This window comes from Diplotaxodon limnothrissa, linkage group LG11, assembly GCF_057381915.1.
Source record: "Diplotaxodon limnothrissa isolate DT_005_m linkage group LG11, D_limnothrissa_male_GT1.1, whole genome shotgun sequence".
NCBI lineage: Eukaryota > Metazoa > Chordata > Actinopteri > Cichliformes > Cichlidae > Diplotaxodon > Diplotaxodon limnothrissa.
In genome coordinates this window covers 36,587,415-36,659,503 of record NC_140606.1, presented here as the reverse complement: position 1 = coordinate 36,659,503, position 72,089 = coordinate 36,587,415, and the positions used below count along the sequence as shown (strand labels likewise).

General features: G+C 40.7%; 3 protein-coding genes across 4 annotated transcripts in view; all 3 read right to left on the bottom strand.

Moving 5' to 3' along the window:
* Nucleotides 1-15,160, bottom strand: part of mtmr11 (myotubularin related protein 11) — a 37,131-nt gene extending 21,971 nt beyond the window's left edge. The window contains exons 1-2 of the mRNA XM_085365933.1: nt 14,681-15,160; nt 4,171-4,240 (exon numbers count right to left, since the gene is read on the bottom strand). Coding sequence (XP_085222059.1) covers nt 4,171-4,240; nt 14,681-14,737 — 127 coding nt within the window. The 5' untranslated portion in view covers nt 14,738-15,160. The remainder of the gene's footprint in view (nt 1-4,170; nt 4,241-14,680) is intronic.
* An 8,140-nt stretch (nt 15,161-23,300) lies between these two features.
* otud7b (OTU deubiquitinase 7B) lies at nt 23,301-67,252 on the bottom strand. The gene is made up of 12 exons (XM_085366690.1): nt 67,067-67,252; nt 39,975-40,234; nt 38,474-38,644; nt 37,449-37,676; nt 35,856-35,957; nt 35,301-35,428; nt 32,224-32,330; nt 31,767-31,894; nt 29,845-29,994; nt 28,687-28,801; nt 26,400-26,478; nt 23,301-25,656 (listed from the first exon to the last, which is right to left on the bottom strand). Exons 2-12 carry the CDS (start codon nt 40,057-40,059, stop codon nt 24,187-24,189), a joined length of 2,763 nt encoding a protein of 920 aa, XP_085222816.1. The 5' UTR covers nt 40,060-40,234; nt 67,067-67,252; the 3' UTR covers nt 23,301-24,186.
* A 3,773-nt stretch (nt 67,253-71,025) lies between these two features.
* Nucleotides 71,026-72,089, bottom strand: part of rbm8a (RNA binding motif protein 8A) — a 5,062-nt gene continuing 3,998 nt past the window's right edge. For both annotated transcript variants that reach the window (XM_085365931.1, XM_085365932.1), the window contains exon 6: nt 71,026-71,313. In XM_085365931.1, the coding sequence (XP_085222057.1) occupies nt 71,265-71,313 (49 nt within the window). In that variant the 3' untranslated portion in view covers nt 71,026-71,264. The remainder of the gene's footprint in view (nt 71,314-72,089) is intronic.

The following is a 72,089-nucleotide window of genomic DNA, read 5'->3' as shown; positions in this document are numbered from 1 at the left end:
AAATCCCACAGTAACATTAGACTCTGGAAAGAGGGGATTGTGAAGATGCTCTGAAGGGGGTCCTGGCCTCTTGGCTTTGTGTGTGAATGGACAGTATCTCCCCCCTTCCCCAGTCACAGCATTGAAGCGGTACATGATCTACCTATGGCTGCTGAGCTGTCCTGACCCGTTTAGGCCTCCTGCAGGCCGGCTCGGTTTCTGAGGTCCTGTGTCCTGGTGTCACATGAGAACACCATCGATGTCTCATGCTGCCCTTTAACTACTGACAGAACAAGACAATGTCTGCAAATATATTTTGGATTCCACAAACTGCTTTTTCAGCTCATCAATGCGTCTGGCTTGAGAGGACACATATTTAAGACCCTTTTTAATCACAGCTTGAGACGGGCTACAAAGTAACAAAAACATCACTGTGCTGGTGGCACGAGACCCAATGAGACGGTTTTAACATGAGGAGGGTTGACAAATGAGCCATTCTTCTGAAGAGTGTCTGCATGTATGCATTCAAGCAGGGAGAGAGAAAGAGCGAGTCGACGGGTGCAACGTGAGCCCCTTCACTCAGATCGGTAACACTAACTCATGATTTCTTTGTGTCTGAAAGTCAACTTGTTCTCACAAATTGCCTCAACACTTTCTCTACAGAGGATAAATTCCCCTGCCTGAAATCCAAGTCTGTAGTTTTAGGACAGAAAATTTAGATCTCAACAGAAAAAGAAAAAAAATCATGACAAGGCTCCAAATACACATCTGACTTCTGTCTATTAATATAAGGCAGGTTCTTGTGGACAGCTGTGTTCCTAATCTGGCTGGAATGAAGGTGGAGAAGGAGAAGAAAGACTTCAGAGAACAGTAAGATGCTGTTGGAGAAGGAGATGAAGTTTAAAGCCAGCAGGGGAAAAAATGTGCAGTAGAGACTTTCGACATTTCACAGTGAAATGCTAACGGCTAAGAATAGACTTTGCACTTGTGTGCGCGTGCGTGCGTGCACATGTGTGCCGTCAACCATTTGCAGTGTCCGGTGAGTGTTTGCTGAAAACACACTCACTGCTGGAAAACAAATTATGCTGGCTAGATAAATTAAGGAAGTGTGTGTCTTTAAAAAAAAAGATAAAACAATGCGTTGTGTTTGTGTGTAAGGTCAGTCAGTGGAAGCGCACAAAGTCACCGGACACCATCAGGAACACCTGGCTAGTGCAGGGTTGGACCCCCTTTTACCTTCACAGCTACTTTAGTTCTCGTGGCACTGATTCAACAACGTTCTGGAAATATTTATCAGAGGTTTTGCTCCATGTTGGCGTGACAGCATCACACAGTTGCTGCAGATTTGCTGGCTGCACATCCGTGATGTGAATCTCATGTTCCATCCCAAAGGTGCTCTGTTGGACTGAGATCCAGTGACTGGGGAGGCCATTTGAGCACAGTGAACTTACTGGCATGTTCAATGAACCATTTTGAGATGGTCCGAGCTTCGTGACATGGCACTTTACCTCCTAGATGCAGCTATTAGGCTGTCTTGTTTAAATTATGCTTAAATGGTAATAACGGGCCCAAAGTGTGCCATGAAAATATCCCAGACACCACCAGCAGCAGCCTGAACCACTGATACCCGGATGGATCCATGCTTTCATCATCTGAACGTCGCAGCACAAATTGAGACTCATCAGATCAGTCCACGTTTTATCATCTTAGTGGTAGCCTCAGTTTCCTGTTCTTAGCTGGCAGGACTGGTCTTCTGCTACTGTAGCCTGTCCGCCGTATTCAGAGATGCTCTTCTCCATACTTTTATAAGAAGTGATTGTTTGAGTTACTGTTACCTTCCTATCAGCTGAAAGCAGTCTTGATATCCACTTTTGACCTCTGGCATCAATAAGTGATTAGAGAACTGCCGCTCACCGACCATTTTCTCTTCTTCTGACTATCCTCTGTAAACAAGATGGTTGTCTGGGAAAATCCCAGTAGTTCAGCAGTTTCTGAAATACTCAGACCTGCCCCTCTGGCACCAGCAACCACACCACGTTTAAAGTCTCTTAAATCACCTATATTCCTCATTCTGACGTTCAGTTTGAACCTCAGCAGGTCCTCATTTTCCACAGTGATGCATGCACACACACAAGACTAAAAGAAGACTTATATAAAACCTTTCACTGCTATCAGACCAGCACAAATGAGTTGTCAAACCACACCTATATTCAACTGCAACCTTTACACTGACCTCATTTACACACCAGTTTCATGGTCACTTCCACCTCATCAGCTGTCCCCAAGGCCCCACTTGGTCACAGTGACACACATATACAGGAAACAATAAAAGAGAAAATAGGGTTGGTGCAGTATTTAATATGTGTTTATACTCAGGATAAATATACTTTTATACTAGCAGTTACACATAGGTTAAAAAGTACTTGATAGGGGTTTAAGTTTATTAGACCTGTGGTTCAGGTCAATGCGCTCTGTAGGGCAATTGCTGCTGTTAGCTTTAGCAGCTTTGTTATCGCGCCTTTGAAAAATAAAAGGAGCAAAATGACAAAAACCGAGAAGAATTGGACAAAACATTCCACACACACTGAACCTGAAAAGGGTCAAATAGGATTCCTGACCTCATAAACTCCCAAACAGCTCACACATGCAAACACATTTATACTCAGTCTGCTCTGGGATGCTGAGCTGGGAGAAGCTGCTGATACGCAGCGTTAAAGATTAGCCTGCGTCAGATCAAGGAACTGTGGTCTGCTGCCATTCTTGTGGAAACCTCCAGTGCTGACACAAGAATATGAGCAGGCCTTGGCTCAGCGAATAACCCACACTGTATACCGGCAGTCCTGCACTGGTCAGCAGATTATCCCTCGGGAAGAGGCTTGACCCCTGGTAAACCTAGAAGGCTAAATTCTCTCCACAGCAGGAGTTTTACCAGCCGAGGAAGGCACAAGAAAGTGATTTCAGGCTGACACATGTAAGGTTATATCTCCAAAAAACATCTGATATATATATAAAAAAAAGAAGAAGAAGTGTAATATGCAACACTTGTTTTGTGAAAGGATTAAATTCCTGTGCAAGTGCACCATAGATCAGTCCCCGCTGCTGAAACCCATATGACACAAAACTCTCTACACTGCTCAGCATGAGCTGAAACTCACAGGCACCATCACTGCTCCCAAATCACTGACATCACAGCAGCTTTAAGGACGAGGGGCTTTATCTTCATCAGGAACTGATTTACATGTGCGAAACTAACGCACTTCCTGCTTCCGTCTGACCACGTTTCATTCGACAATAAAGCCACCTGACTTTCTGATTTTATCTAATGTATTGTATTATTCTTCATAGAGGTTTATAGATTTCTCTCATGTGTGTTTCAAGCTTTTCCACTGCAGATGTTTTCCTACATCAAAGGCAAAGCACCTGCTGTGGCATTCCTCCATCCGGCGGGGCTACAAGTGTAATATGGAAATTTTAACCCGAAGAGAACAATGAAAGCAGCAGCAGCAGCTTTATGTGGAGATATTTTTACTGACCTTGAAGCTACGGGGAAAATCATTGTGGAGTTTGTGCTGACTAAATTGACAGAGATTTTAATCAGTCCAAAGCAAGACAAGAGCAAATGACGTAATACGAGTATTCAGCAGATTTGAGGTGAAAAACATAAATGAATAAACAGAGGAGAACACGGGGAGGGAAACGTGGTTCGGATTTAGGCTTAATGTTGCAGCTGTTTCTTTTTTTTTTTTTTTTCCAAATCATAGAAACAAAACAAGTCCAGGAAAAAGCCTGTATGTAAAAGATGGAAGGCATCACAGTGATGTTTGCATTATGTAGCATCAAACTGACACATCCAATTTTGTGACTCTAAAAATTAGCAAAACTTCAAAAGTGAACTTTATATTTTATCCAAAATAATCTGAAACTAGTGACTGGATCCAAAATTTAAACACAGGGGTCCCCCCCCCCCCCCGTGTTTTATCCAACTTCCAAACACATTTGCAAAGGAAAACAGAGCATCTGCTTTATAAAACAAAACCAAACAGGGAAAATTAATGCAATGTTTGTTTTTGTAAAAAAGCAAAAATCCTAATTGGAAGTCAAATCAGATTACTTTGCCATCCACAGTAGTGACTATTTCAATGATGTCTTTAGACATAACTACAAAATCAGTTTGTAAAAGCATAATCTTACCTGGTAGGCATCGGAGCCCAAACAGATCTCGACTCCTCGCGTTTACCCCGGTCTGACTCAGCATCCTCTCCTGAAGGCAAAGACAGCAGACATAAACATCATTTAATAGCCAAACAAGCTCTGTACAAACGTAAAAATATACCTGCACGTACGAGGCTCATTTTATATTTAACCCCTTCATTAGTTGAAATGAACCTTTGTCCCATATTTGCTCAGATAACCAACCAGCTCCTCAGCCCACAGAGTTCATCAAATCAGATAAGCAAATAACCCTCCTCACCAACACTTTACAGAGACCCTAAACACCACACTGGCAATGAAAGTTTTCTACTTTTGAAATGAATAATCTATTTCTGACCTCGACCACAAACTGTTTACACGAGAAATCCAAATGCAGACAAAACAACAGCGAGTCGACTCCTGGTGGGAGCATCGCGTCACCTCCGGCCTTGATTACATTTAAACCATGGCTCTGGCCGACGCCCTCATTAAAGTCTGACTCTCAGTCTCAGTGGACTTGTTTTCAAAGACAAAGAAACAAAGCCAACCGCACAAAGTCCTATGATTCTTAATTTCCATGTTGCTTTTCTGTTTGTTCCTGCTTTCTCTGGTCTCACGTACTTGAGCAGGACTGGGAGCAGAATCCAAGCCCACAGAGCCACTGAGGTTTCTATAATCAGGCCGTGAGCTTACTAGCACACATGCTTCCACTTAACTTTGCTACTAACCCCCCTTTGTGAAGGCCATTTACATTTATCGCCTTAAGAGCCCATAATAAGCCGAGGTCTGCAATGTGAGAGGATGGTATGATTATACAGGTGGCAAAGAAAGCTTTAAAATAGTACAGAACAGAGGAAAGGCCCAAATTTACATTGCAGAGCCTCAGATTTCTCTCCAAACACTTCTGGCTGCGTTTGGCGCACAGTGAAACTATTAATCACCGTTTAATGCACCGGCTTTATCGTGAAAAGACTCCGAGTCAGCAAGGAGGCGCGAACAATAACAATGAATCCACTCAGTCGCCTGTGTTATGCTAACAATTTTGCAGCGTGGTGAATTCTGTTTTAGCGGCCTGCTCGTGAAAACCTGACGCTGTAAGCTTTGTGGGCCTTGATGAAAAGAAGAAACTGGGAGCGCTTGACAAAGAGGACCTTTGCTCCCTGTGAAGGTTGTAAAATCACACATCATGGCTCTGACTTTTCTGTCTTTCTGTGAGAGCGTCTGGCTGTCTCTGTAGTAAAAAACCCACAAATTGTGCTGCTTGGTACCGATGCTTTTAAATCCATGCGTATGTAACATGTGTGCACGGCTCCATGTTAGCCTTTGGGGGTGTGGCTACGAGCGCTTACGCGACATATTGTGTTTTTAATCGAGGCAGTAAATCTGTGAACTTACACAGATTTACTGCGTTAACAGAAACATATTGTGGAAAAACTGGTTAGAAGTATTTTTATTACAATGCTGGTGATTTGACTTTGTGGGGATAAACTTTGCTTACTTCACAGAAATCTTTGCCTTTCCCTGTTATTTTTGGCCATTTCACCAACAACAGTTTATTATAAGGCTTCAATTAAATTAAAACCCAGTCCTGGGGCAGACCAGAGCCTCTTTTGGTGAACACTAAGATGTATTGTGTATATACCAGAGTCATCACTGCCTGATTCAAAATCGGCCTTTGGGAGGCCCATTTATCCGTTTTACCCTTTTCCTGTTATTTCTGGTCATTTAATAAAAAATATTAAATTTATACCTCAGCTAATGAAGCCTCACATGGTTTTTCGTTTTCGTGTTATCAGTTCACTACTTTTTAAGGTGAGTAAATGAAACCTGTTGCTTGTCTTATTGCTTTTCCTGGCTCAAACTGAGTGCTCGGGGAGTTGCTGTGCGTGTAAGCGCAACTGTTTTCCATATAATCAAGTCAAAGAGTATTTATTATCGGTATTATTTTGATTAACATGCATGTTCCTATTATTTACAAAAAGGTAAATATTTTGATCACAGCTGTGGTGTTTTTCCTCAGGAAACCCGAAACCTTTTGACATTTCTTCAGCAGGAAAAACTCCTGCGTGTGCACGTGTACTGTAGCTGTTAACTCAAAGTTTTGGTGACGTTTTGAAAACAGAACAATAAAATACTACGAGCACTTAATAATGTCAAGTTGGAAAATTTCTTGCTTTGAAATCAAAATCCAGACTCTTAAATCTCTAATAAAACAACAGGAATCAGCTAATTGCAGTTCTCCCTGCAAATATTTTCCAAAAGATCATAAATATGATTATTTTCAGCCATTTTACGAGCTAAACTAAAATGAATAAAACTGTCTGCTACGAGACCTCGCTAGAGAAAAACAAAAGTTAGGACACTAAAGTTTTTTTTACAAGCCTTCGTTTGTGCCAGAGCATTGTTCATTTTTTTTTCCCATCTGGCTTTAAAATGTCTGCACATTCTTTCTGTCTCTCCATCAACACCCACAGAAAACCCACAGCTGGATTCCTTATTCCCCTTTAAATACATCAAAGATATTCATTTATTTCTCAAGTCTACATGTCCTCACCGCGAAAGGCGAGTAAACTCACTTTAATAACACAGCAAAACACAAGGTGAAGCGCCGGCTGTGATACGAGAGGAGAGGAATGAATGATTCCCACTTTTAGAACATGTGAAATGCAGAGAATTTAACCTTCACAAGCAAGTTTTGCACAACCAAGGCAAATCAGGAAGAGATAAGGAAAACTGAGATAATGTCTACTTTAACTTAAACATACTTTGACCACAGTAAGGCCGCCCTTAAATCTCGGACTCACGTGTCACTTAAAAACCACATTTCCAGGGCCGTGTTTCTGCTGACATGTCACTTTTGCTTTCATTGTGTGGCTTTTGAATACCCTACTATATCACTTTCATTGCCCACCCCCACCCGTCTCCCTCTCTGCCCCACTTTTGCCCTCCTCAAACTCCCTCCCTCTTATCCTCGGGGACTGTGGCCAGGGCTTATTGCAGTTTCCATTGCTCATGGCTTCCCTTTGCTACTGCAGCCAGACTTCTGCAGTAAGCGTGCCTTGTTCCTGGGTCGGGAACAAACTTCTTTCCCCAAACACGTGGCCAAAATCACGAGGGAACAAACTTATTTTTTGGTAGACATACATCTCATCATGTTCCATTTTCATTCCCTATATTTAAACTGCTTACCGCATCTTAAAAATTATTTTAATTTGCATCACTCTGAGGAGTCTCTGCTTCACCAAAAGTCTTGAATGGCGATCTAACCAGTCCAAAAACAATGATGTTGAAGTTAAATATCCTCAGTTGGTGGAGAAGGAATTTTATTTGCAGTCTTTTACCAAAACATACAGTTAAAATTTGGACTCTATTGTTAATATGAACAATCCTGGGTCTATTTTGAAAGCTACCCCCACTGTGTAATGCCTGGCTTATAGCACACGCACATTAGCTTTTAGCCACCATTCTCCCACAGCCTGTTTATTTATATTGTGCTTTTCATTTCCTTACATGAATGAGGGAAGTCACATGGCATTGTGACTCGGAAGGAAAAATCAGGACGTGATGCAGTTTTGCTAAACAGGGACCACTTTGAAGTGTTTTTCTCGGCAGACATAAAACAGAACGTTGGATTTGCTTTAGAGCTAGACCTGTGATATTTTACTGTAGATGATACCACAGAAGCAAAAGATCTGATAGAATCGCACTCAAAAGGAAAAACCTGAAGGGCAACCAACCTCTGTGGAAATGCACCAAGCCTTTACTAAATGCTGACAAACAGCAGAATTTCAGCCAAAGCTCCATTTGATCTTAATAAAAGGAAACACAGAAATTAGAGAAACTGTTTATTAAATATATTAAATTATACATCAATATTTATCAATCTTTAATGAGCTGGGCATTCTAGTGGTTAATATTTAATGTGGAAATTGATGCGTCGGCCTATAGTGAACATCCAGTTTAACCCATTTCTGTAGAAAACCTTGAAGCAATCATTCTAAATCTTTTATCATGACTGTCTGCTAACAAGACTTTGTTATATATATAAAAACACTGTCAGTGTAGACATAAAAACACTGATAATAACGATGTGTTTATGGTGTCCCTGCACCAGGAATGCATTTCCTACATCAAACAGCGGCCCCCACAAAGCAAGTACCATAACAAACCATATGCATACAATTGGACGCACTGTCAAAGTCCTCCCACAAGCAAATCTCACAATTCAGTCGTTGTTTTGCTTCACCAAGTCCGAGGCCCACTTACTGAGCTGGGCCAACCAATTTTAATTTTTATTCAAATTGTGACTTTTGTTCGAAATCATTATTAAATCAGGATAAATTTGTTCCTTTTCTGCACTCATGAATATGAAGCTCTTGTCTTTTGAATCAAACCAACTCCTTCCTTCACAGCAACGCCTCCATCTTTCCATAACAGCTCAGACTCACTCACAGTTTAGTAGAGCTCGGGCTGGAAAGACGATCTTTCCACAGAACAAGTAAATTCCAAGAAACGTTTCATTGATTAACCTGTGATCAGGATCATTAAGGCAGCAGCTGCCTCTGACTGTCTCCAATATCAGCTACATTTAAACTGAGATTATGGTTTTTGATGTAACTGAGCAGCCCAAGAAAGACCAACAACTTCAATTTCAACGGTCACAGGACTTTTTTCTTTTACCATTAATGGGACGGTGACTAAAAAATGTTTGACGCTGGACTTGTGGCTGATGTCCAGCCCTGATGTCCGGTGCACTTCAAAATGTAACGCTAATTTACACAACGGATACAGTTAGCCAAGAAAACGATGATTACACATCTTTACTAAGATCATGTGCAGATATGCCCTGACACTGCGGTGAACTCTGGAGCTTCGATCAAAGGTTAATGTTAAATGTTTCCAGCTATCGGTTGTAATTGGTTTAAACAAACCATTGTGTCTCCACTACGATTTGTAATGTGTCTTGAACTTTGACCCTCAGCTTGAATAAAAAAGAAAAAGAACACAGATGGTCTTTCATTATATCTGCCTCTACATTATTCCCGTCTGGCTGTGGTAGACTGTCAGACAATGACACACTGTCAGATCGGTACGGTGAGGCTCAAAGGTCACACGAAATGAAAACAGTGCTTTGGTTATGATGGGAGAGCAGAGCAGTCAACAGATTTGTGAGATTAAATGCCAACTTTAGACAAACACTGATAGTCCTTGACATTTTACCAGATCAATAAGATTCACCTCTTAAGTCACCATCACCCGTATGCCACTAACTTGGCAATGATCAGATACCAGGTAACTTCTGACGACTCAACCTCTGAGCACAGCAATCATAGGATCCTTCTGTGGAGTCAGCAGATACACTTCCTGTTCCATGCTTCAGTCATAGGTTTGAATGAAGTACGAGAACATAATCCATCCATCTATTTTCTCCCGCTTATCCACTTCAGAGTTGTTGGAGCCTATCCCAGCTACCACAGGACAGGGACAAGTTACCTATGTTAGCAACAGCTGGGCTAATGAAGAGAGACAGACAACCATTCGCACTCACATTCACACCTTTAATTAAAAATGATCAATTAATCAATCCACACTAATGGATTAATAACTGAGAAGAGGAAAAATGACTCAGACAATAGCTCTTAGTTACATGACTGAATCTCTGCAAACACGTTTGTCATGGGCTCATCACACTGAAGGATTATCTGCACGCAAGCAAAACCCACCCAAATGGACTGATCAATCAATACATGGACTAAAAGCAAAGCCAGAAAGCCTCCAGTACCAAAAACATCTCTCTGTGCAGATATCTGTTTATAGAAACCAGACAAACATGAACAAACGACAGAAGCAGCCCTGTCACAAGCCCTGAATGAAATCTGACAGCAAATGTCATCAGTCGCTACACTTCCTGTCAGAGGATCCCTGACAACACTCTTCATTTAAGGGAGGGGAGGGCTGCATGGCCACTAGACAGATGACTCGGTGACTTAAAGGTTATAAGTCTGATGCGCAGCGGCCAGCGTGCCCATCAGCAGCACCACGTCCTCCGCCTGGTCTCTGCAGCACTCTCTCGTCTCTCTCTAGCAGATTAATGTCTCAAATGGCTTAAATGAAATACCAGCGCTGGACTTGAACATTATCCAAGTGTGACAGTTCACCACCCGTGTGTGACATTATCACAGTCACTCCATACAGTCAAAGAGACAAACGACCGAGCCTCTACAAGCCAAGCCTCTCCGTTAGCGAATGGTGCCGCTAGTTAATTATCACCCAATGCCAGATCAATACCCCTTCTAACCGGACCATAAATCTGCTGTGGGGTTAAGAGGAACCCATTGTTATGCTCTGTTTAAGCCGTGGGAGCATCTGCAGCACAGAGGCTAGTGATGAATGTGTTGCCGGGGCCCCGTGGGAGCGGGTGTGGGTGACTGTACTGCTTTGGCCCACTTCTATCGGGGCTGAGATCTTAAGCCACTCTGAATAGCGCTCAGATGATCCGTCCTCTGGCATTTTTGATTCTGTGGAGCTTTGTGGTGTGTGCCTTTCATGCTGACTGCTTCAAAGCTGGCTGGGAGATGCAGATAGAGTGAACTCAGGGGGAATGCGCAGCCAAAACAAGCTTGAATATGCCTGTTATTCTGTCAAGATGCAGGCCTGCGCATCCTTGTAGCATTTAAGTGCTGCTGTTGTTTTCTGTTTCACTGAGCTGAAACTGAGACTTTAAACTAGAGGTGAGGGAGCTTTTTCAAATCTGTGGAATGATTAAATTCACTTTAGAAATTCACAAACTACTCCTACATTTAAGTCTTTGCTCAAGATTAATTTTTACTCTTCAGCCTTTAAGTCAAATTAAACCTTAGACAGGAAGCTGCACTTAAAAACTGCACTAATAATTACAGGAGATCTTTGTTAACGCTGGTTTTACATGTGCTGGAAATATAAAGTTGACCTTGACTTTCATCTTTCAATCTTCTTGGTTCAACTTTTAAATTTAATATTTGCACTAATTAGCACAGTTTCTGAGTGCAGCTTCATACCAGAGATCGCCAGCACTAGTTGATAAATTAGGACGTCACAAACTCCCTTTGGTTAACACATTTTCCTCCCAAGCAAAAGATCCCACTTAGACTGCAGTAGGAGACACAAAGCCAGCCCTGTGCACTCCCAGTGCATGTTGATAAATCAGTACCAAATTGAATATGCAAATCTATCCACGATGGTGACCCCTCAGAAATAAGGGAGCAGCTGATAATTGAAAAGATAAAAAATAATTGGGGAAAAAACAAACAAACAATTATTTATCATCTGTCTTTTTTTGTTCATTTTTGTCACAGAGATGCTCTTTTATCCTCTAAAACCGAACCTCACTCCTCACAAGTCAAGAAAACCGACATTAATATTTAATTCAGTGCTCTGGAAGCACTTTGGTTTTAATTCATTTTTCTTAAACGTTAAATTCATTATGTTTCAAAAGTCACACTGTTGTGTTAAGTATTTATAATCTCAATTCTGATGAAAATCCATGTGTGATTACGGTTTGTTTGCCTTTTGCAACACACCAGGATTCAAGAAGATTAAACGTCCAAACAGCAAAGCCATCTGGTCCGAGATGAGCCCAGGCTGGATTCAGTTTTTTAAAACCAATCTTAACACATGCTCATGGAACTGAAACATAAGAGTGTGTGGGTGGCCTCTGCACAGCCTCTACATTACAGTAACTCAGAGTAGTAGTGAGCTGAGGGTATGAAATGAATAAAAGCATTGAAGCTGAAGTTAAGATACGTTAATTTCCTAAATCTCAGGCACATGGGGTTCAGGCGGGGGGGGATGTGATGATTCCTGAAAGTCTCGTTCTGAGGTAATCAAATTCAAATGTCTTGAACCGCAAAACCACTGTCTCCATGGTGACAGCCAGATGTTGTGCAGCGCACATCACCTCCCCACCCGACTCCACATGCAAGCCTCGCTTGAGGGCAGAGTACAGGCATCTGTTACCATTTCCCCCTGCGGCTGCTGAAAATAACCGAGGAGAGACAGGCAACACAAAGACACAGCCAAGAGTCTGTTCCCGAAGGAAAAAGGCGGATCCTGACGCATTCATACTGCCTGTGTGTACGCACAGCTTTGTGCTGCACATCAAACCAACGGCCTCTTCAAATCCCCACCCCCTCAGGAGCTCCTAAATGGGGACAGCATCAAAAAAATTCACCTTTACTGTGTCAAAGCCGTTCATTACAACATCACGTGACCAGGAAATTATCAACAGAGACCAAAGAAGGAGGAAGGGGGCCACAGGAAGCCAAAATATTTCGCCAGAACTAAATACAGTGGAGAGAATTGACCTAGTTGACTAAAACCAACGGTTCCCAAATGAGGCGGCTTTTGATTTTGTGACAGTCATAAATTATGATGGAATTGCTCTGTTTTCTTTATTATTTATGCATGTAACAAAAAAAAAAAAAAAAGAGAGAAAGAAATCCCATTTTTGAGTTCCTAAACACAAATTTTGCACACGCATCAGAAGTGCTGGAAATTTACATAGTTCATGCACCCCAACAAAATTTCAACAAAGTAGCCCCAGAGCTGTATTTTGCATACATGTGTGCAAAAGTAAAATTCCAAGACATAGCCATCATCTGAACACAACAGGAAGTCTGCCATTTAACGTGCAATTCTGCTGCCATTTCTGCCATTTCCAGGCATTATATGTTAACAAGCTCATTCTAGAGATTTAATCAGATCAACCTTTAATCAGCTCCATCAGCCCAACGATGCTAAACTGCAAAGCCTTTGAGTTTTCATTGAAGAGCATATTTCCAGCACCATGACGTAAAGAAACTGACTCATTCATTCTCTAATCTGCCCCAAGCTTCAAACGCTTGATAAGAGTGCGGACCTGGAGGTGTTTACATGCTAATTTTGAGTCACAGTCATACTGCAACAGGAAATAAGCATTCTGTGATAAACAACATGTTTATGGGCTACATGACATTTTGCATGTTGATTGTACACGAGATATAGCAACACCCTGCACAATTAATGGCTGTTCTCACCACAAAGTGGACACACAACGTGTTTTGTAAAGCAGATAAACACATATTTGGACTCTGTACTTGAGTTATTCAAGTAAAAGTCTGGTATTTTTAAGAAAGTGATTCAAGGCTGCAGGATCAACATGCATTACCTAAAGTAAAAGTACTCATTATTCAGAATGATCTAAATTACATCATTGGATCATAATTACTGATCTGTACAGTACTTTAATGTCGTTTTAGCTACCTATAATTAATGATATACTAGTAAATTGATATTTTTAAAAATCTGCAAAATAATAACTTCCTTAAACTTTCAAATAAAAGGTACTGAGTACAAAATGCACTATTTATGTCCAAAGCACACTGGAGTAGAAGTAAAAAGCTGCATAATACAGAATTTGAAATAACCTATTCTAGCATATCCCAAACACATCTCAAGCCAGAAGCTGCAATCAGCTTTGGGCAAAGGGACTTTTATATGTCCTTTATTAATCCAGGTAAAAAGTGTTTTTTGAAAACGGATTAAAACAGAAACTGCAACAAATAGACCCTTTACAGCCCCGACAGGACTGGATTCATAATAAGGTAAGTATAATAATGTAGTCATATAGATAGAAAAAAGGTAATTTCTTTTTTTCTATATATAAAACCCTCTGTAAAGCCCGTATCTACAGCACTTTTGGCACATTCATATTTCAGGGTGGACCTGTGGCCACCTCATGTCCCAATCTGTGGACACACCCCTGTAGGTGACCTTTAATAGTAAACAAAAGCAGGCTGAAACGCTCACCGCACAGCTCTCTGACGTTAATGATGAAGACCATCTGCACCGTTTGTCTTTATGTGCTACAATTTAATCCCCACACCAGAATCCCAGAGGTGATTAAGATTCCCCATCCTTTCACTGGCCTTTAATTAGGTGTGCAGCCAACGATGGTGACACGATGTACCCTTACTGTAATTATAAATCTCCTTGTTATCCCCACAGAGGGAAGCAGAGGCAGCCTTTGCTCGTTTCCCCCCTGCAAAGCTCCAGCTCTGAGTGGTGAACACTCCTGAAGAACCTCTGAGCAGGGACTGCAGATTTTTGGTTGCAACCTGACTACATGACTGTACATTTATAGCTCAGTTTGGTGAATGACGGTCAGTGTTTCCTGCATGATGACACTGCCTGCTCTGTGGCCTGTGAGGTGTTTAATCACGCAAGGAGTGCTGATGAGTTATAGCACTGCGAGATCAATTTAAAGAGGTCAAACCTGCTCTAAAAAAAATCATAAATCAAGGCGATAATTGCGTGCACCATTCATACTGAAGCTACATGCTGCAGGAGCGAGCCCAAAACAAGTGTAGAAAAGCTCCGTGGTGAGTGTGAGAAAGACAGAAGAAGGAAAACGAGCGGTCACAAATGAAAGGATCAAAAAACCAAAGCCTGTATCAGTGAATAACAAAGCCGTGCCGGAGCGTTGTGACCTTACCTTGATGTCTGGGAGCATTTGTCTCACTTTGAACGTGGTTTTAGATCCTGTCAACATTTTTCACGACGGCTCAACTCGCACTGAACTGAAGAGCAGGAGCGGACTAAAGCTCGCAGAGTGGATCAAAAAAATCTGTGTTGTTATGAGCTGACGGTCGCGACGTTAGCGCTCTCCTCTTCCCATGTTCAGTCGTTAAAACGCGAAAGAAACGTCCGGGGGCGAGCAGCTACGCTCGGCTAGCCTGTATCACCGGCTGCTGCTACAACTGAGGTGTTCACTGTGGACACGCAAACTATTTTCATCGCTGTTGTCACTGACAGCATCTGAGACTATGACCACACCAAATATTAAAAAAAAAAAAAGCGAAAGCACAACCTACTGAACTAAGACCGTGAGGACTCTCTTATGAAGTGGCGTGACGGAGAGATGTGTTCACCGTTAACTGGGGCTTTGCTGCCCATTGCGTAGCGCTCTATTTGTTTATGCCTTCGCCATAGTGAAACACACCGGTGGAAAAAACAGAAAAGCCAAGCGCAGCAGCGGTGTGGAGCTTCTTAAAGGCACAGGACATCTTTACTGCCAAATGGAAAGTTAATAAGGGAGGGAAGAAAGACTGTGACAGGAAGTTTTGTCATATTCCTTTGAACAACCGTTTTACCTACTTTCACTTAACCCCTTGAACTCAACACAGAGATATAGCGGTAGAAATGTGAAAACTGGAGTAAAGTGATGACAAGTAACACGCTTAACTTCGTTTTTCATGACTCACAGACTACTTTAATCATATTTTAATATACTTTCGTCTTTTCTCTCTTCTCTTTCACTTCTTACCTTAACCAGTCGAGGCCCATGGTATTTTTCAGGTTAAAAAGGGGTTCTTCCTCCCCACTGCCATCAAGTGTTTTCTCATAGAGAAACATTTGATCATTGGGACTCTTTCTCTAATATTGTAAAGTTGTAAACTCATTAATATCTGTTCTTGTGAACTGGCATTATGTAAGTTAAAATGAATTAAATGCAATGCGCAAATGTAAAGCGGGAAAAATAATCTGTACTGACCTAAAAATATCTGTTAAAAATGAAACATTGGGATAAATTACATTACTGCTACAGTATCTATAATACTTTATGATAATCAGGACTCTAAGCATGGTATCAGGCCTCTGTTCTAACATCACAAAATGTGATTCTATCTTTAGCTCTGCTGTACCCAGACTACTTTAAATCCAGTGTACAGTACCACCGTGTGCTAACTCCCAGTTTTGTGTTTACCCATAAAAGTAAACTTAAGAAAGAACCAATTTTTAAATGTATCTTTAGTTATTTTGTCACTAGCACCTTGTGGCAAAGCACAAAATTTGTTTTATATTTCTTTATTTTAATCTGCAGAAAAAATACCAAAGACCGACATAAAATATTTTGCCACAACAAGGCGATTCCCAGAGAGCTAATAACTGAAGGCTTAATCTCACCATGGTAAAGTCAATTTTGAGGAAGCTGAGCAAGTGGAAGACAAAAGAAGTGACAGGTCTTGGTGCGCCATGAAATACCACCCAGAAAAGATCTGATTGGCAACGGATTTGTTTTACAACTTGACAATGATCCCAAACACACTGCAAGTACAGTGAATAAAAAACACACACACATACACAATGGGAAATTATCAGCCACAGATTGACCTTTCCAGAGTCCACACTTCAACATTATGGAAGCAGTGTGGGGTCATCATGACAAGGGCTACAACAAAAAGGCAGCCAACATCCAAAGAAGAACAAAAGAAATATTCCTCAAGAATACCTAAAGAAGTTTTCTCTGTGGTGGGGTTGGGTGGACTGTCCCGGGCTCTGTGGGGCTGGGCGGCGCTGCTGCACTGGGCCCCGGTCTGGATGGGCCTGGGCCCCCTTTCCCTGGCGGGTCGCGGAGTGTGGGGGTGCCTACTGGGGTCAGCGGGGGAGCTGGCCCCAGGGAGGGGTCACTTGCCCCTCCCTTCCTTCCCTCCCCATCTCCAGCTGCCTCCCTCTTCCCGCTCCACCACAACCACCCACACATGCAGGGCCTTGGAGTAGGGGTATGTCACCAGGGTGCAGAGGAGGCTACCCCCCTCCCCCCTCTGTCCCCTTCTGGCTGCCTCTGCCTCAATTTTATCCCACAACTTAGACATTCACATTACTCACACTCTCATTACACATACATATAGGATCTTGGGGGTGGGCACGATACACGGAGTCCAAAGTACCATCAGGGTGTACACCCCACCCCTGGCATCGTTGCCCACCTCTCAATTTTAAATACACATAGACATTGAGGGCTAGCAGGAGGGACCATGCGCTTACCTGCTGCTCTCTGGCAGGTAGCTCCAAGCCCTCCTGGGTTTTAAATGCACCCTAAAACACACATGCATCAACACTACAATGAGCGGGTGGAGGGAGGTTTGGAGTCTTCTCTCACCCCCATTCTCTGCGACCTGCTGGAGCAGGGGGGCTAGGAGGAGGAGTTGGCCGTCCGACTGCGGTCTGGAGTGTGGAGCCTTCCTGCTGCTGCGGAGTCGGGGCGGTCTGCCTCCCCCCACCGCAGGGAAAAGGGAAACACCACCTGGGTCTGGGTGCAGTTCCCCCCTCCAGGGGCAAGGGTACCTAGACCCGGTTTGTAGAGTACGCTTGGGGAGTGTGATCGTGTGTACAACGTCTCTTTATGTCCGTCTCCATGTTGGTTGAGTGTGGAGTGAGTGCATATGAGAGCATGAGGGTGGGAATGGATGTTTGTATCTGTGTGTGCCTGTATATCTGTGTCTATATGTCAGGTTGGGTGTCAGGCGCCACCTCTCTGGGGACATCTCAGGCCCTCCAAGGTTTGGAGGCCTATCTCCCCCTACCACCACTTCCCCTGCCAGTGGCGGACTCCCTCAGACGTCGGTGCGTTGGTGGTTCTTTGTGTCCGGGGATGGGCGTCCAGGTACACACCGGCTCACTCCTTGGCGGCCGCTTATCGGGGCCTGGAGCCTGGGGCTCGCTCGGGCCACTTCGGAGGTGGGGTGCCCCCGGCCTCTCGGCCTGGGGCTCGGTCACTCAGGCGCAGCTGGCTGCCGGCGGAGCTCACGGGCGCGTCACTGCAACTCCCCCTGGCTTCTGCTCCGCGGCTGCTGAGTGAGCCCTCATCTGGGACTCTCCTCAGCTCTTTCCGGGACAGTGGCACAGCTGCCCCTCTGTTGGTCTTCCTTGGTCTCTTGTGTTCTGGGGGCCTCTGGATGTCTGGAGTTTTGATCTCCTCCACACCTGCTTCACGCCCTGGAGGACGGGGCTGTGGCCCCCCCACACCCTCTAGCAGATTATTACATGAAGGAACCTTTTAAAAAACAAAAAACAAGCGCGTCCATGCTCACAGGTGTACACACGGGTGATCACACCCACAAACTACACCCTTTTTGGCTCCTACCTCAAAGCACACTGTGTTCTGTTGATCTTATGTGCTGCACAATAATGTTTAACATTTAGTATTTACTGTCATATTCCCATATATCATTGTGATGTTGTTTATTCTATTACTCTTGTTCTCTTCTGCTTGCTTTCTTTTTTCTTTCTCAGCAGGTGACCCAGGTGATTGATATATGCATTTTTTTTCTCTGCCCGTTCTGTTGGTTTTTGTCTTTTGCCCTTCTCCCCCGTCCCTCTTCTCAGCTGTTTCTCTTTCCCTCTTTTTCTCCCCTTCTTTCCCCCAGTCAAGTCTGTCCCGTATTCAGTAAGTGAAAAAAAAAAAAAAAAAAAAAAAAAAAAAAGAATACCTAAAGAAATTACAAAAAAATCTGCCTAGTTTTGGCCTATATACTGTGTATGTTTACACATGTCAGTGGAGTATGTCCATGAGACACATGTTATAAATGTACCAGCTGTTCTTTAAATATGTGTAATTTTGCAAGAAATAGTTATTTTAAGAAAAGAAGAAAATACATCAGTATTGCAAACTTCTTATTAGGGTTTGTGTTTGTGCACAGTAGTGCCAAAGCTGACCTCTGTGTGTGTTTATTTTCATACAGATGAAAACTGTTTTAAGTTCATATGAAGAAAATTCGACTAGTTTGGCCTTAAATGTTTCCAAGAAAACAATGAATGAATCACATTTGTCAAGTTCTTTGGTCTGGAAACTGTAGCAGAGCCACTGAGCCAACATCTATTTAAAAAAAAAAATAGAAATTAATCTCTCTGCTGTTAGAAACCAGAAAAAAGAAGAGAACAATCCTGCTAGTTTACCTTCTTTTTGTTTCCTTTTCTGATCCTGTTGCAGAGTCCTCTTCTCTCTCATCCAAACCTGAGCAAATAAAGCGTCAGTCTCTCTTTCAGACAAACAGAAAACCTATTTAGAGGAAATTCCTTTCCAGCGAGAACAGGGAAAGTCTGAATAGTGTAGAGCGACACTGAGCCCTGCTCAACAGGTGGGGAGAACGTGTCCCTGTGAACTATAATAGAGAGAGGTCTGGATTTTTTACCACATGGGAAACTGTTCAATATTACATAAGGGTCTCCGATTTCTCTGATATATAAAACAGTTCCAGACACAGGACCGTGCATCATCTGAGCTGGAGTTATTCAGCGATGTATAATGCAGCAAGGTTAAGATGAAACACACAAGTATTAACACAATGAAAACTGCTGAGTTTATTCTGTTTCAGTGAAATCTCTTTGTTTCTTCTAAACTACTTTAATAAACTCCTGATAAAGTGAGTGGTCTGAAACTGCGTGGGTCTTTTGTACTTGCACTCAGGGGTGGGAGGGATTTGGTGCCCTGCTTTTGGAGGATGTTTTCTGGGAGCTGCCCAGTTATAGGAAAACCGTAAACCCCGACTGTATGAACTTAGGTTAATGACAGAATACAAAAGAAGAAATTTCTGTGATTGCAATCATGATCAATTAAGAGTACAATATGCCAGATTTTAGCTCAATCAGTAAAGTGACGCAATAATGTTAAAAATGCACTTTTTTTTCTGACTAAGACTCAGAAGAAATATTGATTTTAATAATGATTTCTGATCATGCTGATGAAAGCCACGAGCTAAAACAGGGCAGTCTAAGAATAAGTTGTTTTATGTAAGTGTTGCAGAGTTTTGGCTTATTTTTCCTTCTTTATGTACCTTAAGTAGGTTTGTGCCAGAAACTTCTATTGCTTTAAAGGTGTTTGGGACCATCCTTAACGACCCTCTGCCCCTTTGAGTCAGTTGTACAGTTAATGTGGTTCATGAATCTGAGTGGGATGGACGCCTCTTTGGTGAGGTGAGAATGACTTGTTGATGACTGTTCTGTGCTTGGTCCCCCAATTTAGGTTTAAGGTGTATGGACTCAATTCTGCAGTAGCTCTTCAACATTATGGATTCATTTCATAGCACAAACTTTGTGGCTTTACCTTTTACAACTAAAGAATTTGGAGATTTTTTACAAAAGAAACTTTGCTTATGAAAAGCACATGAAAGAGAAAACAAAGCTTTCTTTAATACAATGAGAATTTATTCAAACGGTGCAAAAAAATTAATAATTATAATAATAATAATAACAACCTAACATAAAATCTGATGTTCTTTCTGTCCAGATTGCACTGTCACACAGCCTTAGAGCTCTCCTCTCAAAACTAAAAGGAAAAAAGAAAAATATTTATTCGATAAAAATAAAATAAATAAAATAAAACCAACTAAAATACCAGGACAGCTGAAATTAAGCTCAGATAATGCACAAATTTGGTAGAATGTTTTGCCATTTACATGCAACATTTTCAGTCCCATGCAACTCAAAAGTATTCCATGTTAATGTTTCTGAGGAGGAATCTTCTGCTCTCACAGAAACGACAGTGTCAACGATATAGAAAAATATAATCGGATCGGTTTTGTCACCAAACTAATTCTGAGCCATTTCTCTTCTGGTTTGGAGGAAATGAGCTGGGTCAATATCACCTGGCACAGGAAATGGTTGCTGCAGCAAATAAAACCTCATTTACAAATTAAAGAAGAAGAAAAAAAAGGGCAATAAAATAAAAGCCAGACTGCTAGACAATTAGCCATGTGAGAAAGAACATCCTAAAATCATTTCAACTAAACATTCCACAAGGAACCCTATTTTAAAAAAAAAAAAATCTCACTATAAATATATATTCTCGAATTATTAGGTCAGCATTGAGGAAATTAGTTTGCAATGAGAGAGCCTCGAGTATGAAAAGGCTCGTCTGCGGGGTCACCTTCAACAGCCAAAATGTCTTTATTCCTAACGCCAGTTATACCCCAAATACAGCCTCTTACAATCCCGACCTGTTTTCATGTCCAACAATATACATTCTTACCCTTTAAAAACACTGTAAAACTTTGGGCTTACAAAAATAACTCCGAACATATTTATACATCCTCTCACTGTTTTTTTTTTTTTTCTTCAATACAAAAAAAGTGTTCGTAGCCTGTAAAGTCTGATGTTTTACATGTTTCTGAGGCATCCATGTCATTGCAAAAAAATTAAATTGAAAAAAGGTTTGTAAGCTAATTATTACTATGGAGGGAAGGAAAGGGTATGCACACATACACATAAAAAAATAATTAAATTTAAAAAAACAAAAAACAAAACAGGCATCAGCACTCAGAGAAACGCTTGCCGGTCGGGTCTCATCTCAATGAAAACAAATCCACTTTCATGAACACATGATGACACACAAACACAGCAAATGCCTTTTGGGGAAAGAGCAAAACGTCAGTGTTTTAATGTTGTTAAAGCTATAAAGCACAGCAAAAAGAAAAAAGCTGAAGAAATTCTGGTCCTTTGACCAGCATTAGAGAAAATACTGTGTTACACAGAGTGAAATTAAGCCTGAAGAAATTAGTCAGAAACATTTGGTTTTTGTGTGTTTGCAGGTTTGCAGGAGAGAAAAGTACAAACCAAGAAAAACGAAAGAAGGGCGCCCTCGTTTGGAAGAGGCAGTGTATTGCAGACTGAATTGTGCTTCTCTAAAGCCCTTTGCAGACACCCTGATCCTTTTCTGTAAAGGTCACAACAGCAAATCTACGAGGCCAACTGCCAGTTGAGGTTTAGGTTTAGGTATGCTTTCTTTTGAGGCCGGTCACGCGGGAGCCAGCTGTGCTCCAGCTGCAGGTGAGGATTACTGTATTCTTTTAGGTTTAGTAAGTAATGTGGGAATTGTACTAAAATGAAAACATTGACTGACACTAGCTCAGCTCATCAGAGAAAACCAGAAACACAAATTACAGCCACGTCACGACATCTCTGACTGTGTTACTTATTTGATACTTCTTTCTTTACTCAGTCCAGAAGAGACAGACCTCTTTCTCTGAATCTGATGTGGCGGTTCAGACTGCGAATTAAACACAGTCAGACTTCTCGAGCTGACGTAAAGTATTTTGCACATATGGATGTACACAGTGGATCTCTCCATCAGTGTCGCCAGTGTTAGAAAGCAATAACAGCATGATGTCAAGTATCTCACATCTGAAAAGGACAAGAGTACAACAACCAGAGTTGCTCTGTCAAAGTTAATCACCATAGCTTAATTACAGGGGGAAATAATAAATATTAGAAATTAATTTGTCAACAACTAAAACAGTCTTAAAGAAAAAAAGAAGAAGAAAAAAATCAAACTGAACACTTCATCAGACTCATGAAATAATTTGCTGAGTTTTGGGTACAGAATTTGTGAAAACCGCAGGCAAGCAGTGGATACTTGAAGTCGGCCTCTTGGTTTGCAAATGCTGAAAAAAGGCAACTGGGACACTGAGCGAGATGGTGACACCATCTTCTGCGTCCTGCAACAAAAAATCGTCTGACCCGTGGTCTCCGACTTCCCAGAACCAGAGGTGGCAGTGTCTGCACCAACTAAAAACCAGTAAAGCTCTGAGTTCACAGACATCAGGAAAAGTGCTCAAATTTGTGCAAAAACAACCAACTTTGACAGACCGAATGCAAAAATAAAAAACAAAAACAAAAAAAACTTCAGCAGAACCTCTAAATTTGCAGTAAATAGCCAAACCAATAAGCAGCTAATTAATCAGAACACCTTATTAATTAAAATTTCAGGGGAGACCACATAAAACATGTTTTACATTTCTAAACCTTCAGAGAGAACAGAGGGAAAATATTATAAAATTAATATTTAAAAAAAAACAACAAAAAAACCCCCAGAATTTGTTAATACCATGTCAGTTTCTCACATCCAGGCGAGTGTTTGTGTCAGTTTGCGTCATGGAGAGAGAAATCGCCACTGATTAACGCAACATGTTTGGTAACAAAGCCATAAATTTTCTCCTAAAAAAATCCCAAAATGTGCTTACTAATGTTCAACTAAATTAAGTTATTGACTGTTGTCTCCAAAAATCTGCTGTTCTGAACGTTAAGTTTCATCTCACATTTCACATATTATTGCATCTCGAGGCCACACAAACATCAACCATTGTAACAGGAAACAGGAAGACCCGAGTACAAAAAGAAAAACATTCCAACAAACAGAAGAAATACTCTGGACCGGGACAGTACCTTACCATCGTACTATGTTTCTATCTTGTCTTTGATCTATGATGCCCGGTCAATCATGTGACCTGGTCAATAGCTCTTAATATTAAAGAAAAAAAAAAAGGGGGGGGGGGGGGAAGGGGGGCTGACATCTTCATAATCCAATTTACAGCATTGGACAAAAATGCAGATTTTTTTTAAGTGATAGTTACTTTGCCCGAATGAGTGCAGTGCAGAGCAGTCGTCTTAAACGCGTTCTGTAACATTAGCACCGCAGCAGCCTACAGAACGCTTATCATGAGCATCACACGACAGTTTCAGTGTGCATTTTATGCGACAAAAGAGGAAAAAAAGCAACTCGACGAGGATTAATTGTGCTGTTTCCCGAGGTACAAGCATCTAATGATAATAGTGTTAATATCTGTATCTGTAACACTGAAATCACCTTATAACCAGACGTGACTTCAAACATCCCTTAATGAACCAATCCAATCATCACAGAATAGAAATGGAGCAGAGACACTCACGCCTTTTCCGTTTGTGCTTGCATCTCTGTTTATGTTGTAGTGTAAGTATTACTTAGTGTGGATGTGTGTTCTGTACATGTATTGATGAGTGTCATGTATGATGCCTGCCATATACATTCGCTCCACTAGGAGGAGATAGTAGCAAGGCGTTCCAACTCCAAGACTTGAGGAGAGTTTGCAGTTCTCTCTCTCACGCGCGCACACACACGCGCACACACACAGACACACACACTCGTACACAACGCCTGCATAAGAGCCACAGCAAAATGTAACAGAAGTGCAGTTTACTCTACGGTCTAACGTGACCCTGGCAGTCAAAGACCACCTTGTGTATCCTGTAGTTATGTAGCCTCACTTGGTACTTTCAACAGGTAATGACACGGCTAAGAATAAAAGATGAGGGAGGTGGTTGCCCTGTCCCTCGTCCATCCACAGGCTGATCCGCTCCAGTCGTGAAAAAGGCCACTCGTCAAATTCAAGCCACAACGGGGTCTGCTCAGAACCTGTGGATGGCCGGTTCTGTCTCCCTCTTCTTCAGCTCTTCCCGGTAACAGTAGGAGCAGTAGTTGCCCGTCTCGGGGTGTCCGTAGTAGTTGCAGTTGGGTGTCCGACAGCGGCTGGACTGCAGGCCGGCCAATCCGCTAGCACTGCCCAACGAGTAGTGTCTGACAGGGGGCTGCCCGTTCCGACAGTCTAGATTGGAGCTCATGTCCCGGAAGCCGTTGGTGTAGTTCCCAGTGGTGAGTTCAGCCCCGGGGTAGTCCGGTGGGTCGAATTCGGGGGGATATGAGGGTGCGAGGCGGGAAGGACTGAGGGAGGAGGGGCCTTGCGAGTTATTGTACTGGGGATGGGAGGGAGGCTGTGCAGTGGGGCCGTGCCGGGGGAGGGTTGCATACGAGGGGAGGCCAGGGTAAGAGATTGCCGAGGAGCCACCAGCTAGCTGGCGTCGATTATCAACGTAGCTATGCATGTGAAGATGCTGGGTCAGGGGGGCTGCAGGAAGAGGCTGGTCAATGAAGGAGGGCCTGGGGATGGGCACAACAGCCGAGTACATAGAGGGACTCAAAGGAGACAGCTTAAGCGTGTTGAAGGAAGGCGACGAGTTCTCCGATAGCTCCTCTTTGGGCTCGTAAGGCCGGTAACTTAGCTCTGAACAACCAACCACCTCCTTCTTGGGGGGTTGGAGGCTGTTAGCGATGCTTTTCCTCTCTGCCTCGCGGCGCTGTTGTTCCTGCTCAGCCCGGAAGCGCTCCTCTGCATCGGCGAGGTAACGCTGGATCATCTCCTCCTGGAAGGGCTGCCTGTTGCTGGTGGTGAGGAGGCTGGCAAAGATGAACTTCCTCTCCCCCTGCATGGCGGCCCGCAGGATGCCGAGGCTGACCTTCACATCGGCGCTGTACTTGTAGGGCTCGCTCTCAGTGCTGCTCCCACCACTGCTGCTCATGCTGCTCCCGGCTCCATTGAGACGCTCGCTGCCCGAGGAGGGAGAGCCTTTCCCAGAATCCTCAGAGGCGTGGGCAGAAGGCGAGCTATCCTTGCTGCCCTTCCTCCCTCTAAATGAGCCTTTCTTCTTCTCCCCACCCTCTTGCTTGGCACCTCCAGCTCCAACATTTTTTCCTGGCATCAGCCCACCCACGTTTTTCTTAAACTTGCTGCCCAGGCTCTTTCCAAAACTGCCAAGCTTATTGGCCACAGAGTCTGCCCTCTTCTTGTCTTTATCCTTGTCCTTCTCCTTCTTGGTTTTGTCCTTCCCTGCTGATCCACTGCTGGATGAACTAGATGAAGAGGAGGAGCTGTTCTTGGCCAAAGATCCCCCTCCATTGACTGTTGATCCTGTGGTTGTGTCTCCGTTGCCATTGGAGCTGCTGCTGACAGACTCCTTGTCCGATTCTCCGGAGTCAGGAGGCGACCGGGCATCTTCTCCAGCTGATGCCGTAGGAGACTCCGGCTGGGCCAGCGGGGCTTGCTGCAACAAACAAAGCAGAACAAGTTCTAGTGAAAAAAATTGCAGACAAGTAGGAGAAAATTATACAACTATATAACCAAGGTCCACCACATTTATGGCAGAAGAAAGGTATGAAGAAAGTGAAAAAAGTGATTCAAGAAGCTCTTTTTTGCTCCCAAATGCTGAAAAAAAAAAAAAACATGTCCAGATGTCATTTAACTTCTACAAACACGACCTGCAGTGATGCAGTGACCGAAATCAGATAAATGCACCATTTTTCAGAAACTAAGCCATCACGTGGCTATCCTGTGGAAACAGAAAAACTCCCTCTAACAACACAGGGCTTCATGTAAGCTGCCATTCCTTGTAGCATAACCATGAAACTGCTATGAACTTGCTCGTCCGAGCTTCCTGACGTTACCACATGGGACACAAGAGGAGCTTTGTGATAGTGTTTACATGGCGTGACTTTTTGACCTGAACGGGCCACTGTTGTTTGTTTTCACATATACAGCAGTCAGAGGGAGAGCTGGCCCAAAGGAAAAGGAAAGAAATTCTGCTCTTGTTTGTAATAATTGAAGGAATTAACATTCATCACCAACCCCTGAAGCATTTATCTGATTACATCAGGATTTAGTTCCTTTTCTAATAACCCAAAACCAGATTTGTCTGGCAAAGTATTAAAGAAGTCTTCAATTCTGAGCCATCTTCCTCAGCTAACTTGTCAGCCATTTCACAAGAAGTGCTGGATTAAAAATCCTTACCTCGCATGGCAGGGGCAGCCAGGTGACCGTCATGTAGCTGTGCAACATCTGGAGCTTGGCCTCCAAAGAAAGAGCCACACTGGGTCGAAGGGGGAAGGAAAGGGAGAGAGAGAGAAAAACAAGGTAAAGTTCAGTGAGAGGGAACTTTCTGCCAGGGCTTCCTGTGCTAATGGAAAAGTAATTACTGTTGTTGTTTGGGTAGCCGATCACGTTATTTTTATAATGTAACAGCGTTTTTGTCATTACACAGACAACAGTCATGAGCTGGATTCTAAAGCATCATAATAACGGGCAGAAAAATAGATACAAAACAAGCTGCAAAGGGAAGTCAACAACAAAAACACAGCGGTGAAGAGAGATTTAGGTCTTACAGTGAGAACAAGATATGTTCTGTTTTTATGCTTTCACAAGTTGTTTCATGTGATAAATGGCAGTCAGTTGCCTTCTTAGAGTGAACCTACATCTACAGCTATATCTATCAAATAAGGAGGTTGGCATACGTATAAGTAATCCCTGGTGAGCCTAAAGTTCAGGCTGCTGTAAATGTTCAATTTCTGATGGGTTTTTTTTTTTTTCATTTTTGGTTCTGAATGATGTCATTAAGCAACAATGTCTCTAATATGGTCACCTCGGATACGCAGCATTGTCGTTAAGCATAAGAAAGCTGGGCAATACTTTTAATTGCTCATAAATAAACAGTAACAAGTAAATTTTGCCATTTAATGTAACATTCACTGTATTTTTTTTCTTTTGTTGTAAATTTGCCCTGTGTAATGTTGAGGAGATGCTGATTAATTGCACCATTATTCGAACAAGTAAAGGAAATACTTATTTCTTGTCTTATTTCTTCTATTTTATTCTTTACTTGTGTGTGAATCTGCATACTCCATTTTTCACTTTCCTGCTGGAACACATGAATTTCCTTAATGAGGATAATAAAGGATATTTCTATTATTTCCATTTCTATTATATAACAGCATAACAACAGACTGAGGACAGCTAAACACTGCAGTGCATCTATAAATATAATTGTGGTTGGCTTTTAAAAAACTGAAATTTATATTACTATTACTTGTTTTACAAATATTAAAAAGACAGGTGTCTTTTTCCCCCATGTTTTACAATCGTAAACAAGCAAATAGCTTCAAGTACGTGACATATACAACCGTGTGTGCATGTCATCAAAATCTGCCTCGAAGACTCGCCTCCATCTCACCCTGCCCCTAGCATCCTCCTCTGTCACGCCAACAGTCTGCATGTCCTCCGTCACTGTATCCATGAATCTTATCTGAGGTGTTCTTTTCTCCTCCTACCAGGCAGCTCCATGTACATCATCTGTCTAATATATCCACTGTCCCTCCTCTGCACATGTCCAAACAATCTCAGCCTTGCCTCGCTCGACCTGAGCCGTCCCTCTGATGCACTGACTTCTAATCCTGTCATTCCTGTTCACTCCAAGTAAAAATCTTAACATCCTTGGCTCGGCTCTGCCTCCTCTTTTTTTTCTTTTTCTTTTTAGTGCCACCATGACCAAACCACCCATCATAGCAGGTCTTATTACCATCTTGTAAACCTGCCCTTTCACTCAGATAAGCCATCTTTCTCACTGCCTATCAACTCACAATTAATGATGGGTATTATAAAGTGTGACCAAAAGTCACTTTAAAATAAGCTCCTGTACAAAATAAGGAATTAATCCAAACAGTGACTCATAGAAAGCTGCTCTGTCAGAGTCCCCGAGTACAAAGACTGAGCTGGAAATAATGAGAATACGTGCTCTTTAAAGGTAAAGTTAAAATAAAGTAAGTAAAGACTCACATGGATCTAAATGGTGGAGTAAATGGCAAAATCACTAAAAGCATCTCATTGTCGTATACTCTTGTTGTGCTATGGCCTTTTAAGTCAATGACCTTTTCAAACAATGTTAACAGCCACTCACATAACATCATCTCAGCCCGCCGTTTCATCTGAATAAGACCTCTGGTGTCACTCACTGACGTAAATAGGGTGGAAGGTTTTTTTTTTTTTTGCAGAGCGGCTATTTTAGTGCTCGTTCCTCTGGTTCATTCATAGAGAAGCGTCTGAGCTAATCTAATTGTCACTAATCTGGAGTCAGCAGTCAATCCCTACACACTGAGACTCGTGTTAAAGAGACAGCTGTCAATAAGGGCAAGCACGCACAAGTGAGCATGTGCCACTCTAGTTGTTAACCGTGTCCTTTGTAAGTGACAAACCAAACAGAACAGACAACCAAAGCTGGATTTAAAAAAGTAAAATCTTTTTGTACCTTGCTAGCATCACGTTGTCTGTGTCATCTTTCCCCCACTCCCAGTCCTTCCCTGGATCCACAGCAAAGTGCAGTGGCAGCATTTTGTGCTCTGAGTCAGTGAGAGGGATCACAACTGCTGGTGGAAACAAGAATAAACATCAGAAAACAATAAAAAAATACACCTACATAAGTGAGGACTGTGGGCAAACAGCATCTTTCATCTCCTATTTAATATTTAGCAGTTGGCTTTGGATGGTTTTGAGTTTTCTGTGCAGTGAATTTCAAGTATAGAACTGTGCATAAAATCAGGATTTAGACTCCACTCTTGCAATCGGAAAACATTAAATCACTGCATGGTCTGAATTCCCATGCTATTGACATTAGCATGGGAATTCAGACTATGGCTGCGTCCTTATTTGATTGCAAATCCTTCCAAGGCTGCATCAGGAGTAGTATAAACAAGGCTCCCCACAAATGTGACTCGACCTATCCCAAGATTCACTGCATGCCAAAGTCACAAAGTGAAGGAGCAGACCAGCCACGTCCGAGCCAGAAGCACAGCCTTGGATTCCTGGGGTCACTGGGGTTTTTTTGTGGGCAGTTTTTTAGTGTGCAAATACTGTCAGAGGCATTCACCGTAGTTTAGCCAAGTTCAGGCGAGAGTGCAGTACTTACAAAAAGAGAAGAGAGCTGTGACTAAATGGAAAACCAATCTACACATGAGTGTGCTGGTGCTCTAATGTTAATAATATCTTTTTTTTCCAGTTGTTTAAAAACAACAACAACACAAAAACACATTTTAAAAATATCCCAGTTAGCATCATTACTGGACCCCTGATAACATCTTTCATCTTGTATTTTTAGCCCAACCTGGAGCTGAGCTCCATGGATCATGGAAGCCCAGTTCTCTTTAGTCATCATTCCCAAATAAATCATCAAGAACAATACGCAAAAAGGACTTCCCCATCAAGCAGCGGCACCAAGCTGTAAAGTAAGAAAGAAACCCCTAGTGCTTACTAGAAACTCATCAACTTCTCTGGGGGAATATTTGTATAAGCATTCCCCTGATTGATGTACTCGCCTTTATGGCTTTAAGATATCAGCTGCTTACTACCAGCCCTTGAAAAAGGAATCAATATTTATGCGATCATTTTAAAGGATGATGGAGAGCATCACCTTGCTCTTTCGAGCTGTCCTTCTGTTCCATGGAGACCAGAGCAGAGAAGTGCGCCTGATCGTATGCCAGGACCAGCGGAGAGCGGTGGCACTTGGCAGCTGGCACTTCCAGCGGTAGGTAGATGCCTCCGAATGGGATGGGAGCAAAAGCTGGAGGGTGAGTAATAAGCACATTAAACATCTGCGAAACGGGACCTCAGCTCTGTTTCTCAGTCAGTAAAGCACAACAGAAACATACGAGTAAACAATAAAGATATACAAGGACAATACCTCACTTGTTGGAAGATTTTTAATCTACTTGAAATGGAAAAGATCATTATCAAAAAACAACAACAGCTACTAAAAGATAGCAAACTGTTCATGCTTCAGTTTATTCCCAAGAATGCTGGTTTCACATTTGTTTTTCCAAACAAAGTGCTCCAATATATTTATTTAACCTTATTCCACAAGGAAGTGAAACTCTAATGTTATTAAGATGAGTCTTTTGTGAGACCTGTCCTGGGACGAGACAGGCAAGCCGTCACAGCCCAGCTGTAACCAGAGAAACCCTCTGAAGCACGGGGAAAACATAAAAGGCTGCCAGGAGTTCATACTGTTTGTTTTAACTTTAAGATATCAGAAGGGCAGAGTTCATTTGAAATACTGCAATCATGAATCATGGATTATCTGGTTCAAAGCTTTTGTTTGGCCTCAGTTTTGTAATCTGTAAATGACAAACATCTACACTCCTGTTCACAGAAAAATAGTCTTAAAAAAAGCTGAGCTCATCTGGAATCTTAATCCCACGTGAATGTACCCAACTAATTTCCACTAACGCTGGAAAACACAGTTTTTCATAAACTGGCTGCTCATACAAATAAAACTAGCCTTTACATCACTTTGAGATTGTTGTGCTGCAGCTGCTAATGTTTTCTGGTTCCGTGACTTTATGAAAAGCCCATTTCTGGTCTGTGACTTCATATCTTTCATAAGCTGGAGATTCGAGGATCCAAATGAAGACAGATTATGATCTTTGAAGGGGAAAAATACATTTTCTGGGTATAAGTGGACAGAAAATAAACAGGCCCTGCTACATTTGTGTAAGGAGGCCGGCAACACCACTTTTGTGTCTTCCATCAACAGCTTTCATCGCTTTCTGTCTCAGCTAGCCTGTTAGCTTGAAGCTGCAGCATGTGCACAGAAAGACTGTCGATGTGCAGACCACGGCTTCAGTGGGTCATTGGGAATTAAAAAAAAAAAAAAAACATACAGGAAACACCTTTAGTTGTACCGTAGTTTTTGTCAGTTTGGTCAAATCAACAATCCCACCCACTGATAGTGAAGATGACCCACACGAGCAGCTCTAAGGTTTTTACAGATGATGGTCCAAAAAAAAAAAAACAAAAACAAAAAACAGAAGACGGGCTACAGCAGCAGAGGACCACACTGTGTGCCACTCCTGACAGCCAGTAAATGTTGTCAGACTTAGTTAATTTCTGCTGTAACTAATAAGGTGGCAGTTGAGTGTATATTTACTGTGACATCTTTACATGTGTATTGTAATAAGTATTCTGAACTACTTACAACTTGCATCTAATAAAAACCTAAAAATCTACAGTGACATCTTTTTTTAACTCATTGTGTTCACGAGATTTTCCAAAAACCTGACCTCTGACCTTGAGGTAAAGGTTTATTCAAACATCGAAGAGTTTTAGTAAATGTAGCTAAGGCATTAATTTGAAAATCCTACGTCCCCTCGATCTCGGCTTAGAGTGCTCAGAAAGTTGGGTGTTCACACCGCACGCCTGGAGGGCTGACAACAATCCCTCATCAGACTTTCATGGCTGCAGGTTAAAAATGGAAACTAATGAAAATGGAACATTGAAAAACAATAAAACTAAACTGAAAGTGAAATAATGAAAAGTCTTTTCAGGCTTATTTACCCTCTCCTCCCGAGTCCCTCAGCATGGTGTCAGCGACCACCACGATGGGCCTTCTAAGGACATGAGCCAAGACAAAGACGTGAAACTCCTCCAAACTCTCATAAACCGGCTCGTCTGAAGACTCCACTCTGGAAACAACGACAGCAACAGTTTCTTGTTTATCAGAGATGATTGTTTACACTAAAGATAACAGTTTATTACTACCAACTTGAAACTTTGGCTAACAGTAAAACTTAAAAACCACATTGTGTTAGTGTGGCTTTGGTTTTTATAGCTTTACAGTCACTGCATTCGACCCAGTGGACTTTTTTTTGCCACAGTAAAAAAGCAGATGGACTAATGAGGGCCGGTCACTCAGTTGTGACTGTGAGTGTGCTTGTCTGTTCATGAATAAAAACATGACTGTGACTAAGTGTGCTGGGTTAACAGTCACTGCATTGTCCGGGCCAGGCCTTACCCGTTGGTGCCGTTGGTGCTGTAGTGTATTCTCGGTTCGCTGGAGGCGAGCTTCAACAGTTCATTCCACTCTTTCTGCCACTCCTCCTCCGTGTACACCAGCCCAGACTGAGGAGAAAAGAAGGGCACACACACACACAAACACAACTGCCATTTAGAGAGGCCGTGTCAAATGTCACAAAAGCATGTACTGACGTTATGGCGTCTCACCTCAAGGTTACATGCAGACAATTGAGCCTAGAGCCTTTAGAAACATACTGTCGCTCGTACAGTAGCGACAGAGCAGAGCTGTCAACACATATTCTAAATTTTATTAAATTAAACTGCCATTGGTTTGCGAGAATCAATAATCATCTGTGGAAAATCTGGAAAAGCTGCACTGCTGCTGGCATGAGAAGAGAGCAGTGATCGAGTGTGCAGTTAAACTGACAATTAGGAAACATAAGAGGACAAATATCAGCTGAACAACTCAAGGCAAACGCGTCCAGAGTATGTTAAATGACAGGGATGGCAAATAGGTTAAAGCTCCATATGACCTTTAGATGCAAACTTGAAGCTTGATTTAGACTTTAAATCTTGAGTAGTAACCGGAAACTCCTTTTGTCCCTACACTGCAACCTTCCACGCCATTCAAGACGTCGGGGTATGCGTTGACCCGATTTGTAGTTCCATTTCTTGGGAGGTGCACGTCAGGTTACGTTGAATATTGCGGTGCAGGGTTAAAAAGCTGTTCTGGTTATAACATGGCTCTGACCCAGAAGTACAATTCAGATGTAAGGGATAGATGTGAACTTAACTCTGTCCAAGCTGCTGATCTCAAAGGTTAAATTTATAGTACTGTGTTTAATTCCTGCTATAAGTGGTCAACATTGCCGTTTGCATATAGACCTGTGCTGGTGCGTCTGCATTGCTCTGCCATCACAAGTAAAAGTGAGCTTTCATTTCAAACTTGGAGTTAATAATTTTAAATTCTTCTCCTTCCTGCTTCCACTTTAACAAAATGCAGGAAGGAGAGAAGACTTCAGAACCAACTATGAGCAAAGCAAGAAAAACACAAAGGTCTACACTGACAGCAGACAAGCTATCACATTAGCAAACTGAGCAAGCCAGAGGTAATTAGAGCATATTACATTTTGTTTCACAGAGGTATTACCTTGTTGCTTAACAACGACACGTGTTTATGCTGCATATTAAAATTATTATTATAGAAAATTAAAGAGACCTATTACAGATGTTAATGTCTCTGTCACTGCCACACTTACAGGAAGTAACAATAACAACTGTGTGATAATGATGGTAAATAGTTCACAACCCAACACTGCTAAACACAGAGTGATTAACACTCAGAGCCCTGTCTGTAAACATTACAAACTTAGCATAGTGGAACATTAACTCTTCTTACTGAGTAATGAATAGATGAGTGATAAAAACTTCAAGCGCTGCAGGTCCCTGGAGGTTTGAATTTTATGTTGAGGAAAAGATTATTCCATGTTTGTCACAGCAGAGCTTACTCAGCGTATCAACCGGCCATTCTTCTATAGCTTAACCCAATAACTGTATTTGTTAATGCTACATAGAGCTTATAAAGGACATCTCTATGTTGAAATAAATATAGAAGCTATAGAAGCAGTTATATCTCACTCTGGTTTTGTACTCGTGAGGAATTAATGCACAAAGTACGATATTCAAATGTTTTGTTTAAATGAATGGTCAAACTTGATTTTTGGCCAGTTTTGACAGCCACCAAATAAAATCAATGACCTAAATTCACACAGAGCAGCCACAGGCCCGAGCACTGCCCACGGAGCAGCTCCACTAGAGCGTGTTTGGTTTAAGTGATTTGCTTGAGGATGCCTCAGATATTCTGCTGTGAACATTATGCAGTCATTCATGTGGTTTCCTCTTACTGTGGGTATGTGCATGCTGTCTGCATCCACTTTTAAAAAAAAAAAAACATACTTGCTGTGCTACAATTTTAAGCTTTCATGAGGATAAAAGTTGTGTTTTGTAAAACAGGCTCTAAAATCCTGTTTTTGACACATTGCGAAAAAGCGTTATCAGCACGCAACTAAGAAAAAAGGTGGAGATACTTGTGCTTAGAGTTACATCTCAGAATCAATGTTTGCATTTGATATGGCTGTCAGTCATGTTGCTATGGCTGCAAAAAAAGGACAAAGGTGACTTTTCATGGTAAAAACAACAATTTTCAAAAGTTAGTTAACCAATAATGAGTTACATGGGAATTTGGTTTGATATGTAAACCTGCAAGTGCCACTTTTTTTTTTTTTTTTAAAATACAACAGCGCTGCTAAAAATGTTTGAATTTAATCCAGAGTACTGCTGCACAATTAAAAATAAATTTAAAAAATAAAATAATAAATCCTAAATACTGGTCAAAAATGCGGGAAAATAGATTTACAAGTTTCCATTTCTTTGTACTTTAATTATAATTTAACTGAAAAAACAAAGAATAACTTAAATAACTAAACTAAACATAACACAACCAGGAACAGAGTGAATTCAGGAAGGTAAGGGGTTTACAAAAATATATTTAAAAAAAAAAAGTTTTCTTTTGATGAAAATGAAGGCCAAAAGACAATTTATCGAAAGTACCTGTTTTACTCCTTTCAGCTGCTCCCACACCACAGGCTTTCTCAGTTTTACCACAGATGCCCTTCCTGGTGCAACCCCATATCTTGTTTTACTAATTATTGTAAATCAAAGTTAACTGAATTTTCAAAACTCGAGTGAGGAAGACAGTCTTGTCCATAGCTAAAGTATTTACAGTTAAAAATGTAGCAGTAGTGGAGGAAACTAAATAAAAACGAAAACTAAATTCTAATGATTCAGAATTCAAACTACATCTTGTTTATCTTATTCTGTGCACTAGCGCTGCCCCTTCATCTTCTGAACTGCATGCTACTCGTTAAATATCAAATGTTATGCAGGCTGACTTATCTGGCATGCAAGGCATGTGAAAAGCCTCAACTTGCCTAGTAACTTCTCTGTGCACCGCCCTAATACAGTCATGGGAATAACAAAGATAGTCAAGACTAATGTGCAGCCTCTGTGACAGACCTCTTTGTTCTGCTGGGTCTGCTGCCACCTCCACCTGCGCTTCAGTGCCTCTCTCTCCAACCCGTGATCCATCAGCGCGTACAGGGACTTCCGCAGCATCAAGTCTCGGTCGTGAAAGCCCCACATACCTGCAACAGAAACAAAATCAGGTCGTTAAACACACATCAACAGAATCTTTTGTACAACCACATCTAATCATATAGGTGTGCAGATGTTTCAGGGGTTTTTCTGTATTGTCATGTCCCAAATAAAAAAAAACTACAAACTTACAATGGCTAAAGGGTCTAACTGTCTTTTAATGAGAACAAGTTAAGCACATGAATATTATACTCACACCTACTATAAAAGTCTGGAACAATGCCTGCACAGTTGGAGCATTATTAATTTTCTGAGCTAGGAGTCCTAAGTGGGCTGTAAAGGCAAAGTGAACGTGCACGGCAACATTGTAAAATGCAATTAGTGCTTAAGCTAACACTGGAGTTCCCTTAATGAATGCTAATGGAGTGTGAACCTACACTGTATTGGGGTCTTGTTTGAAAGGCCCGTGATACTCACCGAGCGAGGCTGCATGCAGCAGGCAATTTCCATCTCCGCTTGTTGCCAGAGGTAGCAGACTCTGGCAGTTTGAAACCACTTTTGTCCACCAGTTCAGCCGCCCTGCAGGTGAATAATAAATGTTTAACTCACATGTTTGCATGACAAATATGGTGAAGTATTCATCCAAAACAACTGCTGTGCAAGTCCTCAAAAAGATAGTCATTTGTGTCAACATGTGATTTTCAAGTCAAAAGACTTCCAGAGAAGGTTTTCCTCTCGTGTCAGCAGTCTTAGCAGTGTGTCATTTTGTCTTATTTTGGAATGAAACAATTCACCTTCAAAAGTCATAGCCTATAATTATGAGTTAGTGATTACAACACCTCTGCCTTTACAGGTATTAGATTTTGCTACAACTGTCAGAGCTGTTTGAATGAGTTATACGTTTACTGTCACACGAGGTGAGCACAAAATAAGAAATTCAACACAAATTGTGATTCAATTTTATTGCCCTTGACCTAGGAAAAGCTAATGGCATAAGATGTAAGTACAACTCCTCCGGTTTCATACACAAAACAAAAAAAATTATTGCGCTAGCTTATGTGGTTCCAGTTCTACAGGGATTCAAAAATAGATAGGCAAAACGGAGTGTGACTGCTCCGACCAGTTTTAAAGGGTTAATGATATATTTTATGTAATAATTTATAAAATTAGGTTAGAAACAATAGAAGACAAATGGCACGAAATACACTTTTCTATCGTCCACACGATATATATCGTCATATCGCCCAGCACTACTCGATAACCAGATTATCTGTTCTGAGTAGCAGTTGGCAAGTTTGGGAACGAAGAACCTTTTAACAAACTTCGAGCACAACTAGACTCGTGGTGGGGCAGCCATTGGAGAAAGGGGAAAAAAATTAAAAATACTGGCGACAGTGTTACCGCTCAGCGTCTTAGAAGACACATATTAGAAGACCTTGGTTTCAAGTTATCACATTTACAAATGTTCAGGATCTTGACCTTTGACCTTTAGGTCTAGGTCACTGAGATTCGAACTTGTCAAAGAGGTTTAGTAGATACACCTATGGTATAAATTTGAAGCTCCTACATCGACTCATTCTCGAATTATGGCATTCACAAACTTAGCTGTCCATGCTGCCTGCCCAGCGAGGTGACGACAAGGAGAAGACGGAAGACAGAGAGGCAAGGACCGAACAAGAAATGTCTCAAAATATATTTCACAAAACCACCAGCTGACACTCTGGATACAAAATTTACATTTGGAAGTGGCGGGTCAAAGTAACACCACAACAAGTTCTTCAAAGGGGCCAAGCTACCACTGCAAAATAGCATTTTACCCTTGTTGGTAATTTAACATGAACTAGTCACAACAAACGTCACTTAAAACAGCATGTCGTGATTTTAAATCCAAATATTTAAAACAGAAGCAGTAGATCTGTTGTCTTATAAATGCAGGAGTAGGCAATATATTTTGGAATAGAAACAACAAACACTCGTGTCACTTCAAAAGCACGTGGGGGGTAAGAACTGTCTTTTATCTGCAACCAAGTCAAGCCTAAAATCTCATGTATGGTACAGAGTTATACTAACCAGCTTGCTCCAAGGCCACCATCATGGACTGCTCAATAAGGTCCCTCTCAATGAAGTTCCTGAAGTCGTCCCGGTACACAGTGAGGTCTGGCAGTTGGAAAGTGCACAGGGGCGTGTCCAGAAGAGGCTCATTGCTGCTACCGCCGGTGCTCGAGACGTGAGAGCGGGCCAGAGAAACGATGGTAGAGCTAGCATGAGAAATACCCCTCGACAAACGCTTCTCTGTAGCTACAGAGAGAGAGAGAAAAAAAAGGTGTTGCACGAAGTGCATATTTGCACATTATGATTTGTAGTTATTATGTTTAGTCTCAGGGTAGACCAGAATATTAAGCGGTAGGACAATTGCTAGTATTTTTATTTGATAAGGAATGAAACTGTGCATTAGTAACCTTTCGGGAATGATACATTATTTTTGGCAGCAGGGGGACATGCCTGCATTTTAAAAAGTGTGGACTCACCTAAACTAAGAGACAGCTCAACTAAACTTTCGCCCAAACATCCAATGTAAATTGTAACGTAGAATTTTGCATATCACAGCTGAAACACCAACAGGGCTTATTATCAGAAAACTGCTCGCTGACTTGGTGCTGTTGTCAGCGTTACACCGTGGTCATCACAGAAGCTGCAACCATTTTTACTCATATTGAAACTACTGCAGTCTACTCCTAAACCACTGTCGCTATTCAGGAAAAAAGAAAGAAAAAATAATATATCAGTGTTTAACCATGAAAAAGTAATACAGAAAGTTTAAACTTCTCATCTTTTCCAACCTTTGCAGTTACATCCCTGTGTCATCTGGGTTCCTAAACTGCACCAACTCACACGCTCGAGCCTCAAGCCTCCATTGCGAGCACCAGATTACAAAAATACTGTGAGGTTTAAACCCTCTGTAATTGTCACTTTATCAGCTGATATGTAGTCACTGCATGTTTGTTGTAGTCAAAACATTTAGATTAAGTTGGTGCACCTAATAAACTGCAAACTGAACTCATGTTTTGGACTAACTCACTTCCTGAGAACCTCACCTTGCACCACCTCATCTTGGCGATGGAGTATAGGCCGTCCTACCCGAGCCATCTCCTTTTCAGGGGCCAGATACGTTCGCTCTTCTGTGAACGAATACGACAGGTTCCCAGCATGCACCTGTCGCAGCTGCTCAAAGTCACTGAGGGCAGCAGTGAAATCCCAGTTCTTGCCTAGGAAGAGAGAGGAAGGGAGAGACAGAAACATCTGTCTGAGTTAACTGCTCCAACAGGACTACCTGAATCTTTTTGGCCAGCAAATGACTGATTCCTCATCAGTTTAAATATTTACCACAAGTCAATGCAACACGGGCTTTCTGTTGTACCCAAAGGCCGCTGACACATTCCTTTATTGGATAAACGCCTCAGCTCGCTGTCTTGCTGATGTTGCTGCAATGCATTACATTTTAACCCATATTCTTATCTGCAACTTGTGCTGCTGCTAGGCAACAGGAGCCCTGCTGACACTAGTAATACCTACGTTCTATTAGACTTTGATAGCATAATTAACAGTAAAAAGCCAAAAGCACTTACTGAGTCCACTGCCTGGAACATCATCTCCAGTTAACTTCCTATAACTACATCCCCACTTCTGCTTTTTTTTAAGTTCACTTGAAGCAGAAATGAAATTAATAGATTAAAAATAGAAGGGATCAAAGTGTAAAGACAAACAGATCTGATAAGTTTTCGCTTTACATCTGTATTTTCACATTGAAGGAAGCTACTAGAAGAAAGTGGTGCTTTCTAATGATGTGGAAAACACAGCTGGAACGCAACGCTGGTGATGCAACAAAGCTGTGCTGAGATAGAGAGCGTGAACTCAGGTGGAGGAAACAGAAATGGCATTTATAGGGCTTTTTTAGCCTTACAACTCCAGGAACCTTCGACCACAGTTAGCCGCATTCATACACGTCTTTATTCCATAATCATCACACACTTTGTTTATCTCACATCCTTGGCCAATTTAGAACCACCAATCAACTTAAAAAAAGGATTTATTTGAACTGTGGGAGGAAGCTGGAAAACCCACAGAGAAATCTGCACAGGGCCAGAAGAAACATGTAAACTCCACACAGGAAACTCCCAACACGTTAGAAGATTCAAACCAAGCACTAATCACCGCACTACTGTGAAAGAAAAGTGACAACAGCAGCTCTCATTAATTCAATCTCAATCTAATTATTTGCAGTCAAAAAGCTAATAAATATCACATCAAACCACAAGTGCGAGAAGCATAAATATAAAGCAAAGCAAGCTTTATGCCTGGGTCCAGCTATCACCAACTATTTTATACATCGTGAAATACATCATTAAAACACTGCTGCTTGTTTAGTCTTAATATTTAAGTTCAAGTCTTAATTTAAACAATAAACTATACTTTAAATTAAGGCTCAGTCTGAACTAACATCCATTAAGGAAGGGGAAAGGAAACGTCATGTTGCATTCATCACTTTAGCTTTACAATATTGTTAATAATGAAATTCTACTATCCTCAGTAACTCACCCTCTAGCAGGTCTCTGGCCAATCCCGGTTCAGCTCCAGTGGAACGGACAAAGTCGGACAGGACTGCGTCCATATCCACGGTCATGTGATCATGAATTCACAAGTTGGCGGGTTGCATCCAGGCATTAAAAAGAAAGAGAGAGAGAGAGAAAGAAAAAAACAAAACAAAAAAGACTGTACTCTGCTCTCCCCGACAGGGCAGCAAAGTGAATGGATAAGGTGGAGTCGGCCTCTACCTTCAGCTAGTCTGTCAGCCACACCTGAAAAAAAGGGGGGAAAGACGACAAAGTAAGATTAAGGCTGCAGGTAAAAACCCATCAGAGTTTAAACATCCACATTAATCAGCTTATAAGAAATGAAAAGAGTGCAAAAGGTGATATAATAACCTTATTCAACCCCTTTTTGAATATAAACCAGTTGTGGCCTGGATGTTTTTGAACTTGACACCTTTCACAGTCACTTGTCCCGCCCATGAAAACAGCAGAGACACAAAGAGCACAGGTTTCACTAACTGCTTGAACAGAAACTAACGGGAGTCAAATGACAAGTCGAGTAGCTCTGCGAGGTGTGATGTTTGTCATGTGGGAAACTTTACTGTGTGGTTTCAGCTGCTTTTATGAAGACTCTTTAATTAAAGCTGACAAGTTAAAAATTTAAAAGTCATGACTCATGATCCCTGTAAAATCTGGAATCAAGACAAGTGCTTCAATCACACCTGCAAATATGACCTGCTGAAAGAGTAAATGAGTGTGCACCAAGTATAATTTACTACATGGTTTCCCACTAAACTACATTTATTTGAGGAAGTGTCTCCGCATCTCATCTAAAGAGAGAATGGAGTGTCACACAACTGATTGGTGTGCTTGGTGGAAATTTTACTTTGGTTTAACGTTGTTCAACATTTTCTGTTACGGCGCAACTGCAACATATCTACAATACACCAAGACTGCATTTTTGCTATTGAGCAATTTACTGGCCCTATAGATATTTACTAGCCCATCAAAAAAGATACCTTTATCTATAAAAATATAGTACTTTTTAGAATTTATATATTTTTTGTAATTTATATATCTATATATCCATCCTGCATGCTGCACTTATCTCTGCTAGAAAGCAGGGTTGTTGTATGTTTGCAATTAAGAAAGAAATCAATCAAATGTAAATTGTGTCAAACTAGACAAAGAGTTGATCTGCATGTAGAGCTTCTTATTCCAACTTTTTAATTTAGTTGTGCTGTTGTGTAAAACAAAAAATATGTGAAAGATTCATCTTATTCACATTTAAACCATCTTAACTGAAAGTTTCTTCAAAAGAATTTTATTCCCATTTAATGTAAAAAGAAGATTTGTTTTGATTGGTAGTAACTGTCAGCCCCTGGGTCAGCTGCTATTCATTTCCTGTAAAATGCAGAAAATATTGTTGTTGATGCAGACAGCATTTCAGCATCTTCACCTACATATAAAACTTCATACCACTCGTTTAGTCCAATGATTATGACTATGATTGCTCCACAATGACCAGTCAGCAAGCAGTCAAGAAAATAATGGGAAACCTTGTTCACAGAAATACCAACACCAACACCCTGTATGAATATTTCTGAAAACATTAACTGGAAAAGGTCATGGCTTTTACCAAGAAAATCCCTACTAACCAACAAACGAGAATGGCGACTTTCCAAATTATTCATAACTGTTGCTATGAAAGTGTTGTTCAACCAGAAATTAAAAAGATGGGAATGGACAACTTGTGCATGCATCTTTCCTGGAACTATGCTCTCAGTAAACATTTTTCCCCGATGCATTTAAGAACTAGATTACTGAACTGCTAGTTTCTGGTATTACTGAATAAAATTCCCAAGGCATTTTTTTAAATTGCCTTCATGGTCATCAGGAGTCAGAAAGGAAGTTTCAAAACACCAGGATGGTGACAAAAACAGGCACCTTGAAGTCTCACCAGACTTCACTAACCAACTGGTAATTTGCCATCTTTTATACTATCTGTGGAACCAACAAGCTGAAGTCCAGTGCTGCCACATCTGTACTTTATATTTACTCTTGTACATCGAGTGTAGATTAAGCAAAGACTAAGATAAATTTAAGATAAAGCAAAGAAATAACTGTCTGGCAAAGCAAGAGGTAAAAGAAGTGAAGACGTGTCACATCCAAGTACAGCCTGAGGGAGTGGTTTGGTATGAGGAAACACGTCGTGCCTTTCGCTCATTTGAAATCAATTAGTCTTCAAATTTCAATGGCAGAGCCGAAGGACCCACAGTGAGCAAGCTTCAGTTTGGCACTAAAATCAATACAGAAACATCATCGGGACTGAAATAAAGACAGAGTAAGGATCGACGGGCCGTTGGCATAAAGGATATAGAGGGCAATCGATGCACAGCAGACAAAGACTATGAATCAAAGTAGCCCTGGTCTGACGGATGTAATTTGGGACCAAATCAAACCAAAGGGGCCTCTATTTTGTTTTGGTGCTGTAGCCAACGTGATCAATTAACCAAAAATATTCAGTTGGAGATACGAAATAAAGAGAAAAAAAATCTCTAATGCTTTCCCTTTCACCCTTAGTGAATGTTTGAGGGGTGCATACGTAAACCCGGTGCACCAAAAGCTCAGGTCTCAGGATGCTTCACTGTGGGGTTTTTTTGTGTGTTTGTTTTTTCTTGGGCTCTGTATGATATTGGTGAGAGTAGATACCCATGACATGGTCATCTAAGCCACACAACTTTGGATGTGAAGACATAAGCTCCATCCAGCTGCTGTCAAGACCTTGTTTCCAAAAGGGGGAGCTACAACAGTTAGTTTCAAACAAACAATTAACTGAAGGGCTGCACGAATGGCCACTATGAGGTAAAAAAGAATTAGTCCAACATTAAAAATACAGAGCTGGTAAGCACTTTACTATGTCTTCAGAGGGCTTCCATCCGTCTTTGCCAAACATTTGGCAAACAATTTCTCTTTTATATATTTTCTTATAATACAGTCATAATACACTCAATTATATTTCAGTATCATCTAGAATATGCGTAACAGAAGAAGAAAAATTACCACTAAGAGGAAGTGGGAATTATGCTGTTATCCACTGTAGTGTGGTGCAGAGTTTTTATTCACTTTACTTCCATTTTATTGATAAGCAGCATGAGGAGGAGGAATGAAGTAGTGATTTAGGTACAAACTACTAGCAGGGATCTGTCATGGCCTAGCCTTATTATCCACCCTTTTTTCTGATCAATGTGGTTCAAAAAGGAAATAAAATGTAACTATAGATAGTTTGTTTTTTAAATGTTACTCTATATGCCTGTAAATCACTAGTTTGATGAGCAAAATAATATATTATAGTGACTGCTGACTCCCAAAATAAAATACCTACAGTCATCTATTCCCATCAGTCTCATGGCTCATCCACCACCTAGTGTTCCTGCTTCATCTGACTCAGTGAACTCTTTTCCATTGTGCCTGATGAGTCACGAGTTTACTCTTCTTACACCTCTCCACCGTTCTCTCGCTTTCCCTGCCTCCCTCGGTTTCTTTATCATTATTAAAGGCACGCAGGCACACGGGGGAGAAACAGACTTTCTCAGGCAGCACTGTATTTCTAGAGCATTCTTTGCAAAGTCAGCGGCTCGACAGTCTCCTCTGCAGGGCCTCCCAATATTCTTGCAGTTTGTCAGTTAAGTGAGATCTTCTGATCCACATACACGCAGTGTAACGAAACAGGCGGAGATCTCATTTGAACTGATACAGAAACGTAGATTAGACTGTATTCTGACCAACAGCACATTCGTGGCCGACCAGAAGCCACGACCGACACTCTGGGAATCACTGCGACAGGTTTTGAGTCACTGTCTAACAAGCCTTTGTTATAAAACAAAACAAATTAGGGCAATTTTATTGCATTAGTAAAAAAAAAATGATATAGCATAACTACTATAACTACTACACTGACAGGGACATGCTGTAAATGAAGTGAGGCCCACTGCAAGAAAACGGAACTATTCAAATTATCATCGCAGCTTTCTGGCAAATTCTTTTTTTTTCCCTGGTATAATAATGACAGAAATGAAAGCGTTTAAAAAGGAGAAAGCAGATTAAAACATACAAACAGGAAGCTACTAAGTTATGACAATACCACAGCATAGTAGATGTACAGGCTGCACCTTAAGTTCTGATGGCTAAACAGTGATGGCTTTAGCAGCAGCATCAACACGTTTTACCAACTATGATGGCTTTAGCAGAGGTCGTCTAGTTACGATGTAAATCTGTGTTTTCTTATAATCCTGTGCCATTATGTGATGTATAGTCTCCCAGCACAGGCAAAAAGTACTCAGAGCCATTAAATATAAAAAAAAGTGGAAGGGTGATAAACAGAGGGCTGTGGACAGAATGTTCTCGCACACTAATAGAAACCTAGCTGCTGCTGATGTGTAAAACTAAAACCATCAAATGGCACCTCCTTCAAAAACACTTTTTTCCAGGATCAAGTTGGTAAAAATGACAGTCTGTGTCCTCCAAGTCTTCTCGCATTACACTATAATAAAAGTCACATATTTTATTTTTTATTCTGTGCTGGATAAGATCTGAGCGCATCAGGTCACTCATGAATCAACCGTTTCGATCACAGTTACTTCTTAACTGTAAAACTTTTTAATGGTGCTGTACAATAAAACTAAAGTGATAACACAGGATTAAATTATGGCGGAAATTAAAGTCATTAAGACCGCAATAAAAATGTTTATGACACTGAACACCCTGAAGGGAAAGAGGAAGTGTGGGAGGCCATAAGTTTATGGCATCCATCAAATGCTCATCAATTGTTGTGGTGTTGGCGCACACTGTGAAACTTCACCAGAGTTTGACACCCAAAGGTAATTACAAAGCCAGAGTTCACCTTTAAGGTCATAGCGGGCTTAAAACAACAAAACATGACGTCTAACAAATACCTTGTATTTCATGCCCTCAAAATCTATTATTACATTGTCAAAAATTTCCATTTGGCAGCCAGGGAAAAAACATTCTCAACAAGAGAGACCCTGCGTGGATTACTGAGCAGTACTATCGCTGCTGCCAACATGGGCCAGCCAGTGATTTGTATCAGGGATGGCTGAGCTTTTGTCTGGCAGGAGCGCTTACGTAACAGGAGCTGCTGACAACACGTGGGTGCTGAGCTGAGGGCAGGAGAACGGCCTGGATCACGGAGGGAGACGGAGAGGTCACCGCAGCCCACTGCGTCAGCCGTTGGTGGGCTGAGGGGGTCACTTTGTTGCTTGGATTGGGACTGCAAGTTTGCTTTGCTGTTCTTTACAGTATTTAAGGAGGACACATTTTTTATGGTTTTACACGAGGGCTGTGGAAAGTGAGCAAAAAACAAACAAACAAACTATCCACTTGTTATGGTGAAATTACAAGTTACAGGGCTCGCAAAATCGCTAGCCCGACGTCCCGGAGCTAGCGATATCTCCAGTCAGGCGACCAAAATCTATCTCAGCCCCACCCGTTGGGTTATCATATAGCCCGACGGGCGGGGCTGAGATAGATTTTGGTCACCTGACCAGAGATATCGCTAGCTCCGGGACGTCGGGCTAGCGATTTTGCGAGCCCTGAAGTAGTATGGTGTTACAATATTAAATTGGTAATAAATCAATGCTGGCTTCGTATGATTATGATAGCAAAATAATTGGGATAAAATCTTTGTTGTTGTTTTTTTTTTTGCGTGAATTTTGGCAAAACTCTGAGAACTGCAGCTCTAGCATCTATATCTTGTCATTTTGAATTATCATGTTTTGGTGCTTTTTATGGATTTAATTACATTTTGTATCCATCCACCTGATCTCTCTTCAATATTGTCTTTATCACAAAGAACGTTTAATCCAGAGGAAAACATTTGCCACTCGATCTGTCCTACTGGATACTCGCATTTTCCTTCAAAGTTCTGCGTTTCTGTCCTTCCCTAAAAGCTCGGTCTCACTCACTGTTTACTTCAGCTCCAAACAAGATGACTGAAAGGGGCCCTTGGTGTAAAAGATCTATATTTAAAACTCAAAATATTTCAGTAGAAGAATTTATCAGTAGGTCTTGCTTTCAAACTGTTTCTCATCTGGTATACTTTTGACTCCGTTACTCCTGCTGTGACTACCAGGTAGTTTTCCTGAGTGCTGCCTACGTCTTTAATTCATCACAGTCTGAAACCATAAACTTCTCTTGAGGAGGAGGAGGACCTGTGGTGGCCACTGTGTGGTGGGGCTACAAAATTCCCTACTGGATATTGACGGTGTTAATGCTTTTTTCATATATTGATTTGTTTTTCATTATAGATTAATATGGAAGGGCAATATGGCCAAAAATATTTATCACCATTATCACGCACCGGATTATAAGGGGCACTGTCAATTTTTCCGAAAATAAAAGGATTTTAAAAGCGACGTATTTTCAGAAAAACACTGTAATAATGACGGCCCGCTTACATGCTCTACCTAAAATTGTGCTTTGGTGTGTATCTGACAGACGAAAGCCAAACCAGCTCCACATCACTGAAGTTGCAGCATTTTCACAAACCAATTCTGGTTCATCTGTTTCATTCAACTATTTCACCCTTCTCATTCTCCGTCGCCGCCATGCTTTTTCTGCCATGTGCGTATGAAAAAAAAGGCACTGCGCATGCGCGGTTCACCCATATTCTACCACAATATTTCATTTTCTTATCATTGCCTAAGGTTATAATGGTATTACCGTGAACGGTATGATATGGCCCAGCCCTATAGATTAACATTAAAATTAATCTTAAATGGCATGTTTTTTAGGTTCAATAACTGCATAATACTTTCAAAAAAGTTAACAAATAATATTAAGATTGCATATTAAGACTCAACACCATGCCCCTCCAGCTGTTCAGCTAATATCTGTCCACTTTTTGTTCCCCAGTTCCAGCAGGCTAAATTATTCCCTACTCTTTATTTCCTCAACCCAGAAACAATGGTTGCCACATTCTTCACTGGGACTAATTTACCATGAATGCAGGTTAAATTAAATCTAATTTCAAAATAAAAACAAAGCTGAGCTTTGCCACACCTAAAAACTGATTTCTGAAAAAAGCAAACAGATAAAAGCACTTTTTAAAATATATATGTAGCATAAAATCTCTCAGATCTGTGGCAGAGCTGGGATGGTGTGGAGTCCTATTATGGTAAGACAAACAAAAACGACTGAAACAAAAACATCGAGCTGCCCTCATTGCTGTAAATTTCCATCTCGCACTCTCCAAAAGCCTTCACTTCTTATTACTCGCTCAGCAACATTGTTTGCAAACCACGAGTTATGAACCACGTTTTCCTCTGGCCTGAAACTACAGAGCAGTCTGACTGTCTACACTAACAGACATGCAGAGAATTGATCATTTGTAGGAAAGAAATGCTGTATGAATACTGGTCAAATGATTTTTTTTTTTTTAAAAGATATGTAAAAGGAAAAGCAGCATTACAACAAAACGAGGAGATTTCTACATATGACTGGCTAATCTGGTTCCAGATGTCTGAATCATCATTCACAAGATTTTTTTTTCTTAGCACACATATCTTTGCATTGATTATTCTCAAAGCTGGCTTTTGACTTCAGCTCAATGATGCAACTTGCAAAAGTCTGCAACTTTCCTAAGGCCATTCAAGACTGTTTAAGAAAATACCTTTAAGAAAGACACTTTAAGTGCAATAAATTAATATGTTAAATAATCGACATAACAATTCTGTCCAATTGTGACAGAATTCAGTAAAGCTATGCCTCATTCTCGTGCTTCTGTAATTCTACTCTACAACTGTGATCGCTCATCTAATTTGTTTGTCTGTAAAAAGCTAAATAAATAACAGCTGATGCATTTTTACAGTACAGATGCAAATACTAATGTTTTCCACTCCTGCCTGAATGGACACTGGCAAAGTAAAGCACTGAGATTAAGTTAAAGGCAAAAAATAAGTGAGTTGTTAGTTAAGTGAAGCCACTTCTTTAGGCAGAACAGGTTCTGTGTTTTGACTTTTGGTAATGCTGATATTTACATTTGCATCACAGGTTGTGCTTTTTCTTTCTCACTGAAACCCTGTGAAGGGGGAGATTCACCGCCTCATGTTTTTCCTCTGCAAGGTTTCTTTGATTGTGTGAAACTCAAGCTTTGCTCTACATTTAAGAGACAAAGAAGCTGTCACACAAAGAATGAGGATAGTATGCTTTACCTAAATAATGTTGAGACTTCACCAGATGAGGATGGCCGAGTTGTTCCCCTCTAATGGTCAGTATGTGATAAAACACAGTGTCTAGAAATGTGCCTGTTCTATTTTTGTTCAATCACATAAACCTTTCCTGTGATCTCAGCAAATGCACAACACACCCTCTCCGCCTGGCAAAACCACATGAGTAATGAGATAAAGGGCATAAGGTAAACAAACAGGGTGAGGCGATGTGGCTGGTGGGAGTCGAAGCAGGAGTGACAAGTGTGACTAAGTGCTTCATCTCGACCACAGAGGGATGGTGGGATAGAAAGAAAAAACTTCCAGTCTTTGGACAGAGCAGTGAGCACTAGCAGCTAAAGCTAGACTGATGAACCGGCCAGATTACTGCAGTTCCATCTGCTTCGGTGTACACACCTGCCAATAAGTGACTACAGCAGAAGTGCAGAAATGACTAATTAGGTCTGATGCACCTCAGAAAAACACTCTTCGCAATACAAAAACAACACCATCGTTAACAGCACATGAACCAGTTCTCCGGCCGTTCATATGCAGACCACCAGAGCAGTCAGCAGCAGTCTGAAACACTGGCTGATTGGGACTAGATCCTCTATGGCAGCGGTCTCCAACCTTTTTTGCGCCACGGACCGGTTTATGCCCGACAATATTTTCACGGACCGGTCTTTAAGGTGTCGCGGATAAATACAACAAAATAAAACTAGTACCGGTACCGAAAAAAAGAAGATTTATTCATAACACACGTGAAAAGACCCAGGAAAACAGAGTTAATGATAAAAACGAAAACAAAATAACGCTGAAAACCCTGAAAACCATACATTTCACACCTGAGCCTCAACTCTCGCGGCCCGGTACCAAACGACTCACGGACCGGTACCGGTCCGAGGCCCGGGGGTTGAGGACCGCTGCTCTATGGGAAAGCAGCTTAATGGAACAGAAGACAACATCATCAGCAACCTGACTAGACCAGGAATAGGTGTTTAGCAGACACCAAACTAAAAACACACAAACAACAAAACAAAAACAAAACAAAACACATAACCACGTACTTCCCTGGTTGTTAATATACTTGCATGGTTCATCCAAGTGAAGTGTATCTGTGGATAACTCTGGTATCAATCTGGATTTTTATTTTTGGATTGAGTCCTGACTCAATATGTAAGCATGACTGGTCACACACTTAGAAAACTAGGAATTTTCCTTTTACATCTGGTTATTTGATCAACAAAAATATTCTTGTTTTTTAAATTACAATTAAAAGGCTAAAACCTTGATATATAAATGATATATCCAGGAAAAACCCTGTCAGTGATCTTTATTAGCTTAAATAACACAATACTACTCAGGCTATCCTGGCAGCTAACAAGGGGACTTTAGAGAGATACTTTAGGAAATACTTGTATAGCCACATGACTGATGTGCTCAAGTCTCAATCACTCTTTTGTTGTCTGACTTGTCAGTCACAGTAAGCTCTGAATTGTCTGCAAGGCGTAGGCATAGCATACTGTCCTTAAAAAACAGCCACATGCATATAAACAGAGCAGAGCAATGGCTTTCTTGCGATTTCTTCTCAGTGAGTCGAAGCCAGTTTTTAAGTGCTTCAGAAACAGGGTGGATAAGCTGCGAACAATCAATCACAGTAAACACCAACCATGCTGCTGAAGGAAGCCAGCAGAAAGAAAAACAAAGGTGTGGTGAGATTAGGGCTGCTCGATTATGGCAAAAATGATAATCACGATTATTTTCACTGAAATTGAGATCACGATTATTTGACGATATTTATTTAACCCTTTAAGACCTACTATAGAACCAAGTCCACCAGAGCTTATATTATTTTTATTTATTTTTTTTATATGCTGTAGTGCCATTTGTGGGAGCATTTCAAGTTGCTATACATCAATACAACTGTTATAGCCCATATTTTAATAATATGTATGCATTAAGTGCATAGTAATTACATAAATTGCAAAAAAGTGCAATAAACTACAAAAAAAATTTGAAAATCGCTTTTGTTTTGTTTACATATATTTCTACTTGGAGAAGTTTAAGAGGTTTATCCCTCAAAACTTTAAATACAAAAAAAGTTGCAAAAAATAGTTTCCCACCACAGGAAATTTATTTTGAGTGTCTTCATAGTTTTATTTTGGAGATACAGCAATTTTTATATACTGCAGGAAAAACAAAAAACAATCCTATGATGCAAATTTGCAAAGAAAACAGCATGTGCATCATTTCACTGTGGGAAGTGTTACGAACAGCTGATAGGAACGGCAAAGCGTGTTTCTGGAATATTATGTTTTTGTTCCTGCAAGCGCTTTTTATGCAATTTTTGCAAAGCTATATGTGGAACGAAACCGTGACCGAGGACAAGCTGATGGCATCAGATGTAAGTACAACTCCTCCGGTTTCATATGCAAAACAAATTATTGCGCTAGCTTACACGGTTCAGGTTCTACAGGGATTTAAAAATAGTTACGCAAAACGGAGCGTGCTGCTCTGACCGGCTTTAAAGGGTTAACAATGACTTTAAAAAAAGAATATAAAATAGTGTGCAACACCACTGAAGTTTTTTTTTTTTTAACTCTTTTCAACCAACGGCAGTCACTCTCCAAATAACTTCTGCTTAGCTTTCCGAGCTTCCCTCGGGTCCCCTTAATCAGCGGTCTCCAACCTTTTTTGCGCCACGGACCGGTTTATGCCCGACAATATTTTCACGGACCGGCCTTTAAGGTGTCGCGGATAAATGAGGGAGGGGCTAATAATCGGCTCAGTCATTTTTAATGATCGTTGAAAGCCCAGATCGTAATCGTGATTAAAATTCGATTAATTGAGCAGCCCTAGGTGAGATGGCTGTCCTTCAGCTGTCTGAATCTGTGGAGTGCTGTAATCTGGTTACTGACTGAGCTCAGTCAGCCTACACTGGCTCATTACATAAGAAAGCTACAGCTGGGAAGGAGGCTGATCATTGCCTGGCTGAGGAATGGAGGAAAATCGAGATCTTCACCTAGGTCTTCCAAAGTTGCCCTCATATGAAGGGTGCAGCACAATGGCTCTGCTGCTTGTGTATAGGAAGTGCTGCTTCAGTCTCCTCAACATAATAAGTAGAAGGCTTAAAAAAACAGAATGGCCTTATCAGACAACAGTCTTGGACAAGAAAATGCACAGCAAAGCAAACAGAGCGCAGAGCGGTGCAAAATCCTCTCATTATATTGCAATATCCTTCTATAGGGCCGGGCAATGCTTTCTTTTGCGACTACGTTGACCCCATCTTCAAGGGCAAATGGATGCATCATAGGAATAGTGTAGGCACATCACTTTCCAAGGGCTTGTATAATGCCGAAGCACTGCAGAAACAGCCTCAAGCTAATGCTAGGCTGCCGCAGACATGGTCTGCATCAATTCTCATTTTCCCTTAATTCATTTATGAAGCACTTTTAACTAATTTACTATCACTGAAGAGAAAAAAAACAGTTTCACAATTCAATTACAATATTTAGGACTTTAAACTGCTGCATTCTCAGGGAGAGACGTATGGTTTCAGTTGCTATTGGGTTACATCTCAGAAATCAATAGAGTAAATTTGAGTGTGCCTATTGCCCTGGACAAAAGGAAATATGCTAGCAAGCTGGTCATTGGAGGAAAATCAATAATCCCACTGAACTACAGCTCAGGGGGAAATGCACAGGCATGTTGCTGACATATGAATTATGGGGACTAGCGGACCAGTTCAAGTCCATTAGCAAAAAAGAAAAGAAAAAGCTTCTTCATCAGACTCAGACAGTGTCTTTTGTCTTAAAAACAGCAAAAGCTCTGTTGTAGCTGCAGGAAAGATGGGTTATAGTCTTTCCAAATAAGGTTATTGATTTTATTTAGAGGCACACTACTCTGATATGTCGATACGTTCTGATACTGCCTTAAAAAGTTATATGAGATGCCATGACAATGAACCAATCTACAGAGGTGATCTAATCAATACAATCCTACTTTGTATCTTTAGTCCACTGGCTGCAGTAAGGATAGCCAAAATAGCAAGGAGGACCAACGATTTAGAGTTTCAAGCTCATTTGCCAACAACCTTTTGTAATGTCTTTGCAGTACTTTGTGATTTAACTGCAAAATGTGCCACCACAACAGAGCTTCAGCTTTCAGCACCTGCTCAGGGTCTATAACAATTTGCAGTATGATGTTGAATGTAAATCTAAAGAATCTAATAATGATTAAAACTAAAGAAGTATCCGAACCACATTTCCCCCTCATTCTGTTTAGGAGACTTTAGTTGTTGTTGTTTTCACAGCCAACAGTACTTGGCAAAAGTCCAGGCCTGTAAGACCGCTATATACTGATATAAAGTCCCGACAGGTGCAAAGGTGCGAGGTCCAGACCAACGCTTCTTGTTGCCTTAATTATCTGTTAGTTTCTTTTACAACACTGGCAAAGCAATGTTTAAATCGAGTCCAGCATTTGGGTAAATATAATAATCATAAAATACACTTTTAGTTGATCAAATGAGCAGAAAGAACAGTTAAATGAATACACTTCAACAAATTAACTATATGCAGACCAATCATGCTTTCATGTACAGTCACGACCCAAAGACCCATTTTGATCCAAGAAAAAAAAAAGCTGATTTGCATAAACAAGAATGATTCAGTGAGGAATCCAGCTTTTTAATGTAAATCTAGTACTGGATCAGTATTGGATCAGAAAGCAAGGTATGAGAACTGAAAAAGCTGGATAGCTGCATTCCTACTTATTTTTCTTCCACTTGGCTTGTCTCTGCAAGAGTACGCTGCAAGAAGTGTCAGGTCTAACGAATGTTTACAAACAAGTCAGGAATTTAAAAAATTAAACAAAGTAGGTGAGATGAGCCTCCCTGCAAGGAAAATAAAAACACATTTCAACCCTGCTGGCTTAGCCACCATCTGCGGGCGTCTGTGTGTGTAATGCGTAAGACAACACCACCATCCCGAATGCACACACAGCTGATGTCAGAGATTCCACACCATGCCCGCCCTCTCCAGGCCGTGCCACCTGAGCTGGATGAGTCCAAAAGCTGTCCAGTCATCAAACAAAAAATATGCAAAGTCTAATGTCCCTCTCACAGCCTGCCTATCCCATTTGCTGGCTCAGAAACAGGCAAACCTGATCCATGTGAACCTCTGTTTTTTCCCCTGGATGAGTGCTCAAGGCAAAACAAGGTGAAGAAAACAGGATTTACTTACAGATCATTTGATCACAGTTTTCACATTTGGGTTGCACACTGCAGCCGTTTTAAACTTCATGACTGAACCAAGAAATTCCTCCAGTTTATCTGGTCTAAAAATAGTGCGACACTGGTAATAAGGGGGAGAAAAACACATTCACAGACATTTAGGTCAACTATTAGCATTGTTCATGAAAACAGGGTCCGTGAATGTCCATTACACAGCTGCGCACTTGTTCTGAGTGTCTATCTTTACATCTAAACCAGAGCAATAACAACTGTGTAAGCACCACCACCAATGCAAACAGAGAGTTACCATCTAATCTGAGCTGCCAGAATTAGAGCAACCTCCTGTTTCAGATAGCCTAAAAATAATCCACTCCTAATCACAGTTTAAACATAGAAAGTCTGCACAGTCGAGAGCTCAAAAACAGCTGATGGCTAAGATTTAAACACTGTCGGGGACAAAACCCAAGGAACGTGTAATGCTTCAATCAGAGACAATCAAATCAGTGACGTCATCTTCTCCTTCTGAAAGCAGGAAATCCTTTATCATTCAGAGCTAATTTTCATTAACAAAAACCATTTATGTTTTTTGAAAGTGCACTGTTCTTAGGAATCATCATTCTCTGGTCCTTAAGCTGACTGAAACACAAAACACCAGTTAGCAAGGTTTTTAGAGAGTGGATGACCTAATAAGCTAGAGTATGCTTATGTTTCCTTTCCTTTGTATGAATGCATGTCTTCAGAGTTTCCTGTTTAAAAAGAAAAGTCTCAATTAATGCTTGTCAAAGACCTCTTTAGGCCTAACAAAGGCCTAACAATACCAAAATGATCTCTTATTTTTGGACTTTTCCTTTTCCTATAAAGAGCTTTCAAGATGGGAACATAACCATGCAACAATACACTGTAATATTCCTTACCACAATATACATTTCCTTTTTTCAACCACACATTACAGTAAAGCTGTTTTCTTTGGATTTTGGTCCGGTCCTAAATACAACCTCTACAAATGTAATATCTACAGCAAGTTTTATGACTGTATTTACTTGATTTTCATTTCAGATTTTTTATGTCAAACAGCTAGCTTGGTTTCAAATCTGTACAGGTACAATGCACAGACACTGACATCTGCTAATTAGTGGTTAATTATTAAACTGTCAAAATGGCAGAATTTAAGTAATTTAAGAGGAGGGACCAGCAACCAAATTTCAGGCAGGAGGTAAAAAGTAGTGAGATTACACACATTTTGGTGTTATTTGCTGTTCATGCATGGTAAACTGTTGCTTTTAAAAGACTTTAGCATAAGTTTTGGTCAGAAACCAACACGTTGCATGTATACATAAAGCAGTTAAGTGTATGACCTTTTGTGTTAGACTTGAGGCAACACTACCCTGTTGATATACATGCAGTGTTGGGGAGTAACGGAATACATGTACCGCCGTTACGTATTTAAAATACAAAATATGAGTAACTGTATTCCGTTACAGTTACCGTTTAAAAAGGTGGTATTCAGAATACAGTTACTTTGTTGAAATAAATGGATTACACTGCGGTACTTTCCTGTTTCATATTGTCGCGGGTCAGGACTGTTTGGGTTTTGTTTGACAGCTACGTTCTGTTGTTCCAGGCGGCAGCGTTACGGTTGCCATGGTTACAGGGCGACGCTCTCTCTCTCTCTGCGACTGTGTGTTTCCTGGGTGAGAGAGCGCCTTTTCGTTGTTGTTGTGCTAAGCTAACAGGCAGAATGCTACAAGCATAGCTTCGGTGTTCGCTGTTCGCGTTCGGTGTGAACACACCGTAAAGAATGTAGCATCATGGGCAGTGTAGTCCGTGTTGCAGGGAGAATGGACTGCCATACACGTTATGGGTCTGTGAGCGCGAGGAGGGAGAAAAAGGGGAGTGGAAAGGTACGAGTTGTGATCGAGGAAAAACGGGAGCTGGAAGCATGTAAATATAATAATAACCACTTCAGCCAAGAAGAGTGCCTGACGAGCCCAGTTGTAAGTAAGCTATTAAGACTCGACTGTACACCGTGTTCGTGTTTTCCTCCGAAAACAATAAGTTCCGTTGGAGCAGTCTTTCAACGCCTCTCTCTGTCAATAAAAGTTGACCCACACAACAAAGTAAAGCTATTTTTCGGCTACGAGCCCGACACAGAACCCACCGTATTAGTCAGAGGTCCCTTTACTACAGTTCGGAGTCGCGGACCTTCAGTAACAGTAATAAATCACACAGCAATAGTACATTCACGTAGTTGTAAACAGCATGATAATATATTAAGTAATCCAAAGTATTCAGAATCCGTTACTGTCATTGAGTAACGTAACGGAATACGTTACAGAATACATTTTGGGGCATGTAATCTGTATTCTGTAATGGAATACATTTTAAAAGTAACCTTCCCAACACTGTATACATGCACCACGCAAGTAAGCACAAAGTGCATGTAGTGTATGTAGTCTGCACACAGAGGCGTTCTGATTGAGGTACAGTGATGGTTTAGGACAAAATGTCTCCTGGTCAGTGGAAAGCTTCAACTTTTTCTTCAGTCATACGTAAACTCTTGCTGATATTCACTGGAGCAAAGTAATAATAGCCAAGTCCAGCCAGCTGAAATGGGCAGTATTAGCTTCTGAACACAAGTGTTTATCAAAGTGTCTGAGAGCTGATGTCATCGTGTAGCAGAGCATGTAGGAGAGATGTTTGACTTCACTTAGTCCACTTTCCTCTAAAATACTGCTCTGAATGCCACAGCATGAATCACCCGACTCACATATCAGTGGACAAGAACAAGAAACGTGAGCGCTGATTTTTATATAATGGATACAGTGGCATCAACAACTTCTCGATGAAAATAAACAAGCACACATTTTCCTCTTTAACAGGATATGCCTTAATTGACAGCAGCAAGTGATTTCTGATCCATGGTCATTAAGATTCTGCCTGAATGGTCCTTTTACATAAATTTAGAAAACTAAATATGTACAAAACCAGTAAGAAAACAAAGGAAAAAGTTTAATCATTTAATTCTTTAAATCCACAAGAACGTCTTGACTCAAATATTCCAAAAACAAAAAAGTAGGCCATCCTTAGCAGATGAACCTTTTCACTTTTAGTAACTGACAAAGTTTTGACAAATAATTAATAGATTAACCAAGAAAATAACTGATTAGTTTAACTGTACCTGTACATGTGTTATCATGAAATTAATATAGTAACATGTAGCATTAATGCTGAGATAGTTATGATTACTCATTTACATACAGGTGCAGGCCAATCTTTATTTCCTCCTTTCCTGTCCATTATGATGGTTTACTAGACCTCAGAGGGTCCTAGGCTATGCCCGGGGCATGTCTCTGCAGTCAGGCTCAGTAATCACCAGTCAAGGAGCGATAATTAACAACCCCACATGAAGCAGGCGGCTGTGGAAAAGGGCTTTAGGGGACTATAAGTGGCATTCCCACATACCACACAGAGACCACACTGCTTTGTGCACGGGGTCAGTGCGATGGGTGACTGAAACAGCAGAAAATGTAATGAGGGTATTTGATCCTCAAAGTGAGAGGGGGAAGTGGAAGCTAATCTGCCATCAATGCATTACTGGTTCAGAGGCGCACACAAAAAGAAACCCAAAATAAGACATTAAGAATGATGACCCCTGCATGACTTCATGGAAGTCTGTGCTCTGCAGACCAAAAGAGGTGCACAGACACACAAATGCTGGTCCAGTGCTGCTGAACATCCGGCGAGAAATGCTGCTGTGCCTCTGAAGGACATCAGCACAGAGACTGATGGATAAATTGCTTCCTGCCGCTGTCATCCTAAACTCTAAACCGGTTTACAAAAGTCCTCAGCTGGCCTTGGTGGACTCAGTGATTTGTATTCTCTGTGAAGAAGCACAAGCCTCTGCATCCATCTTAAAACTGCCTACCTAAATATTCTAAAGGCTGGAAATTTTCACAGTAAATAACAAAGTGTGTTTTGCCTCTAGAAAATTAATTAAGATGATTACAATAATAGCACAGGATTCCCATGTGCATGTCCAAACATGACACAAGCTCATCTTTGGTGATACAGCTGAATGACATGGAGGACCGCCCAACCAAGTAACCAAGACTTTACCAGTAAACATGACATGAGAAAGGTCAGAGTAGATGATTAGCAGCAACTGGACTTTAAAAGAAGAGCAGGGAAAAAAAGAGGGCGTTGCCAATTATAGTTAGATGACCCTGTACCTGTGGGTCCTACCCAAGTGAAGTGAATGTGAATGCAAGCACTTCTACACAATAACACATACTACAGTGTTTGAGCTGTGATTATTGACCAAAGGTGATAAGTCTAAAGTTGCTTTGGCAAGCCTAACCAATCTTAAAGATGACTAAAATCACCTCCTCTGTTGCTTTGATCCGTGCATTAATTTTAAAATAAACTGGCAATATTTGATGTTACAGGGATGACACTGATGCCAAAATATCCTTTTTGCTTCATGTCTAAACAATTAGTATTGCATAATTCACATTTAAAAGGCAAGTGAGATGACTACTGCTTTCATTTGCATATCAACCCTCAAGGAATACAAGACATTTCTTACACTCCAACTTGATCTTCGGCTGCGCCATTTTAAAATTAAGCACATTCGTTCCAGTCCTGCAATACAAAAACTGTTGTAAATAAAAGAGCTTAGAAACTGCTTAATACAAGAAACAAAATGGATCTGTGACTTGCAAGTACAATACCTACAACAGTGAAGATCTACTAAATCAGGCTGAATGTGAAGCCAACCAAGCCCTGCCCGATCTAAAGCCAGCGGCTAAACAAGCACCAGCCTCTGCAGGCATGCAGCACTAATGCTCATGTGAATCCCCACGTGCTGCAGGCCAGTCGCTATACACAGCAGGGTGACTTCACGTCACACCCCATATGATGTCATCCTGGGGGAACAGGCTCCTCATTAGGGCTGTGTGTGGGATTACTCCTGATGTCCTGGATCAACGAGGCAGAGCAGGAGACGATAATGTCCCCTAGTCTGCACAAGAAAAGGCACATGCCCAATAATATGCTTTGAAATAAACATTAATCTCAAAGAACATGTTGAGTGATTTACTACAACTGCCGAATTTACCAAACTGAACATCCACTTAAAGACACTGATGCTGATCAATGAGTCCAGCTTTACTGCCACCCACCTTACAGTTAGTGTTGTTCTAGCTGTGAAGGACAGAATTTAATAGAAATCACCTCACTTGTTAGGAGTTTGTTTCAGTATTTCAGACAGCTGCCAACCTAAACACCAGAATCCGTCAGTCAGAAGTCCTCATTTGGTCCTGATGGAGTCCTGTTAACCTTTAGATTTTGTGGAACAGTCAACTAAATGATCTCTGTTCTCACTAGTCAGCAGCAAAAATAATAGCTGGTTAAACTAATTATCCATATTGTATCCATACAATAATGTGCAACCCCAGTTAACGTTTGTTTCTAAATCACTATGACACCACCTGCCTCTGTGCCTTTCTGTGATCTAACAATGTAAACTACCAGGTGGAATTGGGCTGTGCGATATGACTAAAATCTCATATCCCAATATTAAGACATCTATCGTCCCGATAACGATATAAATCACAAAAATTTTACATTTTCTGAAAGTTCTGTGAATCTCGGGCAGCTCGACTTGCAGGAAGTGTTTACAGCTGGGCATCGTGTACCTGGAGTCGAGTGTTTTAACCGATGCATGAAACGATACATTTTTAGACATAAGTTGTAACGGCCGCCGTTTTCTTTGTGAGTATTTATTACACGGCGTGCTGCGGGGAAAAGCCTGTTCTAACGTTTGAGTCTAAGGTTTATTTTTTAGCGCCTGACGGCTCTTTTTTGCTTCTCATCCGTAAATAGTCTGCATGCTCTTTCACGTGATTCAGTTTATTTTGGAAAGTCTCAACAGGATCTTGAGCTTTATTGTGAAAACTTTGTGGAAAATAAGCAGACACGTGATGGTTTTACTGTCGTTGTTGCTAACGACAACGAATAAAAAGAGGCGCTTGTCCGTCAGTCGTGTGGTTATATTAAATATAAGAGAAAGAGAGAACTTTAAGAAATGAATATAGCCACTACAGTGACCATCAAAACCATGAAAAAATATTGCCGTAAACAGTTTATTTTGCGACACCACGATACAAACGATAGTGTAAAATACAACGATAGATGTTTTTATATCGTCATCCGATATATATCGTTATATCGAACAGCCCTAAGGTGGAATACAGGACACATGACTGCTGCATGAACCAGCATGGTTCTGCAGTACTTTAAAGTCCAAAATTACCTAATGACTCAAAAAGATAAATATGGTACAGACAGAGCTGGGCGATAGAACAATAACGATATGTATCGCGATATAACTTTTACTCGATAGAGAAATTAAGCTATCGCGATAGACCTCGCCGCTCTTGTCCTCAAAAAAAAAAAAAAAAAAAAAAAAAGGTCAGCCAATCCAAATTAAGTAGCGCAGAGCCGAACCAATCACAGCCGCAGCGTCACGTCGCGTGACTTGTTACATACAGCACAAGTGCCAAGCCGCACGTGTGTTTGTTTGGGAAGCAGCCAGCGGGTAATGGAGGAAATGAGTGTGCCGACTAGAAAAATCAACCGAGCGTGACCGAAGAGAAAACAGATGATGGTTCCAATGCCGGAGAGATTGTCGAACGGAAGAGCCATAGAAGTTCCGTAGTGTGAAGGTATTTCGGCTATTTCAAGTCTGACAAAAAATAGAGTAGCCTCACTGTAAATGTGCCGAAAGCAAGTCTGAAAATACAATAAACTGGTGCATGCGTCACACTGTGCGCCACGTTATTGTTTCGGTGAAATGAATTTCTACAATACTGTTACTGTTAATTCTACTCTCTGCAGTGTTTAAATGCTTACATATACACACAGTTACTGTCCGTCCACACATACGACTCGGTTCTGCTTCTATGCCCCAGCTTTGTTTACTTTTTCCCACCGAGGCTTCTAGACTTCTGATTGGCCAACATTTCGGTATGGTTAGGAATCTAGCGCCACCTGCTGCTTTGGCATGTTCATAGCAGCGTTTTCCTTCATTTCTGCCTTTACGTGTGGACGGGATTATTTTTTAAAACGGAAACGGAAAATCTCCGTTTTCAAAAATACCTGTGTACGTGTGGACGTAGCCTCAGTCTCTGACTGGAAGCGCTAATTCGTCATTCGGCTTTTGTCAGACTAAAGTAACTGTTAAAACTGTTTGAAAAGCTCAGCTATACAACAAGGAGAGGTTGAGAATTTCCTTTTAGTTCTCAGTTTATTTGATATTGACAAAAGTTAGTCAGTTTTGTCTGTTCTTCTGTAAAACAAACTAAGATTTATTTTTAGAATTAATATTTTGTTTCTAAGTGGAATTGACAATTTAGTCTGTTTTGTTTGTTCTATTTTGAAACTTAAACGCTTTAGCGGCTGCCTTTTGTATAGTTTGCAATATTTGCCTTTATTTATCTGAAAAAGTCTCATGTTCCTTAAGTACATCTACCCTGTTGAACTTATTATGGGAAATAAATATTTAAATAAAAACAAGCTGCTGATTATTTCACATTTTACTTGTGAGCAACGGCACATTTAAATCTTACAAATATAGTTATTTGGCTTATATCGTGATAGATATCGTTATCGCCTGAAATGAAAAAAACATATCGTGATATGAAAAAATCTCATATCACCCAGCTCTAGGTACAGATTAAAACGGGCCAATGTATTTAATTCACTTCTATGTTGGTCTGCGTTAACCATGCATCAGCTGCAGTGCACCAGCTCCTTCAGAAGTCCAAACAATCCAGAATACTTTAAAATGTCTGAAGTTTCATACACGCACACAGCGTACAAATAGGGCAGTCATTTCAAACTATTTTTCTAAACTTGGCTTTGGATGATATTATAGCGAGTACACAAGCCCCACCCACACACTGTTAAAGCCCTTTGCTTACCATGAACAGCCAAAAGAAGAGAAAACAGGACAATAAAACAACTGAGGATTTTTTGAAACTGTGACTCATGCAAAGCTACCCTTGCAGAGTCAAAGAACAAAACCATGTAGCTAGAAATGAGCATAATAAACTTCCTCAAAGACCAATCGGCTGAAAACATTTATTCCTATCATAAAGGAAAAAGTTGTATCTGCAACAATAGATAAAACAACCACTGCTTAAAAAGTGAAAGACAAATAGCACTGTGGTGATGACAGATAAGACTGTGAGGTTCTGGCAAGTACAGCTGTAATAAATTCTTGAGTCTGGTGTGGTACAGTGATCAAAGTAAGTGATACAACAAGCTTTCACTACCACAGCTTTTCTCATGGGAGTGGCAGCCCATGCTGTATTGGATTATAGTTTTTCAGGTGGAACAAATAAAACTGTTACACCTTAGTTTGCGTTGGCCTCTATTCTGTCAACCGCATGAATTAACTAAACACAGACCGGGCATAATCCTGCTATCCACAACTTAACATGGGTGTAGAGTGGAGACCTGGAACATGGGGTGAGGACCTGTGTGGCCAGCATCTATTTACTGATATTTTTTTAACTTATATCATCTGATATGTAAAAAGTTTCAACCTGTGTATCAGTGACATCCCTAAGTTGCACTTGTAGCCTAAGAACAATTTTGTATTTAATATATGTATATGTCAATGCTGTTCAAATACCTGCTTAAAATGAGTTTTTGTAAGTATGCACTGTATTTTGGCCACTTAATAAATAAAAACTTTTTTTTCTCAAATGCAAGACAAACCTTTACTGTTACATATACCGGCTGAAATGTCATCTCATAGTTGCTATGCTGTTTTTCTACATTTAGTATTTTGCTGGGTGAATTTAAAATAATAATTATAAATTATATTACCACTAAGTATTTTTATTTAAATATAAATTACATTTATTTTGATTTCAAACTAGCTTTTATTTTAGTGAAATGTCTTATTTGTTTTGATAAAGTGTACTTCACCTTTATGAACTATAAACTCCTCTAATGGTCATAGCTATTTTGTCAAAGACTACAGAGTTTCCCCAGTTTGGAGGATAAATCAAATATAGTTTATACTATAGTATAGTGTACTACGGTATATAATGAGTGTCAACAGATGCCTGATTTTTGTGTTTTTCTTTACACAAATAAAAATATTTTACTCATAAACAAACGAAGAAACGGTATAAAATGACAAATTTTGGACTCAAACATGCATGTTTTCAAAGTAAAGCAGCTGCTGGCACCCAGGTAAGCACCTCAGTTCATAGTATCTACCCATCCTGGACACAAATGGCCCTGGGCACTGGCTAGCTGCTGTGTCACAAGACTGGCAGGCAACCAGCCATGGTGGGGAGGGTGGGGCTGCAAAGAGTTTTATGAGTTGCTGTCTGGACATGGAGACCTCTTAGAGACAAGCCACCTATTGATCCTCGTGTCGCTGTGGCAGTGCAGAGACTAAAACTGTTTTTGCCTTTTATCTTATCCCCTTCCTGTGTTTCTAAATAGTGCTACTTAAAGATATAAGAGCACAGATGGATGTGGGTTTTAAGTCTTTTTTGGAAAGAGTCCAAACAAAACAAGGCTTAGTTCATGCCTTACCACCAGTGGGACATGCACACTTAACAGGAAAAAAATCATCTGGTTGTCCTACTAACCTCATCTACTTACTTATTAATCTGACCGTGTTTTCCTGTGGGAGTAGGCCAAACGGGCCTGGCCGTGTAACTGACACTGCACCGCTGACAGTGAGCAGCTGTTTGGGGGAACTCAGCGAGAGGAAAATTTAAATTTTCATACCCTCTGCATGGCTGAAACAGACAGGTTAGCTTGTATAACATTATATTCACCAAGACAGCCACAAAGGATATTCAGCAAAATAAGTGTGTGACACATGTTTACAGCACTCTCACACTAACTGGCACAAAACCTTAAAGAAAGTCATACAGAAAGTCAAACAAGTTCAACTGGCTGTCCGTCATGTGAAGTATAAATCAAGAGTCACTGCTGCTCTGTCTTTATTGCCACATGTAACTGCAAAACAGTGTGCAAATAAGCCCATGACCATCAGCTCATAAAACTTCATGTTGCCAGAGTCATGACAAACCCTGTTACACAGGTAATATAAGTGTCTAGTTACATCTCATCATTTTGGATGACAGCAGGGCATGCAATGCTTCAGAAGGTGAAAAAGCTCATGTCCCACTCCACACAGTTTTGTAATCGTTCATTAACAATAAAAGAGCTTGCAAACTAAATTTGAGTGAGATACAGTTTAGCACGCTGGCTCAAACAAAGCCTTTGTCAATATGAAGGTAAGCGCGACTGCTTTGTACTGAGTTTAGGTAAAAGGTCTTTGGTTGATATAAATGTAAGCATTGTCCTGTTATTTTTTGATAAAGCAAAATGTATTTTAAAGTTAGCCAAACTAAAACCAACTTTAGAAAAAAGCAATTAAAAACATTTTAGCCCCGGTCTTGGTGATTTCCCTTCGAGAACAAAACCTCTTGAGTGGGCACCATCAGTGTCACTGTGACCCGAGGCTACTGTGAACTCCCAACCACATAACATTTGAATCCTGTTAAGAGATCTGATGCATATGATACACTGCAGATTACAAACCACATATTTAAACTTGGATCAACCAAATTCAAATGGTTCGAGGGAAATCAAAGAGCAATAACTCAGTAATGTTTGTTTTGTTCTGTTCCACTGGATGCAGGCTGAGCTACTGCCTGTTTAGTGCACTGAGAAGGCAATTTAATAGACTGCATACCTGTGCCTATAATCCACATATTTACAAAGCAGCAGAGTACTTTTTGTTTTCAGTTTTCTTTTTTTTACTTTTACACCCTGCCAGTTTGGAAACTGTCTTGCAGTCAGAAGGATGCTACACCCCTCTTAAAATACTCGCCTGAGGTGCTCTCTCTGCTGCTGTATGAATCAATATAATATGTTCCTTCAAGTGTTGAGGACTTGTATAATGAAACCTGACACAAACCCTCAGAAAAACTGAGCATCATGGTAAATAGTTGCCACCATGAACTGTTGGGCAGCTTTATCACTTTAATTACCAACAGTGAGATAATGGGTGCAAATATGAGGTGCGGTCAAAAACTTCACTGACTGCACCTATGAAAATTAAAATGTTTAAAATGTTGATAAATGTTCCCTTCATTGCATTCATATTAGTTGACCAATGCAGCAACATATGAATCCCTGTGATTTCATCCTGAATAAAACAAAGTTGTTTTCTTCAAATTACAGACATTGTTAGAAAAAAAAAAAAAAAGGATCATTTAGGTTGTTATCTAACAACTTCTTGGCATAATTTAGTCAGATACATCACGCCCAGTTTTAAAACACTAAGAAGGCAACAATTAAAATGCTCACCTTGAAGTTTATAATCTATATTTTCAACACTTTCTCTTTCTTTACATTTTAAACTACGTAACAAAAAAACAAAATTGAAAAAAAAAAAAATCTCTGTTGAGAAGAAAATCTATTTTTCCACGTTCATGGCCAAAAATTGGGCTACTTTCGTAATGACAGTTAGCAAAGCTTTGAGAGTGACGCATTTAAACAGGAAGAAGGATTCATGTCTACGGCTTGTTGTCCAGCATAGTCATGCTGACAACCAAGAAAACTAAGCTAAAAAGAAGTGACAACCACTGTAGTTTAATTCTGTTTTTTTTTTTAATTAAGCAGTTTGAATAATCAAAATAATGCTGTTGAATTGTAACCATCCTAATGATTCACAGCACCACCAACCCCTCCAGTCTCTAAATGTAGACTTCTTGCACCCTTTAGAGGTGAAAAATATTTACTTTATGTATATAGACACAAATCAGTACATATGGGGACTTGAAAATTCAGGGACATGAAAATAAGATTTGGAAATTGATCAAATTAACACACCGAAAGCTGTGATCAAATCAGATCAGATCGAGCTGCAAAAGTCACTCGCGAAAAGACAAATATTACAGTCAAAGTGCACTGGTAGTTTCATTCAACTTTCCACACTGGTACTGATCAGCAGTTGCTTGTGTGTCCTACATTTCAAGCATCATCCTTCACAGCCACTGGAAACAGTGAGTATGGGTGGAGGGCTGAATGTGTTTCTTTTTCCTACTACACCATACCTAACTTCTCAACGAGCTTCCTCTTCACTGCTGTGTGTTTATTACAGTGTGCGTTTTGTTTTTAATCAAAATCAGCAGTCAAAGCACACCCAGCCTGGCCTTCTGGATGGCTTTGCAAAGCGTGCAAATTTCAGAGAAGACACTTGCAATTCTCTCTGCTTTTACAGACAGAAGTAAAATACTTGTGTTATTGAGATCCAAAATACATGTGTGAAGGTCATGTGCCTTTAAATAGCCACTATATATTTTAAAATACATGTAACACCAATAGAGTGATGAAATGTGGAAATACTGGTTTTAATTGCACTCCTTTTGCCTAAGAGATCCTTGACTGCTTATCATTTGCTTTTTAAATAGCTTATTAAATGCAAATGTTTTTCCTAAGTACCCATACTTCTTCACACAAAGACATTTTGTGTATATAAAGGATATTATCCAGTGGTTTTATACGTCAAACAAGCTTTGGATCAAAGTGAGCTGTACATACCCTGCTCACTAAAATTACTTTTGACACCCCTGCTGTAGGCCAAATACACTGAAGAACTTGTACCTCTGTCCTACTTTTCATATAGGCTGTCTGTCCTGGTGTCCCTGCAAACAAAAGAGTCCACAACTACAAGACCTAAATAATTCAAGGCAGAGTGCAACCTAATACTTTCTCGCTGTGGTGATGTAGAGAAAAATATGCCAAATAAACCTAGTTCTAGTTTCAGAATGAGTAAAAAGCAGTGAACCCTGTGACCCGTCAGCTCAGGCAGGAGCCTCACACAGAGTTAGATGCTTATTCAGACTCAATAAACCCAGTTGTTTTGGTTAGAAATTGTGGTGTGTGAAGAGCTGGCTCTGGTAATTTCCTGTGAGCTGGTCTTTTAAGTCAATGTTACATCACACATGCACCTTAAATAAAAGGCGGACTCCGATAAGCTGGATCGTGACTAGAAGCTCCCAGAAAAAACGAGATGATGACTTAACTTACTTCCACAGGCAGATGCACAACTACTAAAGAGATCAGCTGAAATTGATATCAGTGTTCACACTGCTTAGCTGACAGCTGAGGCAGCATTCAGAAACCAGTTCTGCTCTGCGCTGAATCCTAACGCTACACACGATGATGGCTTGTCCCCACTGCTGACTCTGAGCCAGCTTTTAATGGCTAGAACTATTCTTTGAAGAAGAAATATCAGGGAACAATAAACATGCTTACATAAACGCATTTGAGGCGTTCAAACGCATGAGGTTCATGCACCGTTCAAACATATCCCACTAACTTTATTTGCACCCATTAGTAATTATAATCGTCCATTTAAAGTCTGCCAGACATGCGCATGAATGCTCACCATAAAGAAGTCCTGTACATTTTTTTCAGTTATTAGAACGAACCGTTACCTTTGGCTAGCAAGTGGCTACTTCAAGCCTGGCTAATCAGCAGCAAGCTAACGGTAGCTTACGTTAACGCTAGGAGCTGGAGTATCCCTCTACTGCTTACCTTTAGCGGCCTCGCAGATGTTGTTTTCATCGTCCCATTCAGTTTTCCAGCAAGTGCCAACTTGTAAGTAGCAAATACGTTTCCAGTACCAACGACTTCTAACTTTTTAGTGTCCTCATATGGAGAACGGTGCGTAAAATCCCAAACCGGACCACCAGCGACAAAGTAATTTCTCCACCACTTACAACAACAACGTCAACCAAAGGTTTCAGACGGCCCCCGAGAGGACTCGGCCAATCAGAGGCGGGAGTTTTCTTTCATTGACGTTTATCAGAACCAATGGTCGGGCTAGAACATTTTGAGTGACGTTCCCCATTAGAGTAAACACCAAATGAGAACGCCAAACATCCGCCTGCCAATTGGCTGCAAGAAAATGAGAGGCCAGTGGGTTTTTTGTGTCCGCAGCCAATGACAGTGCGGCACTCAGGCCAGAGTGACAGGTGCTTTGGAGTTAACAAAATAGCTGGGGCGTCACCGTGGCCGGGATGAGGTCATCCAGGATGATGTAAACCCTACGTCATTAGCGATGCTAAATAAAACGCAGCAGGGAACACGTCCGACCGTAATCCATCTTTTCTGGAATTGTACAAACACTAATAAGCTGTGACAAAACGTGTACATTTAGCATGGTTAATATTGCTTGCAGCTTAAGAGTTGTTTTTTATAGGTCTCAGTACTTTTCATGACCATTAATGTCAATTTTCGCATGCAAAACGTTTTTTTGTTGTTTTCAAAAATAAATGGAAGTACATGTCAAACTTTTTCTACTCATGAAAGACAAACTTAGTGTTTCGTTAAGATGTTTTAGGGAATAGCTCACCAGGTTTCTTAAAAGACATTTAAAGCTCTTCCTTGCCCTTGAATGATTCATGGGGGATTGTTTAGTGGCTTCCTCTGAAAATAATCAGGTTCAAGGACTGCACTGCAACTGAGTGAAAGAAAAGGAACCAATGAGAGCATGAGGGTGGGAATGGATGTTTGTATCTGTGTGTGCCTGTTTGTTTGACGCCACCTCTCTCTAGGGACATCTCAGGCCCTCCATGGTATGGAGGCCTATCTCCCTCCACCACTTCCCCTACCAGTGGCAGACGCCCTCAGACATTGGTGGTTCTTTGTGTCCGGGGATGGGCGTCCAGGTACCCATCGGCTCACTCCTGGTGGCTGCTTGTCGGCGCCTGGAGCCTGGAGCTTACTCAGGCTCCTTCGGGGGTGGGGTGCCCTTGGCCTCTCGGCCTGGGGCTCAGTCACTCTGGCACAGCTGGCTGCCAGCAGCAGGGCCGTGCAGAGAGGTTTAAAGGGGCGGGTGCTCAAAGTTAAAAAGGGGCACATTGAACCAGGCTGAATAACAACAACACACATTCATCAAGAATCTAATATGGGAAGGGCAGGGCTGTGTTGATCTGAGACTGTAGACATTAAAAAGTCCATAGGAGAGATGGTAGCTGATTAAACAAGTGTCATGAGATGATAACAAAATGCAAAGATTGGTGACAGCGCTTGGAACCATAAGGCAACAAAAAACTGTGAGAAATAATTTAGGCTCTGCCTGTGAATCACTCTTTGCTTCTCTTCTTCCATCCCATCATTTCATATATCACTCTCCACTTGCTATGTGAGAACAAGGCACAACTTGCTATTGCAATAAACTATAATCTAATTATCCACACCTAACAACTCTTGCACTTAATCTATAATAAAATGATGACAGAAAAATGTTATAGCACTGCCTTTAGTAGCCTCACACAGCTCCTGCTGTTTCCTCCTCATGTCCTTACCAGCCATGTCTGGACAATGTTATATCATGAGTAATATATTTTTTTTAAATCCATCTAAATAAAACACACACATGCACGCACACACAGTGACATTTTAGACCTTCTTCAGAATACTGTATATACTATGGGCATCCATGGTGCTGATCCAGAATCCTTACATTATTATTTATTACTAGAGCTACAATAATAAAGCAAAGAGGAGGGGGAAGTAATAAATATGAAATAATGTATTTATGATGATTCCATTTGTTTCACTATCCACTCTGTGCAGGGGCAAAGCTTATTACATTTTTAAACTGTAGAGATACAATAATTTTACTGCTGTAAAATCCAAATTTTGTCTTATTTAAAATATAAATCTAATATAATCTGCTTCTTAATGTATGTTCTTTAAATTACAGCTTGTGTTTTTTAATATATTATAATTATAATAATTATTATGTGGACATGCATATTAGATCGTTTTTTAGTGAAATATAATCCCTCCAGAAAGGCAGGAAAAGCCCGGAAACTTACTTTAAAACTAAATATGTTTCTAAATACTTTAAAACTAAATATGTTCCCTAAAACGGTGACAGAGCTACAGACCCATGACAGCCAGGTAGCCAGCAGCTATGACCAGCACTACTTGTGCAGTTAATAAAAGGACAGGTAATGTTTGTCGCGCTGTTGCACACACAGCTCGCTCGTTTGTTTCAGTTCGTCAGTTGCAACAAGACAGCTTACCAACGTGTACGTAATAAGCTAATACTCCTGTGTGCTATACACTACAGTGTACGCTGTACACCGACTTACTGGTTTTGTCGCATCAGTCTGTGTCTCTGAGTTAACTTGTGTTTCTCCTACAGCTCCGGACCGCTAAAAATGCGCGTGCTCTTTGTGAGCTCGTTCCCGGCGCGCAACCAGCGCGTTCTGCCGTCGAGGGCGATCATTGGTTAAATGTGATCATGTGACTGATGCAAGCCAGATCCTTTTATTTAGCAAAACTGTGATTAATAATTAAATATTATTGTTGAGGGGCACAGACAGGACTCCGCACGCACGCACGCACACATTAAAAAAAATAAATAATTTTTTTTTAAAAAGTTGCCTCAACAAAAGGGCACCCATCAGGAAAGGGGCGGGTGCTCAAGCCCCTCTAGCCCCCCCCCCTCCTGCACGTGCCTGGTCTGGAGCCTTGATCTCCTCCATACCTGCTTCATGCCCAGGAGGACGGGGCTATAACTCTCCCCACACCCTCTAGCAGAGCATTACATGAAGGAACCTTTTAAATACAAGCGTGCTCACGCTCACAGGTGTACACACAGGTGCTCACACAAACAAACTACACCCTTTTTGGCTGCTACTTCAAAGCTCACTGCGCTGTCGATCTTACGTGCTGCACAATAATATTTAATATTCAGTGTTATAGTCACATAGATCATCAAGATGATGTTGTTTATTATATTGCTCTTTTTCTTTGCTTGTTCTCTCTTTTTTCTTTCTCAACAGGTGATTGATATATGTATTTTGTGTCTGATTTTGCCCTTTATCATCGTCCCTCTGCCCCGCTCTTTTTCTTTCCCCCTTTCTTTCTCCTTTTTCCTTTTCCCCAGTCAAGTCTGTCCCGTGTTCAGCAAATGAAAATAAAATAAACAATAAAAGCAAAGGTGACTCAAATAGACCAATATGGCATGGCTGGGATGGTCCATTTGGTAAAGTAAATCCGTTGGGCATCTTTCTTTGCCTTTAGACAATAATTCTGATGGCAAAAGAACCAAACGGGACAGGCAAAAAAAAAAAAAAAAAAAAGGAGCCAATGTCCCCCCCAAAAAACCCAAACCCTTGAATAAATATAAAGAAATTAAGAGGTAACTTTTACACACCACGACACTAAGTTACACACTTAACATGAAAGGTAAATTTAACTCATTTCGAAAGTAAAGATAACCTATACATTATCATTTTCCCTTTCATAAAGTATTATATATGTAAATCCTAAATGTTCTTTTCTACATTCTTCATATGTATATGATGTCTATATATGCTTATATTATCTATCTATCTATCTATCTATCTATCTATCTATCTATCTATAATTTCATGCTCAATGAGCTGGTAGGCTGATTTCTCTGTTAACTGTTATTTTAAAAACAAAAAGACAAACAAATCATAGGTTTACATTTTAAAATTTTTAATTTTCCCTAGGCTATATAAAATAAAATCCAAGTTACAATGAGCAAACAGAAAGCACTGTGAGGGATTCATGAAAACCATAAACATGTACATGTCTGTCTGAAAGTAAAAGCACAAATTCTCTGTTAGAACCAATTGCCCAGCTACACAACGTTTACTGAAAATATTGTACAAAAACTCCAAAAGTTGCTTCGTAGGAAGGCATTAGAAGCCTATTAACTGGTTATCAAAGTGATGACTTCCTCCATTCAACGCCGCCTCCTGTCTGGACTTCTGCTGCGCCTCCGTCCACCAGCCCTAAAACAAAACACACATTAAATCAAAAAGGGAAATCTTAAAATTAATTAATTAATAAATAAATTCAAAAATCAGAGTTTCACTTAAATAACTACATATAACTCAATATGGGTGGTAACATAAAAAAATATATTTATTGTTGTAATTTATTTATTACCCTATTAAGCTGTGTTTTATGTTTTACCTGCTTTAACATTAACTACAGCATAAATACAGTATATTTATAGTAACTTGTGGAATAGCTGTGACAGTGACTTAAAAAGGTGTAGTTTATTTTTCTTGTTTAAAAACAAACTAGAGTATTAGAAAAATATATTAATCAAGAATGAAGAGAGCAATATTAATAATAATAATACAGAAAGTCTTGGTTGTTTCGCGTGGATTATCGAATTATTACGAATTATTATTGTGAAATTTAATTTACTTACTTATCTAAGATGGAAAGTTTGTTTGTTCGTTTTGTTTTACTCTTTTGTAAATGAGCTGCTTCCTAAATGATCTTTTGTTAAAAGGGTTGGCATTATAAGCATTTGCTCCAGTCAGTACCTTTTTGATTAGCTTCATCTCGTGCTTTCTTTCTTTGTGGTAGATCTTTATTCTGTATTCATTGAGAGATTTGAATTCTAATCAAATAAATAAATAAATGAAGAGAAACCTTTCAGTAACAATGTAACGAGAAAATGTAACATCTATATTGTCATTACTGCAAATATGAATGCAAAGACTAAGTGCTGGGTAGAAAGAGGAAAATTCATCACCAATTACATAATAAAATT

Bases quoted from the DNA above. Each gene is read 5' to 3' on its own strand.
- otud7b (XM_085366690.1), bottom strand. From the start codon at position 40,059: ATGACCGTGGATATGGACGCAGTCCTGTCCGACTTTGTCCGTTCCACT. The intron at 32,331-35,300 runs GTCTGTCACAGA...TTTTCTCCTCAG, and splicing joins AGACCCAGCAGAACAAAGAG to TCTGGGCTGGTGTACACGGA. The intron at 26,479-28,686 runs GTACAAAAAGAT...CCTTCGACCCAG, and splicing joins GACAACGTGATGCTAGCAAG to TGTGGCTCTTTCTTTGGAGG.